Source organism: Ursus arctos, unplaced genomic scaffold, assembly GCF_023065955.2.
Source record: "Ursus arctos isolate Adak ecotype North America unplaced genomic scaffold, UrsArc2.0 scaffold_20, whole genome shotgun sequence".
Classification (NCBI taxonomy): domain Eukaryota; kingdom Metazoa; phylum Chordata; class Mammalia; order Carnivora; family Ursidae; genus Ursus; species Ursus arctos.
In genome coordinates this window covers 17782286-17854374 of record NW_026622875.1, presented here as the reverse complement: position 1 = coordinate 17854374, position 72089 = coordinate 17782286, and the positions used below count along the sequence as shown (strand labels likewise).

The 72089-nt window shown below is 36.1% G+C and overlaps 1 long non-coding RNA gene across 1 annotated transcript; it reads right to left on the bottom strand.

The window, feature by feature from the left end:
- Positions 1-13711: 13711 nt before the first annotated feature.
- LOC123000956 (uncharacterized) lies at positions 13712-55100 on the bottom strand. The gene is made up of 4 exons (XR_006409377.3): positions 54902-55100; positions 52370-52463; positions 47811-47857; positions 13712-13836 (listed from the first exon to the last, which is right to left on the bottom strand). It is a non-coding gene; the product is annotated as an uncharacterized LOC123000956 (long non-coding RNA).
- Between the last annotated feature and the right edge of the window lie 16989 nt (positions 55101-72089).

Here is a 72089-nt window from a genome sequence, read left to right as displayed (position 1 = left end):
AAAGCATTTTCTGTCCTAAAATGAAAAACGAAAAAGAAATTTTTGATCACTGTGAGCGACAGTTTGTCTTATTTTATCTGTAATAAAGCATTATGCAAGAAATCGTGTATTTTAGATTAGTCACTGAATAGTAAGTGAAGGTTGTATTTATAGCTGAAAATATACAACAGTAGACAAAAATTTCTGATTGAATAAATTTTGGGTTTGTTTTGATGAAGATCCAAACTACCTTTGACAAGGAAATACGGTAATTCAGTTTATCTCAGAATGTCAACGGTTAGAGTTGCCCTGTGATTCAGGGATTATCTTATCTTTTCCGTGACCTGAGAGGTGCTGGAAGTCAGAGCAAAAGCTAATTGTAAAATGTCACTTTCACTTGTTCTAGCCTCTCTGTGGTCAGAATCTTGCATCAGGAACCTGTTTGGCCAAGTAAGTCTGTTTCATGGCCCCCTAATTCAGTAAAATTAGTTTGGTACTTTGATTTACTTTTGTCCCTTCATATTTTTTTAGATGCAACATGAAGTTATGATTAATAGATCTTATTATATGTTGAACAAAACAGAGTGAGAAGGTATTAAAGTTAGAGAGTTAACTTCTGCTCTGGTACCTTCCTAAAGACTATGGTCATTTTTAATGTTCCATCTATAGTGCCAGAAATACTATCCCATTCTCTTCTACCAGGCATTGCCTGTGGTGTGTGTCTCTCTGAGAGCTCCTACGATCCTCAATGTTCCTCACCTGCCAGAAAGTAACGTTCTTTACCACTTCTCAGGACTGAAGTTCATAAATACTAGAGTAGTGATAGAGGAAATTTGTATAAAGGGACCCACAAAATAGAGGATGCCTCAGTGGCCTAGCCCAGGTCACATATCTAAACCTCAGTTCACACTTACGGGAACACCTGACTGTCTAGGAAACCTAACACACCAATCATAATCCTCCAATTCAGCTTTACCTAGCTCACCTTACCCTAGGAAATAGGACCTGCTAGTCTTACCGGAGATCCCCAACACCCTAGCCCATTATGCCCTGTCTCCAAGTTGCTGCTTCCAATCCTCTATAAAACTCACTCTCATCCAAAATCCCTCAGGAAGAGTGCTCCACCGCTTATGAGACACTGTCCTCCTCTAAACAAGTCATGGATTGTTTTCTCTTGAATAAAAGACATCAAACTCCTTACTAAATTGTATTACTTTTGTCATTTGGCAATAGGTATCAGACCAGTTGCCTGGAAGGACTTTGAGGCACTGTTTCCAAAAGCAAAAAACAGTCCTGTTTCTTATAATAGCCTTATTATACTTAATTTCATGATATATTTTTACACTTTTTCTTGTGGTAAAATATATATAACATGAAATTTGGTATGCTAACCATTTGTAAGTATACGATTCAGTGGCATTACTTATATTCACAATGTTGTAAAATCATCAACACTACCTATTTCCAAAACATTTTCATCATCCAAAACGAAAAGTATACCCACTAAGCAATAACTCCCCTTTCCACTTTCCCCTCAGCCCCCGGTAACTTCTGATCTACTTTCTGTGATGAGTTTATTTTTAAACGTGACATTTCTAGAACAGTCCTGGTTATAAATTTTGTTTTATCCAATTAAATTCTGATGGAAAAAAGAAGAGATTTTTCACTGAAGCCATTCAAATAACTACATTGCCATAAAAAAGTATTTTTATACTATTTCACCATTCACCTAATTAGTTTTGAAAATAAAGCTAATCAACATAAAATCACTAGTTTCAATTCACTAACCATTCTTAAGTTCTGATGATGACCATTAGATTATAAACTATATTAAAAATTTTTCATAGAATCTTTTTTTTCCAAATTCTGAGACATTGGTTGGGGCAAAACATCTTTCAAAATGACTTTTATCTCAATTTATATGGTGGCCCATTAAACGGAGGATTAGAAATAGGCCAAGGAGAAAGAAAATTATTTTATAATATGCCCATTAGAAAATATAACATTAACTATAATTAAATTTCCTTTATGTCAGTTATAGTCAATCCTACATAATTAATTCTTTACAGCCAGGACTTGGCTTAATAGTCTGCTTTCACTGAGTCATCCGTTTCCAGACTATCCTGGATATCCTAATGCAGCCCCCTGATAGAGTCTGACAAGTGTCTGTTCATGGTGGTGATACCAGCTGATACCTGGAAACCTGTACCTCGAGACTAGGAAAGTCGGTATCAATGAGTTATCAGAAGAGACCAGTCATCATGTCAAAATCTAAAGACAAAAATTATTGTAGTCTTGAAAACAACTATAACCAGACTGTCAATGTTTCAAAATAAAAATAGCTGAATGTCACACTAATTACAAGGAATGTGAGCTTTTTCAGAGAACTTCTGATTTTGACTTTAAAAATGTTTCATAAGCATGACAAGTCAGCACAAAAGCACATAAAGTTACCAGGTCTTCAAACAAAGATGTTCTCAAACATAACTAAGACCAGACTAAAATCATACCCGTGATCCCATTACAAAAAAGTTGAAGCAATCACTGGGGATTTCTCCAACTCCTATAAACATATAATAAACACACAGAGAATAAGAACAGTTCCGATTATCATCTGCTGGTGCAGCAAACTCACATAGTCCCTAAAATAATACGAATCCAGAAATGCACGAAGCAGAAATAAATCAGAAATAGACAGAGAGAGAGCAAAAGCTCTACTACCATACATTAAAAGTCACCTTAGAGACCAAATCAGAAGCCTGGGCAGATGACCATAAGGTGCATTTACTGAACAATTTATTTTGCTCAATTTCATTGGGTAAATCTTTATGAGTCAGACCCTTGAGAATGATAAAATAGACAACCAACCAAACAAACAAATAAATAAACAAGCAGGGAAACTCATAGAAAATTTAGGTCAATCAATGAGTGAAGATTTTCTTACTTGCAATAAATCATTATTCAAGTCAGATCAGCTTTCAGAACAAGTAGCTTCCTAGAATAAGGAGTGAAGCCCACATTTGTAGTTCAAATTCTTATATCCCACTTGACAGTTCTGATTGGCTAGCATTTGAGTCACTATCAACAAAAGCAGAAGTTATAGTCTATCACAAGAAAAAAAAATCATAGCATATTTCAGGATGGAGTTTTCAAATTCACTGATAGTAAAATCCAAATGAGTCAAAGAAAAGGAGAAATAAAGTAAATTTTAAAAAAAGAAAAATATATATACACATGTTATATATAACATGTAATGCATATACAATAAAATGTAAATGCACATACTCTGTGTATACGTATGGAGACTTTTTTTTTTACAATTCAGTAAAAATATAAAACAAAATCTGAGCTAAAAAATCTTAGATTAAGTTTACTGTGTAAAAACACAAATCTTTCTAGTTATTCTAGCATGAAAAAATATACTGAGTATGAGAAATTTATCCTGATTTTGGAGATAAGTACATGTTTTTCCACGGCTGTTTACAATACTTCCATTCAGTTGTCCCACAAAACAGCTCTGGCGCTAAATGGAACTTAATTCTAAAACCAAACTGAATTAATCTAGCTTCCTAATCACTACAGTAAAATTAATTTTAATGCTCACTTTTGCTTTAATAGTACATCTACTTCATTACTCACTTTCCTCTAAAAATGTAACATAAGACAAACACATTTCTAAATATGAATTTGCAAAGCACTGATTTTTAAAAATATTCCATTCTTCTAAGAACAGAAAACCTTATTAACACAGATTATCAAAACGACAGCAATCAAAACACAAAATACACAAGTTACAAATACACAAGTTTTCATTTAGAGGACATCTACTGAGTACCTGTTTTGTGCTGGCCATTATGCCAAACACCACTGATATGCAGCCATGAATCTATGATGTCCTTGAGCCGCTTCTTCACAGTGAGGAACACAAATACAGCCGAGAACAACCAAATTACACAGAAAGTGCCGTCATGAAGTATAAATAAAATGTTAGGCACGTTCAGAATGATGAACAACTAACTACCTCAACCTCATAACTTGGAGATAAATTTATAAGGTATTGAAGTGTAGGAAGAATATTGCCATTCAAGAACGGGGAAAGGCATTCCAAAGAGAATCTTGAAAAAAATGAAATGAGCTAAATATTTCCTCATTAAAAAATACTTCCAGTATATCCACTCTTGTCCACAACCACTGCCGCTGGCCTAATCTAGGTCACCATTCTCTTCACCAGGACTTCTGTGAGTCTCACTAACTCATCCTTATCATCCAGTCTTGCCTCCTTCATCCCCCTGCCCTGAATCCTCCATATAGCAGATATATTTACTATTTTGGATCTTGTCACTACTGATTAAAATTTGTCATTTTTCCATTGCATGAAAAGGAAATCCACACTTGCTTATCAGAGCCTAGATATTCTGCCCAGTTTCCCACTTCAAGCTCTACACCACCACTTAGCTGTGATATATTTATATATATATTATCTTTAAACTCTTTTCCCTAACCAACTTACTTGCTTGTGAAACCATATTTTTAGATGCCCACATACATTTCAGAACCAGAATCTATTCTGAATAATATTTTTGAAGTTGGTCAAATGTCTGGTACTTTCTTTTTTATCCTATTAAGAACATACAATTTCAGGGGGAAAAAAAGGTATGTGATTTATAACTATACGGAAATACCTATTTGTTTACTGATGTGCCTCTGAAAAACTGAAATAAATATTATTTCTTTACACTTGGAACCGTACTTGAATTTCAAAAGAAGTCCTGTACTCATGGACTAAATAATTCAGACAGACCTTTCCAGTGAGGATAACTAGAAACACAATTTAAAAAATTATAGACATATGCTTGTAGGAAATGAAGAGCTAACAAGGCCATGGAGAATTATTGAGCCAAGATTTGGGAGACAATGGAAATACAGAAATCTGAGTCAGGCATTTGAAACCACTTTCCTCTGAGATGTTAATTATTCCAGTAGCAATAGGGCAATGAGGTAGTAGGGAGGCTGAAAGTTTGAGCAGGAGACTCCCCATGTCTCCCTTTCCTTTCTGAAAATTCCAGGGGACAAGGGACACAAACATGAGTCCAAAGCAAGCAAGAGGTTTCTAAACTCTCATGCATGGGTTGGAGCTGAAAGGTTAAGTAATAGGTGTCTACCAGGTGCCTCACAGGGACTGCTTCCCAACTTTGAGTTATTCACTCATTAAAATTGGATTAAGGAGACCGCCCAGGGTTGTCCAAAAATTACTGATGGCAGGCCAAAGTAAATAAAAGAGAGGTCTGAAAAAGGATAACACCATTCTACATCTCAACTTATTTCTATAAATATTTTTTCAAATACACTGTCTGGCATCCAGTACAAAATAATCAGGCTTATGAAGAGACAAGATACTTTGAGAACCAGCAAAAGTAACAAAAATTAGAAACAGATCCATTTTCTGGAAATGGACCAATAGTACTAAAATACATTAGCCTTTGATAATAAAAGATAAATGTTGCAATTTCTAAGATAACAACTAAAGAAATAATAAAAGCATAAACAGTTGATCCTTGAACAACACGGGCTTGAATTGCATGGGTCTGCTTATATGTGGTTTTTTGTCAGTAAATACATTAGAAAATTTTTTGGACATTTGTGACTATTTGAAAAAATCTGCAGATGAACCACAGTCTAGAAATATAAAAAAAAGAAATAAAAAAAGTTAGGTATTATTGTGAGAATATAGTATATAATAAATACAACCTACAAAAAATATGGTGACTGTTTATGTCATTGGTGAGGCTTCTGGTCAACAATAGGCTACTAGTAGCTAAGTTTTGGGGGAGCCAAAGTTATAGGCAGATTTTTGACTGAACAGGGATTGTTCAATAATGTTATCATTCAGCCCCTGTGTTGTTCAAGAGTCAACTACAGAAATTCTGAAGTTTGTAAAGGCAAAAAATCAGAAAGGAAGACAAGAGGAAAGAAAACATCAAATAGAGCAGAAAACAAACAGTTGTATAATATATTGAAAATGAAATATATCTGAAACTACAATTAATGTTATAACCCATCTAAAAAAACAAAGCTTGGGGCGCCTGGGTGGCACAGCGGTTAGGCGTCTGTCTTCGGCTCAGGGCGTGATCCCGGCGTTACGGGATCGAGCCCCACATCAGGCTCCTCCGCTATGAGCCTGCTTCTTCCTCTCCCACTCCCCCTGCCTGTGTTCCCTCTCTCGCTGGCTGTCTCTATCTCTGTCGAATAAATAAATAAAAACTTTAAAAAAAATAAAATAAAAAAACAAAGCTTGTCAAAATAGATGTAAGAAGAGAGCACAGCATGCTGGACAAAAGTGAGAGGTAGACCAGAGGGCCAGGGTTAAAATGCTTGAGAAAATTACGTCCTATGTCTCCCTTTCCTTTCTGTAAAATAGCAAGTATCCTACATAGAATTCATGTCTCTAGGGACAGTCAGGCAGTGAGGTCATTTAGGTAAGGACCCTGATGTAGTTCCTGGCACACTGTAGTGCTTCGCCCTCCTTCTCCTGTAAAATAAACATATTAGATAAGGCCAAGTTTTCTTATAATCAGATTCACTTAGAGTGAAGTACATCTTTAATTTTAGAGTGACTTTACATTATTAGATCTACTTAGCTCTAAAGAGGAACAAAGCTATTATAATATATTAACTCGGTCACTGAAGTACATGATATGAAGCTTGATACATAATTATAGTAACTAAATATGTCCTAATACATCCCTTTAAATGTTTTATTGTTAGTGTTAGCTGAATGTGAGAAGTAAGTGTGATTTTGCGGTCTTTGTGGGTCAGATTTCATTATATAAACATCTTAATTTTAATCAGGCAGTTATTATGTTAAAATATTCCATTAACAGTGTTTTTTTTCCACACCTAACAATCCACAATCTTGAAAACTAATTTAAATAGATCTTTTTATAGCAAGTGTGTGAAAACTGTGTATATTCATTAAATTAAAGATCACTTTGTATGCCAGCACAACCAAATTGTATTTTGAAATGATGCAGGATAAACAACAGATGTGTCCAATATATATTTTTCTTCAGTTGCTAAGGCAACATTGTTCAGTCTTTAAAAGAGTGAGATGGTGCAGAAACAAGACCAGAAAATAATTCCTTTGGGTATTTGTTTCAATAAGAAGGTACCCTTCACAATGCCATTACAATGTAGCCAATATGGTTCTGACACATTCTAGTATTATATTATCTGTACTAGACTTTACAAGTTTTTATTTGGGGTTTTTTTTAAAGATTTTATTTATTTATTTGTCAGAGAAAGAGAAAGAGAGAGCACAAGCAGGGGGAGTGGCAGGCAGAGGGAGAAGCAGGCTCCCCGCTGAGCAAGGAGCCCAATGCGGGACTCGATCCCAGGACCCTGGGATCATAACCAGAGCCGAAGGCAGACGCTTAACTGACTGAGTCATCCAGGTGTCCCTAAGTTTTATTATTTGTCAATATAACAAGTTCTTCTGTCGGCACAATTTTGAAGAGCTCTCCATACATTTCCACCTCTAATTCATTGTTTATTGTTTAACTCCCCAAAGGAGATATGACAAGTGTTTCATCATTCCTCAAGATGATGGTGTAATTCTGATGGTGACCAAGATAAAATATTGAGAATTGAAGGCTAGATTTCCAAATATAAAGGAGAACTAATTTGGCAACAAGATGCCTATTACCTCATTCTTTTCTAATTCAGGAAATCCCTCTTCTTCTATCCATTCCCAATTACTGTCCACCCTTGTTAATATGTATTTATGCTCTTTCATTCACACAAGTTCAAGTAGTACTTTTTTCTTTTTTATAACTCCTCTTGGACCAAACAAGAGGAGCATCCCATCAGTAATATTTAAAATAACATGAAAATTACCACTTAGTCACTATTTCCATTTTTGTTGGTGGGATCATATGAGATAACAAGAAACATGGGACCTCCTCAGAGTAAAAAAGTTCAAGGAACCAGTGTGTAGCTCCAAGTTCTCGGACTAAAAATATCAGCACTACTTGAAGAGAATTTATGAGAAGAGAACCATCTCCTTTAAAAAAGCAGTTACAGAGCTAGGCAATGTCAATCAATAGAAAAGCAGAAAAATTAACTGTAATTCCAGAAAGAATGCTGTTGGCTAACATATTTGACCTCATTTCTTGAATGTTCTTTAGGTTATTTTAATATTTAATCAAGTACATGTTAGAACTATAATATGTAAAAGGGGTAAGAAGGAATTTTGAAATGGTGTGAGGAGTCAATGTGCTTATACATATGAAGCACACTTAAGGTTAAATGTCCCAGAACATGTTTTAGAAATTATTTTATCAAGGGGCACCTGGGTGGCTCAGTCAGTTAAGCATCTGCCTTTGACTCAGATCATAATCCTGGAGTACCGGAATCAAGTCCAGGGATCGAGCCCCGAGTCAGGCTCCCTGTTCAGCAGGGAGTCTGCTTCTCCCTCTGACCCTCCCCCATCTCATGTTCTTTTCACTCTCTTAAATACATAAATAAAATCTTTAAAAATTAATAAATAAAAAAATAAAAAATTATTTTATCAAAAAAGACAGCTTCTCATAAGAGGTGTTATTTTATGTGAGACTGTGTGATATTAATAGTTCTTTTCTGAGATACTTAAAACTAGAAATAAAACTGGAATGTTTTCTCAACCTGTACACATATTTAACTGTGTAAAGTCTACTTTGTAGATTTCATTATCAGACTAAATGATCTCCTTTGCTCTTGGTAAGTAAAAAATATAAGCTTTTAAAAATTCCCCTTTCTAAAATGTGCATAATTCTAACAATTTTAGAAGGTGAATATTATATTTCATCATTAAGACATTAAGAACGTTTCAATGTTGTGACTCAAGCATCACATCACCGTGAGAATTTGTAAACATATTTTCTTCATCACATATGTTTTAAATGTAGAGACTGAGAAATGAACAACATATTTTGAAGACTTCTTACTTAAAATGTCCAATAATGGGGAAAGAAAAATAATTTCTCTATTCACATTGATTTGAGTTTTACAGATGGTTTAATGTGAGATTAGAGGTGGGACTTTCACAATGGCATTTTCCCAAATATCTATGAACGTTTGAATGTTGTGACTCAAGCATCACATCACCGTGAAAATTTGTAAACATATTTTCTTCATCACATATGTTTTAAATGTAGAGACTGAGAAATGAACAACATATTTTGAAGACTTCTTACTTAAAATGTCCAATAATGGGGAAAGAAAAATAATTTCTCTATTCACATTGATTTGAGTTTTACAGATGGTTTAATGTGAGATTAGAGGTGGGACTTTCACAATGGCATTTTCCCAAATATCTATGATTTCTTCTAAATAAATTATTATTTAAATATTTAGAACAAAACAAGGCATCTGGGAATAATTAGAATAAAAAAATTCCAATAGAAAAATATTTGAAATTGATTAGAGACCCAGAAATACAAGAGGCCATTTCTTTGTAACAAATGAAAATAATCAGCAAAACTAGATAAGAGAAAACATAATGAAAGAAGCAGGATTTACATATGTATTTGGAAAATACTTAAACAAAAAATTGCAATTATTGATTCACTTGGAATAAAAAACTCTCAACCTCATCAATTTTGAAAAAAAAAAAAGTTCTCGAAACCATAAAGGAAATTTTATCCTTATTATTTTTGACCCATGTATTTAACCCTAAAGGCTTGCTGGAAATATTTTAAAGTAGGGGTGAGGGAAACAATTTGGGAGTTACTACACCCAATTAAATCCCATATTCCCACATATAAAGGAGGAAAATGTAAGGAAAAGGATCAAACGGAGGCAAGGGGGTAAAGGTGAATGGGATAAGAGAGAACATGGACTGGACGATAGAGCAACAAAGAATGTGATCGTGACTTTCTAGAATACAACCTGGCTCTAGTAACCCCTAGGTAATATAGATAAACCTTCAGCAAATTTGATTTTTTTTTAACGCAGAGGGCAAGGAGAGACCACAGAAAAAGGCAGACTGCTCCAGATCAGTTGGTGGCAGGTTTAATGAGCAAGGGAGCTTACTTACATCCATGGGTTGTCTTGGGTGGCTGTAATACAAGTAGATCTCCACGTCTTCCTTCCAGAATCTTTAAAGTTTATATAGAGGCCTTAACTGGGTTTGGTCATGTATACCTTCCAGATGGTCTCAACAACATATTGCTCTCTCTGGGCTAAGACCTTGAAAATGGCTCCCACTGTGGCAAGGGTGGACAGAACACACATTCCAAAGACAAGGAAGGGGTGAGAAGCCTCCAACTGCCTGAATACAGCTCACAAGCCAACTGTTAGTTACATCTTCTGGATGACCTCCTTCAACAACAGTTTAGGAACTATAGGGAGAACTATCTATATTCAAAGATTTTTTTTTCAAAAAATATATAATTACTATGCATAACTTTATATCAGTAAGTTTGAAATTATATCTAAAATCAAAATTTTCAGAAAAATAAAAATTTAGTCTCATGAAGAATAAGCAATCTACTCACAATGGAAAATAAAAGAGCACAGATAAACTGTCTCAAAACAATGCATGAAGATGCAAGTTATTACTGTCAAGTTCTATCAAATCTTGAGAAACAGATATATCCTATATTATGTAAACTGTTCCAGGCTAGAAAAGTATATTTGCTTTATGTTGAGTTCCAGAAGTGCTATTAAGACTCAAAGCTAACAAAAAGAGCTACCAACGACCTTCTATTCTAAATTCAGAAAACTTTAAGGAAGTGGTTATTTGTCACTATGACGTATGCCAATGCAATAAGACCAAAAACAAAAACCAAAAAACACATAGGCAGAAATAGTGGAAAGAAATAACCTTTTCCAATATGTTAACTCTATGTAACAAATCTAAGAAAATTGTATGTCAAACAAAAGAGAATTAATGTAATATTTCAATCAAGTAACTAACTTTGGAATAAATATAAAATTGGTGAGTTTCCTAAGCAGTAGGAATCAATCTGTAAATACATTACTAAAAAGGAATCCATTTAAAATAGCAACAAAATATATTTTAAAAAAACTTATAGCAATACATCTAAAAAGAAAGATTTAATAAGAATACAAAACCCAGAGGGTGTCTGGGTGTCTCAGTCACTTAAGCCTATGCCTTGGGCCCAGGGCATGCTCCCGGGGTCCCAGAATCAAGCCCCACATGGGGCTCCCTGATCAGTGAGGAATCTGCTTCTCCCTCTCTTTCTGCCCCTCCGCCCACTTGTGTGAGCGCTCACGTTCTCTCTCCCTCTCTCTCTCTCTCAAATAAATAAATAAATAAATAAATTTTAAAAAGAACATAAAACTTAAATGAAGGATATTAGAAAGGTACAAAATATATGGAGATATAGAATATGCTCTGGAAAAATATTCAGTATTTTAAAGGCATCAATTCTCCATCCAAACTCAATGAGAATCTGAACATGTTTTTAAACAAAACTTAGCAAATTAATTGCCAATTTTACTCCAAGAAAATCAAATACAAAAACCAAGCGAAAAGACTTTTGAAGAGAAAAAAAAAAAAGATTTGTTCTACTGAAATTTAAAACGGCCTATAAAATAATAACATTTTAAACATATTTTGGTTTTGGTAAATATCAGACAAATATATCAGTGGAATAGACAGAAATACACTTGTGTGTTTATCTGAAGTTAAGAGAGAATAAAAGTATTTCATGTCAGTAAGAAACGTAAACTGGCCAATCAACACATTTAATAACCTGGCTATTCATACGGGAAAAAATAAAATTAGATCATCTCACTATTCGCAAAAATAAACTCTCTATGGATTAAATTTCTAGAATTTGAAAAGAACTGTAGAAACATTAACTTAAAACATAGGTTAATTTGTTTACGTCCTTTATGTCAAGAAAGCCTTCAAAAAAAACATTAAATGCAAAGTCATGCAGAAAATTTTTAATCTAAATTAAGTTTTAGATTAGATTTAATCTAAATCTAACCTTAACTTAAATCTAAAATTTAAAAACCTGCATGACCAAAATCATCTTAAAGTTAAAAGATAAATGAAAAACAAGGGGAAAATATGTTAAACAGATAAAGAAAATATTTTCAGAGTACATAATCAATCAAAAGGACAAGCAGCAGATAGACACTCTATTGTGAGCAAATTCACAAAGAGAGAATATGAATCAGATCATAATGAGCTATTTTTGCCCACTGGATTGGCAAAAATGACAAAATTAGACTATATCAAATATTTCTGAGGATGTATGTAGTAAAAATAGTACACTAATATCCTGATGGTAGAAGTTTAATTAATACAGCCCTACTCTAGCCAACTCTGTGAATATCTAAAAGGTGTGGACCCAGTAATACAGCAGTTATCTATCCCAGGTAATTGTGTACATATTTGCAAATGGGAGCAAGTACGATAAAATAAAAAACAAAATAATCAAAATTTCTATCAGTAAGAATAGCTAAACAACCTACAGTATAGCCACATGTTGAAGTACAGCGCAACAGTAAAAAGTAATATGAAAATATACTGAGATATGGAACAATTCCCAAAGAAATTGTAGAAAGTTACAGAAAAACATATACAATATTAAGCAAATAGACACAAAACAGTTTTTTCTATATGCATTTATAGGTCTCTAAATTATACAAAAAAATAATACTGATAAGGGGGTTATCTTGATGGAAGAGACTGGGATTTTGAAGCACTTATGTAGTCTTTTGGTTTACTATCTTTAAATGGAAAAACAATATTCAATGAGTTATTTTTGTAGCTAAAAATAAATTTTAAAATCACTTTTTAAAAAGTCAGAAGCCAGTGGGAACAATACAAAATTAAATCCAGCAGTTATTTAATGAGTTTATAAATATGACAGAAATTATATCTCATTACTTAGAGAAAAATATCAATTCATTTTTATGTAGCCGTCCACACAATTCAAGTTAAATCAAGGCTATATTTTTATGCCTGGAGACTATTCATAAGTGTTTGAGGCTATTATTTATACCTCCACTTGGCATATACACAACACATCTGGGACTCATCTTTAATGCTATAGCTAGGCTTTTTGCAATTAAAGAGAGTTAATGAAAACAAAATCGAACTTAAATGACTCTTATCTTTACTCTGAAAGACCCAAGAGAAAAACATACAGTTAAAAATGTTACTCTTCGGGCTAATTGACTATCTTAATATTGTTCAACAGCCCAAGATACAGTTTGTCAACGACTTACAGCAAGAGATTTACTTGAAGGAACGTGATTTTATTAATAGAGGTTGTATTCCCTGAGGAAGCATAAAGGAGGGTGAAATAGGAACAGTGACAGCTTCACTTGAAGAAATCGTTTTTTTCAGTGAGAGAATTTCCCCCAGTCTTTGCCAAAGATCTCCGTGACAAATTCAATTCAAGCAGTATTTATTTAGTGCTTCTCTATCAAGATACACAAACAGAATTCTTAGAACCTAGAATTTATAATCTGGTTGGAAAGAGGAAGCCTACAAGTACAGACCAGCTAAGGAATATTCCAACATAATATATTCTTAAGTGTTAATCAATATGATGAAACATAATGTTGTAATAGATCCAGATTCGGATGGGTCATTGTCATCGTAAGATATTAATTCACTGAATAAATTGAAATGAGATTTAAATTCTCAAAGTCAAACCATCTATATAAATTTTTGTATCTCTATAGTATCCCTGCCAAGAGGACACCGATCTTGAACGGAATTTAATGTGTATCAGGGAACTTACAAACTGTTACAGGCCAGCTCAGAAGAGTTTCACCTAAGACAAAATCTGCTTCTCTATGGCTTTCGGTCATTATGTCCAAGGCTACGACGACCTGGAACAGACAGAAGAAAAAGTATATAATCTTGCTTTAATATGATAGTTTTCAAATGCTTGAACACTTTCTCACCCCTGGGGTCTTCTAATCTCCAGGTTAAATGTGTGCTCCATAATCTTCCTCATGTGATCTTGATTTGAATCCCCTCTTCATCCTAGACATTCTTCTCTGCTAGGGCTTTATTCTTTTTGTACCTGATCACGTTTGTTAGGACTCCCTTAGCTATAATCAGTAGAAACAAACCTGAGTTTTACAACCAAAAAGGTTGTAGGGGGGTAGTTAGAAGAATGCAAAGGAATCCATTTGACATCAAGGTGTAGAATTCATCTTATGCATGCAAGACTAGGTGGAAAGACCAGAAAACCATCATGAATCAAGGCTCTCCTGCTTCTTTAGCACTGTATATCAACTATGTCTTCTTCCTTGTTCTTCTTTTCTCTTTATTTACTAATATGTTCTGCTGCCCAACTTTAATGTTGGACTAAAGATTCTTACAGTTTAGATATTACAATTCCAGCTCCATAGGACTTTTATATGTAGTCCTTCCCTGAAAAGGATTCAGACATGGCCTAGTTTGGATGTGAAGGGCAACCTCTTGGCCAGCTAACCTGCTCTGGCCCTGAGGGATGGGGTTGTGTTGCTTACATGACTGCTGGAGGTGTAACCTGGGACTGTGGTACAGATAACAGGAACAAATTGGCCTGATGGCTTGAAATGTGGAACTCAGAGGTAAAATATAAAACTCCAAGTCTGATCTAGGCAACATCACAGTAGCATGACATGACATCAGAGATGAAATGACTGGATTTCATTTTACAAATTAGGAAACTGAGATATAGAGAAACTGAATGTCTTAAACTTGTGTAGTTTATTTTGTGACTAAATAATGATGGCAACACATTTCCTCTGAATCCCTCTATATTCCCCTGAAGGGTCTTCATGAAGAGTCTTCTCTAACAAAATACTTCTGCCACCAAAATCTGAGAAAAGAATGACCATTAGACCTAATGTAAAGGAAGGCCAGAGAAAATACCATGAAAACTACTTTATGGTGAAATATTACTACTAAGACTATTTGCATACAAAATGTCAGACACATGAAAACTTGCCTAACATAAACATAGAACCAATTCTAAATTATGTTAATATTTTCAATCAGATCATTCTCTCTTCTCTGCTATAGGCATCGTAAATGAATAACTTAAGTAGAAACATCCAATTAATTTTCAAAAGATAAAGGTTAAAGTGGTCTTAACTAGTTATTATCTATGCCACTTTGGGAATTTGATTTTTAGTTTCTTCTTGCATTGTTTATGTTTTCTTTTTGCTGCTCGGGCATTTGGGGTCTTGGTCCTGGAGGGACTGCCCCTCCCAGAGCTTAGTTAATTCTCAGAGATAGCAAAGTACTGCCCAGTGAATAGGTCTTTAACATAAAAATCAGTCAATGCAGAGCCCACCTCCTTGACCATCTCCTTTATCACATTCTTCCACACCACGCCAGTATTCCCCCTGCCTAATCACCCCAGGGCTAGGTACTAGGTAACTAGGGACCACCCCCAGAGTCCCCACTGAAATTATGCAAAGTATCCAATCCTAAACTTGTTCAGCATACCAATCCTGCCTCAGCCATTCCTTCCTGCAAAACTCCAATAAAGGTTCGGGCCATTCTCTCCTACTCCCTCTTTCTCCTGACCATTCCTGGTCCTTCCCTATGTGAACCTGTGCAGCATGGCATTCCTTCTGTCTCTATGGATCTATAAGCATAAACTTCTTCCTCTATGAGAATCATTTTCATGTCTGCTGTTGTGCCATACCTGATTGGAATAAATCCCAGGTACATTTTAGAAAACTTAACCTTAAAGATTTGAAATGAAAAACCGGTAAAACTAAAGTACTCAATAATGATGGACATTGGTCTGAAAAATATATTTTCCTGGCTTACAATTGAAAAACTCTCAAACAAATTTAAAATACACATATCCGTTCAGTTTTTTAGGACCTCTAGAAAAGAAATTGCACCAACACCTTTCAGTATGTTTGAAGTCTATTGACTTCTCTCTCTCAGTGTGCTTTTATAGTTAACCTAAATCCCTCAATCTTCTACTTAAGTTCTGTGTGATCAGTTTAATTGTCTCCTTCATGGCCAGAAGGAGGTTTTTTTTCACTGTGAGGTCTCTGATGGTAAGAAAAAAAAGAGAGAGAGAGAGAGAGAGAGAACCAGTTCTTCCCCTCTCCCCATTTCTTTTGCTCTCCTGAGGAGCTAGTTTGAGGCTTGTGTTTTAGAGAGACTAAATTCCTATACATTGATAAAACAATCCAGCTACCCTTTCAAACAAATCATCTGAGAGACTGTCATTGTAATCACAGAATGGTCAGCATGACCAGTGTATGCCATTCCATCTGGAAACCATGACAGGGAACAGCTGTTCTGTGTTCCTACGACCCAAACACATCAGAGTCATGTCAAAAGGATTCTCACTCATGTCTTTACTTATAATAAAGCTACAACACAATTCAAATCGAAGATGAAGAGAAAGAAAAACTTACACAGATTAGGACAGATTTTTCTGCCCTAGCAAAATAATATTTGAGCTATAAGATGTGCTTTGAGTACCCATTTGATATGTAGTATTCCACTTGCACATTTTGAGAATTTTTTTATATTCATTTTAAATAATTAAAGGGAACATTTAAAGTTACTTTTAGTTATTTTTTTAATTAAAATGTTATTTAGATAAATTTAGGAAATACTATAGTAATTTTTCTAAGCTGAAGTCTTCCTGAGAATGCATGTAAAATTACTTTCGTAATTCTAAAACCAAGCCATGGGCCCCAACCTCACAGAGAATCCAAACCAGTAAGCAATACGGTAAGGGATGTGCAGCCTGCTCTAACAGCACACAGTAGGGTCACTTAACCCAGTGGGGGGCGGGGGGCGGGATGGAGAGGAAGGCAAGGAAGATTACTACGAAATGACATTGAAGCTGAGGTCTGAAGGCTAAATAGCTATTGGTATGAGGATTAGAAAGTAGAGAATATAGAATTATAAGGCATGGGGAAAGGCCCAGAAGCAAGAGGGAATGTATGGTAGATAACTGTATTTAATCCCAATTTTTCAAGCTTCTCAGTAACATACCCTTTGATGGTGCCCTTCCATACTGAGCCTGAACTGGACATGTGACTTGCTTTGGCCAGTGGGATACCAACAAACTCGATGAAAGCAAACAATCAAGTGTGCATTTTTGCTTCCTCTTTTGAATCCCTGTGATCACCGGGCTATCCTGATGGAGGATGAAACATGTGGAGAAAGTCAAAGACATCCTAAATGAGCCAACAGAGTGGAAACTGCTAGACTTGTCAGTGAATTCCAACTAAAACCAGAACTACTCAGCCCAGTCAGTACTGACAATCATCACTGCCCAACTGCCTGGATGGCAGAACTAATATGGGAGAACTAATAAATGGATGTTTTCTTAAACCACTAAGTTTTAGGTAGTTTGTTATACAAATTATTAAGGCAAAAAAATTAAGGCAATAGGTAAATGATAGAAAAGACGACACAAACTGACAGGCAAAAAATGTATATATATAAAAGCATATCATTATTTCAATGGCTTTTATTAAATTTCTGCAGAGGCTGAATCTTCTTTCAAATGTTAATTCCAATTATGACACCTCTTTTGTGATGTTTTCTTGTGTCCTTTTATTTTGCTTCTGTTTTATTTGTTTAAATGTATTTGCCCTTCCCCCATTTATTTAAACTTAAGTAGTTCTCTTGAAAATCTTGCTAAAGTGGACTGAGTATATTTAGCTACTACCTTGGCTCCACACTCTAGAGCCATCTTCCTCTGGCTTTTCTTCCATGTATGCAACCTTTGGGGGCAACATTTTATAGCTTAGTACTTTCCCTTCTCCCTCAAGTTTGTTTCTCTTCTACTACCTTGATTTTATCTTTAAGAAATCTACCCCTTCCAGTAAGGAACACACTCCCTGCCTACTGCCTTGGCTCCACACAGCCCATTTGGCCAAGCTACCTTTCACACTCTCCACTCACGCTGCGAGGGGCCATCACCTGCCAGGTGCGGAGCCCGGGCAATATAACCCCAGGGACTCTGTATACATTAAGGTATTGATTTTTATTTTTGCAAATATTTTCCTCAATCATTTTTAATAATATCTTAATTTGGTTTGTACTTACATTGTTGGGGGAAAAATCATATTTTAATCAGTTTCCTCTGAGTTTTTATTTCAAGTTTTGAAGCTTAGAAGGCCCTCTATTAATAGATAGTACTATTCACTATCCACAGAAAAGTAAATTCTTTTTTTTTTAATTTAATTTTATTTATTTGATAGAGAGAGACAGCCAGTGAGAGAGGGAACACAAGCAGGGGGAGTGGGAGAGGAAGAAGCAGGCTCCCAGCAGAAGAGCCTGATGTGGGGCTCAATCCCAGGATCCCGGGATCACGCCCTGAGCTGAAGGCAGCCGCTTAACGACTGAGCCACCCAGGCGCCCCTGGAAAAGTAAATTCTTAATTTTAAAATAACTTTTGGCCCAGTAATACTGTTGCTAGTAATTTGGTGATTGTATGCATTGGCTAAAGTAATCTGGAAACAATCTAAATGTTCATTTTTAAATCAGTACTTAAATAGATTATGTTGTATGTAATATAAGTACCATTATTTACTGTTATGGAAATATCACTATCATATCAGAAGTACAGACAACTTACGAACTATGATTACATGCACGTAAAAATTACAAATTAGATATAACCATTATTTATGTAATGTATAATTACATTTTATACATATGCTGTTACATGCATATTTTTTTTGAGGACTTCAGAAAAAAGAATAGTAGCAACAGTTAGTTACCTTTGGAGAAAGAAACTTGTAAGGGATAAAAATGGGAAAGGGAGGGTCACTTTTATCATTTTATACTTTCTTGCGAAGACTGAATTACTTGCTAAATACTTGTGAAATTTTATTTTTGTATTAGATTTTTAGAAGTCTTTCTATTATGCAAATATTTTATATTCACTTTTTTTCCACGTTATTTATATAGCTTGACTTCTTTTTTCAGTCTAAAATCTTATATTCACATTTACCAAGTAGAAAACAAACAAAAAAAAATTTCTTCAGGAAAGAATATCAAAACACTGTCAGGGGCACAGAGCTCCGTCTACAATATATTTAAGAATGACTTCCCAAAAAATAACAAAGAGGCAAATGAGGGAATAGTCAGAAAAGTAAATGGAGGGAGGTACAGGATTCTGGGAAGGTAACAGAATAGGAAGCACCAGGAATTTGTCTCCCCACTAGTCAACAATTGCACTAGCAAAATCTGTCTGATGTAACTATTTTGGAAATCTGGAGTTTATTGAAAGCTAGCAACTTCCAGGGAAAGACCTGGACAGTAAATTTTAGTGAGTTTTAGTCAATTTAATCTCAGCACAGAAGCAGCTTCCCAGCCCGTTTTTCTCCAGCCCTGTGGTAGACAGCCACACAGTTATTTCTGGAATAGCTTGCACATAACTTGAGGGAGCCAAGGTGGACAAAAAGCACCCAGGCCTCCAAATATCAGGGATGTGGTCCCTGACTGATGGTCCTGATGACAAAGGTACAAAAAGATGGGCAGCCATTATTGCACACACACGCTTCACCTTCCACTTGAAGTGACTTCTGGAAATTTAAAGAGCTGACATCCTTTTTCCTCACTTTGTTTTTCTTTTTTCCCTTTTAAAAATGGGACATTAAAAACTAAGACCTTCAAGAGCAACTGCAAATATGGAGAAAATTAGAAAGTGATTGTGCATGCCCAGGGAAAGGCTCAGGCTCAGAAAAGACTTGAGAAACCTTTAGTTTATGCCTCAGCTGACCCTTGGCACAGAGGCAACCTATATATTTACAAAAATAATATCCCAAAATCTGATCATCAGAAAAATGAAAATCAAAACCACGATGAGTTATCACTTCACACCAGTCAAACCAGCTAATATCAAAAAGACAAGAAATAACAAGTATTGACGAGGATGTGGAGAAGAGAACACCCATGCACTGTTAGTGGGAATGTAAATTAGTGCAAACACTGTTGAAAAGAGTATGGAGTTCCTCAAAAAATAAGAACAAAAATACCATATGATCCAGTGATTCCACTACTGGATATTTACCCAAAGAAAATAAACACACTAAATTGAAAAGATATATGCACCCCCATGTTTATTGCAGCATTATTTACATAACTGAAGATATGGAAGCAACCCAAGTTTCCTTTGATACATAAATGGATAAAGAAAATATGTCATATGTATATATACAATAGAATATTATTCAGCCATAAGAAAGAATGAGATCTTGCCATTGCTCACCCACAGTATGGGTGGACTTAGAGGATATTATGCTAAGTTAAATAAGTCAGACAGTGAAAGACAAATACCATATGATTCCACTTATATGTAAAATCTTTAAAAAATAATGAACAAAAAAGTAGATTCTTAAATATAGAGAACTGGTGGTTGCTAGAGGTGAGGTGGGTAGAGGAATGGACAAAATAAATAAAGGGGATTAAGGGATACAAACTTCCAGTTATACCGAGATGAAATACAGAGATGAAAAATACACCATAGGGAATATAGACAGTAATACGGTAATGATGTATGGTAACTACACTTACTGTGTTGAGCACTGAGTAATGTATAGGATTATTGAATCAAGACGTTATACACCTGAAACTAATATATGTTAATTATACGTCAATTAGAAAGAAAGAAAGAAAGAAAGAAAGAAAGAAAGAAAGAAAGAAAGAAAGAAAGAAAGAAAAAGAGAGAGATAAAGAGAGGGAGGGAGGGAAGGAAGGAAGGAAGAAAAAAGGGAGAGATAAAGAAATCCCCAAGGACCAGAAGCAAAAACTGTTAAAAAACAAACAAAACAAAACAAAAACCTTGGGCAGGGGGAAAATCTGATTGTGAGAACGACCACATTATTAGATTCAAATGTCTGGTTTTCAACAAAAAATCACAAGGCATGCAAAGAAATAGGAAAGGATGGTGCTTTCAGAGGAAAATCAATCAATCGATCAATAAAAACTTCCTGAAAAAGACCTGATGGCAGATCTACTAAAGACTTTTTTAAAAGCTATCTTAGAGTTGCTCAAAGAACTAAAGGAAGATGTGAAGAAAGGAAAAAAAAAAAAAAAAAAAAAAACCTCATGTGGGGAAAAAACCCAGGAAATCAATAAAGAGAATAGAAAATTTTAAAAAGAAACCAAAACTAATTCTAGAGCTGAAAAGTACATTAACTGAAATGAAAAATTCACAAGAGGGATGCAGAGGCAGGTTGAACAAGCAGAAGGAAGACTCAGTACACTTTAAGACAGGACAATGGAAATTTAGTAAGTCAGACGAATAGAAAGAAAAAAGCTTAAAGACCAACACATGTATTGTGGGAATCCTGGATGAAGGAAAGAGAGAGAGAGCAAGCAAGAACAAGAGCAAGAGTGAGAGTGAGAGCAAGTGAAGGAGGGGGATGAGAAAATATTTGAAAAATAATGGCTGAAACTTTCCAAATTTGATGAAAGGCATAAATATAAACATCTAAAAAGACCAAGCAGTTCCAAGTGAGATGAACTCAGAGACTCACCACAAGATAGATTTAATCAATCTTTCAAAAACAAAGAGAATCTTGAAGCAGGGAGAGAAGCAACTTATCATATACAAGGAATACAATAGGATCCTCAGAAACTTTGGAGACTAATAGACATGAACCAAATGTGTTCAAAGGACTAAAAGAAAGCCTCTCAACCAAAAATCCTATATCTGGCAAAACTGTCCTTCCTAAGTGTGAGAGAAATTATCAGATAAACAAAATCTGAGGGATTTATTACCACTGGCCTTCCCTGTAAGTAATTCCCAAGGGAGTCCTGCAGGTTGAAATGAAAGGACACTAGACAGTAACTTGAAGCTATATGAAGAAATAAAGATCTTAAGAAAAGTAAATTCATGGGCAATTATAAAAGCTAGTATTATCGTAACAGCAATTCATAACTGTATTTTTTATTGCTACATAAGATACAATGCACTGAAAAGAATTAATAGTATATGTTTTGGGGCATACTATATATAAAGATGCAATTTTGTGACATCAACAACAGAAAGGCATGGGGACAAAGCTGTAAGGGAGCATAATTTTCGTATGTTTTTGAATTTAAATTATAAATTCAAATTAGAGAGTTATAACTTTAGATTGTTAAATCTAATCCCCATGGTAGTCACAAAGAAAATATCTATAGGATATACACAAAAGGAAAGAAGAAAGGAATTTAAATATTTCACTCAAATAAATTAAACACAAAGCAGGACAGTAATGCAGACAATAAGAGACAAAAAAGCTACAAGGCATATATAAAATAAAGAGCAAAATGACAGAAGTCCCTGCTTATCAGTAATTACTTTAAATGTAAATGAATTATACTATTCAATGAAAACATGAAGATTGGCAGAATGGATAAGAAGAATGATCCAAATATATGCTACCTATAAGGGACTCACTTTAGGTGCAAACAGATTGAAAGTGAAAAGATAAAAATAGATATTTCAGGCAAATAGTAAAAGAAAGCAGGGGTGCTATACTAATATTAGAAAAAATATTCTTTAAATAAAAAATATTATGAGACAAAGGACATTGTATCTTAATAAAAGATGCAATACAGAAAAAATACAATTATAAACATTTATATACCTAATAACAGACCATCAAAATATATGAAGCAAAAATTGACAGACTGGAGGGAAAATAGACAATTCTACAATAATAGCTGGAAACTCCAAATTTGCCACTCTCAATAACAGACAGAACAATGAAAATGAAGATAAGTAAGGAAATAAAGGACTTAAACAACACAATAAACCAACTATATCTAACAAATATACAAAGAACATTCTACCCAATAACATCATATACATATTTTTTAAACAGTTCATTTATTTGAGAAAGAGAATGAGAGAGAGCATGAGGGGGGGGAGGGTCAGAGGGAGAAGGAGACTGCCCCCTGAGCGGGGAGCCCGACGCGGGACTCGATCCTGGGACTCCAGGACCATGACCTGAGCCAAAGGCAGCTGCCCAACCAACCGAGCCACCCAGGAGCCCCATACACATTCTTCTTAAATGCACATGGGAGACATTTTGCAGGATAAACCATATGTTAGCCGACAAATTAAGTCCTCAATATATTTTAAAAGATAGCTATCATACAAAGTATCTTCTCTGACCCACAATTAGATCAAGTTAGGAAAACCAGAAAATTCACAAATTTGTGGAAATTAAATAACACACTCAAACAACCAGTGGATCAAAGAAGAAATCACAAAGGAAATTAGAACATACCAACAAATGACAACAAAAACACAACTTATGGAATTCAGCAAAAGCAGTGCTAAGGAGGAAATTTATAGTTTTTTATTTATTGCTTATGTTAAAAAATAAGAAAGATCTCACATCAACAACCTAACTTCACAATTTAAGGAATTAGAAAAAGAAGAACAAACTAAACCCAAAGCTATCAGAAGGAAGGAAATAATAAAGATTAGAGCAAGAATAAATGAAATACAAAATAGAAAAATAACAGAGAAAGTCAGTAAAACCAAGAGTTGTCTTTTGAAAAGATCAACAAAATAGACAAAACTTTAGCTAGGTCAACTAAGAAAAAACAAAGACGATTCAAATAACTAAAACAGAAATGAAAGTGGGGACATCACTATTGACTCTACAGAAATGAAAATAATTATAACATAGGACGATGAACAATAGTATGTCAACAGTTTGGATAACCTAGATGAAACAGACAAATTCTGAGAAACACAAAACTAACAAGATTAAAACATGGAGAAGTGGGAAATCTGAATAGACAAATGAGTAAAATACTTAGGAATTAACCAACGAGATAAAAATTTTACAAAATGAGAACAATAAAATATTGTTGAAAGAAATTAACAAAGACATAACTAAATGGAAACACATCCCATGTCCACGGATTAGAAGAGGTAATATTGTTAAGATTCAGTACTACACAAAGTGATGTACAGATTCAACGCAATCTCTATCAAAACCCCAATGACAATTTTTATAGAAATAGAAATCCAAAATTCATGTGGAATATCAAGAAACCCTGAAGAGCCCAATCTTACAATGTAATAATATCCCAGAGGACTCACACTTCCTATTTCAAAGCAACAGTAAACGTTACTTACTACAAAGCTACTGTAATCAAAACTGTATAGTACTGAGATAAAACCAGACATATAGACAAATGAAACAGAAAAGAGGTACAAAAAAAAAAACCTTTCACATATATGGTCAAGTGATTTTTAACAAGGGTGTCAAGACCATTCAATGGGGGAAAGGGTAGTCTTTTCAACACATGATGGTAGGAAAACTGGATATCCATATGCAAAAGAATGAACGTGAACACTTACCGAACACTATATACAAAAATCCTCAAAATGTATCAAAGACCTAAATGTAAGACCCAAAACCCTAAAATTTTCAAAAGAAAATATAGTACAAAAAACTTATGACATTGGATTTGGCAACAATTTTTTGGATATGGCACCAATGACAAAAGAAATAACAAAAAATAGAAATAATAAAAGAAAAAATAGACAAATCAGATTTCATGAAAAGTTTATTTTATTTCATTTTATTTTAGATTTCATTTATTTATTTGAGAGAGGGAGTATGAGCAAAGGGAGAGGCAGAGGGAGGGCAAGAAGCAGACTCCCCGCTGAGCAGGGAGCCCAACGTGGGGCTCCATTCCAGGATCCTCGGATCATTACCTGAGCTGAAGGCAGGCACTTAACCAACTGAGCCACCCAAGAGCCCCGGATTTCATGAAAATTTTAAAACTCTGTGCATCAAAAGGCACTACCAACACAGTAAAAAGGCAATCCATAGAATGGGATAAAATACTTGCAAATCATGTATCTGATAAGAAATTAATATCCAGAATATAGGGAATTCCTGAAATCCAAAAGAAAAACCCGATTCAAGAATGAGCAAAAACCTTGAATAGACATTCTCCAAAGCAGATATACAAACGACCAATAAGTACATGAAAAGATGCTCGTCATTAATCATAAGGGAAATGCACATCAAAAGTACAATGAGACACCATCTCACACCCCTGAGGATAGCTACCATCAAAAAATCAGAAACTAAGTACTTACGAAGATGTAGAGTAATTGGATCTCTTATGCTCTGTTGATGGGAATCTAAAATGGGAATCTAAAATGATGGGAATCAAAATCATTTGATTCAGCTGAGTGGAAAACAATAGGGCAATTCCTCAAAAACTTAAGAATAAAATTTCCATGTGATCTTGCAATTCCACTTCTGGGTATATACCCAAAAAAACTGAAAGCTGCGTCTCAGAGATATTTATACATGCATGTTCATAGCACCATTATTCATCATAACTAAAATGTGGAAGCAACCAGATATCCATCGACAGCTGAATAAACAAAATGTGTATATACATATAATAGAATATTGTTCAGACTTAAAAAGGAAGGACATTCTGACCTATGCTACAACATGGATGAACCTTCGGGGCATTACACTAGGTGAAACAAATCAGTGACAAAAAGACAAATACTATGTGATTCTGCTTATATGAGGTAATGAAAGCAGTTAAAATCTTAGAGACAGGAAGTAGAATGGTGGTGGTCAGGGGCTGAGAGGAATAGTGAATGGGGAGTAATTGTTTAACGGATATAGATTTTTTAACGGATATAGATTTTTCAGTTTTACAAGATGTAAAAGTTCTGCAGATGGGTGGTAGTTATGGTTGTATAACATTATGAATGCACTTAATACCACAGAACTGTACACTTAAAAATGGTTAAGATGGTAAATCTTATATTTTGTGTACTTTACTCTAATTTTTAAAAACCAAAAAAAATTACAAAATCAAATTTTGATAAGGTTTAGTTTATGTGAGTATGTGTATTTGACAAAACTCAGCAATTGTACACCTAAGATTTGTGTATCATTGTTACATTGTTACACAAATTTTACCTTAGAAGAAGAAACTACAGCGAAGACTGAACTTTAATTAATAATACTCATGCTGAATTATTCAGAGAGAGGCATTCTAACATCTGCAATTACTGTGAAATGAATTTAAGAAGTAAGGTGGATGGATGAATGGAGAGTGGGATGCTTTCATGCACAGATACGTGAGAAAGCAAGTGCACTATATAGTACACAATGTCAATAGTAAAATCTAGGCTTTGGGGGTATGGGTGTTTACAGAAAATTCTTTCAACTTTGTTGTATGTTTAGAATTTTTATTAAAAATTTAGGGGAAAAGGAATTTAAAAGAACAAATGTAGGCATTCAAACATATTAGCAATTTGGGGCCATTTAGTTTAAGAGTAAATAGCCCTTCACACTTTAATAGTTCCTGAAGCTGTGTTTATAAGAAAGTATATTCATCAATTTCATAACCATGAGCCATTTTATAATGATGTGTGTAAGTGCTCTCTATTTAAGAAGTCATGAAAGAGTACCATATATTTCAGGAATACTGTTATCCATAATAAAAATTAAAGTGTTGGTCCTCTAAATAGAAAGCTTATTAAGAAAATTCAATTTTGGTGAAAGTTTCTTCCCTGTGATGCTGATTAAATTAAGTGTATTTCTAAATAAGAAATCTTCTGTGCATTACTCAAACCATACCCATAGAAAGCTTAGTTGATTTCCATGCTTTTCAGAACCTCCGTTTCCTTAATTCATTTACATTTCTAATAAATTCAAGTCAACTTGTTTGTTTCTATCTTTTGCAAGGGTGCAAAAAATTTTAATGTAATCTATTTCTTTTTATTTTTTGAGAGAGAGAGTGAGTATGGGGGGGAGGGGTGAGAGGGATAGAGAGAACCTTAACCAGGCTCCACACCTAGCATGGAGCCCCATGTGGGGCTGGACCTCACATCCCTGAGATCATGATCTGAGCCAAAACCAAGAGTCAAATTCTGAACTGACTGAGCCATCCAGGTGCCCTAATGTAATCTATTTCAATATCATCAGGAATTACTTCAAGTTTAGATTAAGTCTGTTATGAAAAATAAGTACTCTGTGTCTAATTTGGTATCTTCAGAAATAAGGACAGTCTTAAAAGTAGTATCTCAGTGTATCTAATGAATTCTAATAGCGGAGCTAACGAAAATCTAACGTGTTAAGCTGGTTCTCTTATTTGCTGGCCTTTTTAAAATTAAATGCATGTTTGTATGTGAGTCTGCTCTGTGTAGACAGCTGCATGTGTTCTTTTTAACCTTGTGAGAAAAGAGCAGTGGAAGATAGGCGAAAGCAACTGGGAAATAAGATAGAATTAATAAATGTGGGTAGAGGTGATGTTCATTTCACAGACCAAATAGTGTGTTTACAGATAAAATGCTTTCAGGTAGGTGATTTGTAAAACTAAAGATTATCCTACTTTCATTTCTCAGTGCTCTGTAGTAAAATACCCTACTAAAAATGCCTGCAGCACATTTTAAATGCAATTTTCCTTTCCATTAGAAACAAAAGCACATGCATGACTTTTCATTTACTTGAATTTCTTCACATGATGTAAAAACTAGTAGCCCTATTGCTTATTAGCTGTGTGAGCTTTAGCAAGTCATTTAAATCATCCAGGACTCAGTTTGCTCATTTGTAAAATAAAGACAATCAGATAATTACTGAGATATTAATGGGAAAATGTACATACAAATGCTTGCAAGCTTCTGAATATACAAATGTGAATTCATGTTACTATCACTGGCTTTTCACACAGCGAAAGGGTGTATTCCTGACTGACTTATAAAAAAGAATCAATCCATATGTAAACACAGGTACTCACACATCTAAGCCAAGGACTGCAAAAAAGAAATAAGTGCACTATAAAACAAAGCTCCTGATATCAAGTACTTTGTATTCGACCACCTCTGTAAGAAGGTACCAAAGTCAAACGCCTTTGGATCCAGAAAGAGAGAATAATGGTATAAATGCCCAGATGTATAATGATGGTGTATGGATAAAGTTTAGGGAAAGTGAGGAGAGGGTGTATTCCTTTTAAAGATGTTCAAATTCAATTTTAAATTGGTTGTGCTGGCAAACTCACAGTTCTGGCTCTGTCAGAGTGTAGCTCACATACAGTTAAAAACATAAAATGAAAACATATGAAATGATTAGAAAACAATGAAAGGCCCAATTCAGTAGGTGAATAAAATTCAAGACCCAAGAATAAGCTGGAACATTCAGTAGTCAGATGGCAGAGAGGACTAGCCAGTTACCCTGAAGACTGAATAATCTCCAGATGGATGGGAGGAAGATGGATGGGAGGAAGAGGGAGCAACTTCTGAGAACTCATGCACAGAGCCTGGAATGAATGATTTCTCCTTAAGAGCCATTGTTGTATATAAGGCTGAAAGACTATTGAGAATAAGCAAGAGATAAAGTTGAAAGACAGAACACAAATGTAAAAAAAGATTGAAAGGCAACACCAACTGTATGTGATCGGGTATAGAGTGCCACTGCATATCTGGGGAAAGAGATACGCAGATGCATTTTTCTTGCTAAAACCTTTCAGTAAGAAAACTGTTAAAATAAAAATGCAAATGATTAAGAAGTACTGAAGGCTGAAAACCAAAAAGGGGACAAATATTTCAACATGGGACTTTATTTCGAATGAGTAACTTACGAGTAATTGATTAATCAATTTTCTGATTTTGATTAATTATGAAAGGTGTGGAAATGACTAAATCAGGGTGGGGGGTTAACTGTCTACCACACCCTTTGGGTTTACCCCGGTCTATCATGACCTGCACCTTTTCATCTTTGAGCTATTGAGCTATTTTACAACTCTGTAAATTGTAGAAAACTGATTGTAATGTAAATACTTCTTGTTCATAGAAATGCAAATGAATTTTAACTAGAGCGGAACTGATTCCCCTTAGAAGAAGTCACTTTTACACCTATTAAAAAAAAATAATTTCAGCATTCTTCACTGCCTAAATAGATGCATGTGCTCTCTGCATTCTCCTTTGAATCAGTTTTTAATACTTTACTAGTTCCCTCATGTATTAGTTTCCTAGGGAAGCCACAACAAAGTACCAGAAGCTTGGTGGCTTAAAATTTATCTTCTCACATTTTTTGGAGCCTGGAAGTTTGCAATCAAGTTGTCAGCAGGGAGGCACCTGGGCGGCTCAGTCAGTTAAGCATCTGACTCTTGATATCTGCTCAGGTCATGATCTCAGGGTTGTGAGATCTAGTTTGTTTAAATCATAATTTTGCTTTTTTTCTTTTTAAAGCTATATTTCTACAAGATAAACGTTTTATAAAAGAAACATACCCCCATTCCCATTATATGTTTTCAACAGCTAAAATTCAAACTGTGGGCCTCCTGAAGACAGGCCCACTGTCGTTCATTATTCTATCCCCCCACGTATAATATTTGGTACATCAGTATGCCCCTGATAAAGGTTTGCTGGATTTAAATAAAAATATGGGTATTTTAGGTCATATCTATGTGTTTACTTTGTGAACTTACTATGAAGAGTCCACTAACCATTTTCCTTTCTTTGTAACAACAATGTAAGCAGGCTGGATTGGTCAGGCCCTAAGGAGGTTACCGAAGGGCTCCAGCTGTGAAGTGACAGGGCCTGGATCTAATCAGAAAGGAGGAAAAAGAGAAAAGCTGAGTAAAATGTCGCAGAAAAAAATTCCAGAATTTGGTGATAAACACTAGAAAATGTGAAGAAAGAATCTACCATGACACCAAAGTCTAGGAAAATTATATCACTTTAATGTTCTGGGAGGTTAACCTTCAATAATGAAGGAAGTCAGCATTTTGAGGGAGACTAATAAAAGAACCCAACACTCTAAATCTAGAGGCTCTTAGAATCCAGCTGCTTCATTTCACAGCAGTTAACTGATTTTCAGAGAAGTTAGGTAGCCAGATTATACAATCCAGGTAGTGAGAGGATAAAGCACCTGGATTCTCTGTCCAGTGGTCTTCTTCCCAAACCAGGCTTTCTCCCCAGGAACCTATCTTTGAGTTTTGTGCTATTAAGGTACTTCCTTCACATCAACCTCTCCCAACTATCCCAAGTAATAAAAAGGACAGGAGAAGCAATCATTCCATACCCACACTGTCACGCTATGTTACGAACATGTTTCTTACTAGAATAACTATATTAGTGGAGGAATCCTTCACTGCCCTTCTGCGTTAGGTAAGCATGATTTCACCCATCAACTCTCTGCTGGCCTGGATCAGTAGAAAGAGCTGTGTGATTCTTTAACATCTGAAACCACAGTGGTCAACGTCTCCCTCTTTCTCTTTTCAGATCCATTCTCTACCTCTGTCTTACTGTGTGCCCCAATCGGTAGACCCTTAGAGAATGTATTACCCAATTTTTTGGTTTCTGGTTTCCAGTGGGTTTGGTTAAAGGCATGGCAAGAGATCAAAGATTAGGAGGAGAAAGGGGGTACTGGGGTAATTTTTTCCTTTCTCTGTAACCACATGCCTACCCCCTTCCCCACCCCACACCTCCCCACACACACACATGCCAGGTCCATGTTTTGTGGCACAGCCTGCATCCCTTCTTGACTATGGCCCCTAAGAGTTGGCACTTTATCCACTGCTTTCATTATTAGGCTTTAGTACATTACTCCCTAGGGGGTAGTAACAGCTTCCCATTGTTGATTATCTTGGGCTCCAGCTTCCTTGTACCTGCCCACACCTCTGTAATCAGTCCTTTCAGTAAAGTCTGCAGCTGAACCCTGTGAATGGAACTGTTTCATGCAGACACACTGACTGGGGCAGTCACCATTCAATAAAATTCAACATTAGTCAGCGCTGAATTTAAATATAACTTAAAGACACATGCACATAATGATAAGCCGCTTAAAACTAGCTATTTGTGGAACAAAAGGTTAAAAGGCTAAGTCAATGTTTTCTGACATTTAATCACAAAATCCCGAGGCTTCCTTCTTATTCCATTTATATATATTCCTTCAGTTCACCACATTCTTTTTGCTTTCTAAAATCTTCTTTCATCTTTTCTATGACAACCTGATGAATCATACATGTCATTATTATAGAGAACCTCTGTAATAGGAGGTCTAAGAATAGCATATGTAGTAACATAGAATTATACAATACCCTGCCTCTTTCAGGACCATGCAATCACATACACCAGTTCATGTAAGTGGTCAGAGGACCACACAGACTTCCATTCCCAAGGAGTAACTTTTTAGCAAACTGCCTACATATCTATAATATGTATCTCTGGAACTAGTATTACGTAAAAGCATCTATAAAATATTTAGACATGGAAAATCATTTTTCACAGCCACACCCTCTGATATATGAGCCAGCTGAGTCTCTGGTCAGTTAAATAGAAAAGCAACAGACTTACTTCTATTACGTTCATTTCCTTCTTTTTCTTCTTTTTTTTTAATGGAACAATATTTGTTTCTCAGAATCTAGTGTGGATTTAATGCTAAAGTAAAAAAATATACATACCCCCACGGGGATTTTAACAAGAAGAAATCATTTAAATAACAAAGAATCTAAAAACATTTTTGTTCAGAGTTTTTCCACCCCACTTTGTAACTTCTCAAGGGTAGAAGATACTATCTTCCAACTGGAAAGAAATGAATTCTCACCGCGACTCTCTCCTTAACTGTAACAATGTATAAAAAACTACTTTTCTGGGCTAGTATTTTCTCTGAGACTGTTCATTAGAAATTCATCAAGATTCCTTTCAGGGTTTGGATTCTAAATTATGCCTAAAAATTGACATTTTTCTCTTTACCGTCCCAGGAGAAGAGCCTAAGGGTTTCTTATTTTCACAGGAGGGAACTGCCTGGGGACAAAGCAGGGAGGGGTTGACTGACGGGAATGCTGTTTTAAATCCTTAGTGTGACTAATAACTAGGCTCCCTCTCTCAGTAGTAACACCCTTCATTCAAATAGTTGTGGGTGGCCACATGCCACAGAAGGCATGATGAAAGACCTTGCAGCATCTGTAACTTCAGGTCTTCATTGTGAAGACCTTCCTCAGACTAGCTCTGTTCCCTCTGTCTTTTTATAATGATGAGGTAAGTCTCTCTGCCTGTTAATGCAACACTGAGAAAATGCCCACAGATGTCCTCAGACGGTACCTGGATCTCCTTGTAATCTCCAAGGGGTTTATGTCCATCTTTGACCTCATAAAATATATAATAACTTCACCATCCTCTACACTTTAGTCCCTTCAACATCTGGTAAATTGTCTCGTAAAACAGCCACTTTTGTTGAGTTTCCAGCCATCCCTTTGACTAACTTAGTCATCAGTGAGCATTCTTTTTTATAGTGCTTCTAGCTGTTTCCCCCCTTAACTGCCATCAGTCCTTGGTATTTGCCCTTCAGTCTTGCAGAAACAGTTCTTGCTATCCAGGAAATCTAGTTTCACCTTGTCGTGCCTGCTAACGTAGGAAACCAGGGATGGCTAGTTCTGTGAGAGGAAAAGGGAATGGCACACAACCCTATCTCCACTGGAATCCTTGTAAGCTGAACAGTTACCATGACTTTTCCTGAGGGCATTCTACCTCACTAGGTTCTCCAAATCAGACATACGCCCGAAAAACAATAGGAGTAAAGAAGAATCTGGTGAATCTTCACAGCGCGGATCATAGAAAACAGCAGGAATTTTAACATTAAGTTTTGGTCACCTACCACAGGTTGGCTATAGACCTTGGCAATTGGTTCATAAAGATCTTTTTCCTGTCCTCCTTCCTCCCTCCCCCCACCCAATTTCGCTCCTCTCCCTTCTTAATTCTTCCTCCTCTTCTTCCCCCTTCTGCCAACTGAGTTCCTTTCCCAAACCTTTCCCTAGGGAAATTTCCTTTGGCTTGCCTTCTCTTTTGTCTTACAAATTTAAGCTCCCCAAGCTTTCTTGGATGCTAATGAGGTTCACAGGAAAGAGAGAGACACTCCTATTAACATCTAACCACTACCTTGGGTGAAAGGATCTCTTTCTTTCAACAGGAACGAGTAGTGAGGGATCCAATAGGATGCCTTGTCATTCTCAAATCACACACCCTCTAACAAACAGGTGGTGAGGTTTTCACCCTCTAACAACCACAAGGAGATACGTGATCCTGACACAGTATGCTTCCTTTATTACTACTCTCTTACCACACACACAAGCATGGTGGAGACCAGTGTTCCAGATTTTTCGAAAACAAACATAAGGCCTGTTAAAAGAATAAAGCATTTCCTTGATGATAATGGAATTTTCATTAAATTCACAAAAACATAATTATTTATAACCCAGAAGGATGAATTATTTAAAATTCTATGAAACCTCATAGCGAGCCATTCACCTTATGAAGACGAGTTGTAAGAAGAAAAAAGAAGACCCTGTCTTATTCATCGAGAAACAAAATCCTCTGGGGGAAACAGGATATGGAAGATCAAAGTTACATGTAAAAGTGACTTTTAGGATCACTAAAGTAAAATATAAAAGGTGTTTTACACATCGGAAATTACTAATAATGAACCATTAAAATTCATTTCTATCCTACTCATTTACTATCCTTTTGTTCACTAGATCATAGCCTTAGATTTTCTCTCACCAAAACTTTCATCCAGATTTTTTATTTTTTTTTGTCTTCGTTGCAGAAAATATATATGCTTAGAATTGTTTTCATTTTCCAGGATCTGAGATTCTACCCAAATGTTAATGGCTGTTTGATACATGGTTTAGTGCTATTAATATCCTCTGTAGTCTCTCCACAGTCCTGAAAATGAGTAATTTGTTGGAGAGGGGAAAATGGGGGTATCTTTATGTAATATACTCAGTTATGCTAAAAGCTATTTTTCAACAGCTCTCCCCAACATTTGGGGCTACAGAATCTCAGCTCAACTGAGGATGACTTTAGACCAAAGGGTTTGTTTATAGTCTGTTTTTCCACAGAACCACCTAAATTCAATTTCTAAAAATCTCAGGGTGCAGATCTAACACTCTGGTTGACCTTTATAGCTTCCAGACTTAATTCCAAGATCCTCTATTCTTAAACTCTGTTCTCTGTTTTATTCCCTATTTCTATTTCCAGTTTTTCTCTTTTTCTAATTGTTCCCCAACAGAAATGAGTCATGATTTGGTAGAATCAAAATGCTCTCAGCCATGGAAAAGTAAACAGAAGGAAATCCTGAAATAAATGTTTCTGCTGAGTGGAGTTACATAACTGCCACTCCAGTCTCTGTGCAGTGACAAGGGGTAAGGATTGTACAAAAGGTTGAGAAAGGAGCTTTAACATTAGTTTTCATAAAGGGGCCCAGGGAAGAGAAAACGGATGGAAAGAAATTGATATTATTATAGGGCATCTGCTCTCTGCCCAGTCACTTGGTCAAGTTTTAAGCCCTTTATGAAAAATGGCATAGGGCTAGGAAAGAGGTTGCTATTTCTAAGAGACACTGAGTAGAAATATTGCTGTTTCTGGACTGAGGTGAAATGAGGCAATGCAGAATTGGAAAGACTGTGGTTCCTCCTCTTCTGCACAGAACTCAACACATCTCCAGCCCTACAAGGAGGGACAGCTTTGGACACACAGCCCTGGACAGTATCCTCAGTGAGCACATTGATGTTATTATAATATTCTCAGTAGGCACTTTGCCACCAACCATATTGGTACTACACTTCTAGAAGCTTCACAAAGAAGTCAGATAGGAAAGAAAGGAGTTGATGGATGCCATTGGGTACTGCAGAAGACAGGTGAATTCCCATAAGGGCACCCCTGTGATCCCGCAGAAATACCAGAGGGAGCTATGTGAAATTTCTGCATATGCAATTGGTAAGACTAGTCACTCGAGCTCTTAAGATGAATGAGATTTCCTTTTTGTCCATAAATAGTTTAGGATTGGTGATATTTGGGTAATAATTACCTACCAACAAAGACAGTTCCAAGTTGAGGAGGAGTTACTTTATTTAGGATGTTTCTATGTGAGCATTAGTTGGAGCCTTTAAAAACTTCTCATAAATGTATTCATCGCTAGCTCCAATTTAAGTAGTTTACTGCAAAAAAATTTAGAAAAATTCAGGATTTTAGCTTTTAAAAAAGGCAATCAGAAAAAAAAATGTCAGATTTTGAGTAGCCACTGGAAAGGCTGGGAAGTAAAGCTAGAGTTTTACTAGAGAGACAATTATCTAATTGGAAAAACCTGCCCAAGGGAAATGACTTTCAGAAGGAAAGTGGAGCTCCGAAAGAACTCTGTTATAGCAGAGGAGCACTACTTCAGACCGCCTATTTCAAAAACTAAAAAGAAAACTTTCCTGATGGATAACTTCATGATCAGGGACCTCCTTGCAAGGCATCTCTCAACAGAGTTAAAGAAAGAAATAATGAACCTAATATTATCTTTTGACATTGATTAAATGCTAGAAAAAAATAAAAGGAATTTGTTTCACGCTGTGAGAGCATTACTGTGTTTGCACACCTTTGCTGTTGGTAATAGGGTATAAAGTTAAAGAGCCCATTTTCTGGAACCAGACTCCTTACATTTAAATTTTATCTCCATTAGTTTCCAATTGGATGTTCTTGGTTTCTTTAGCTGTAAATTAGAAATAGTAAGAGCATCAACCTTGCAAGTTTGTTATGATGTTTAAGTTAACTAATACATATAGAATGCATGGAATATGGCCATATATAACTAAATCTATTTCTTTAAAGAACTTAACAATTATGAGTTTTTAAATTAAGGATATATACATTAGACTTTAAAAAATGGTTCCTCTATAGCCAGACCTAAAGCATCATCTTTATTGTAGTCTTTTCATATTAATTAATAAAAAAGGACATATGCCCACTTTAATCAGACTTAACTCCAAAACAACGAAAAAGTGGGACATTCTTAAATATATCTGGCCCAATGAAGAAGGTTAATAGCCAAAGATATTTGCAGTAACTCATAAGCATGTATTCTTGAGTGATATGTCCTTAAGCACTTGCCCATCTGCCATTACTTGGGAACAGTAGCTTATGGCAATCAAAAACCTGAAACTTTCACATGGTCATGGTTATGAACCAGGAAATGGGGAATTAAGCAGAATCAAAAAAGCAGATGTTGACTCTGAGTCAAGAGTCAGTATAAGACCTCACAAAACGACAGAATGACTCATGGTTCAACGCCACTTAGAACAATGTCCAATGTGACTAACATGTTACCAAATTAAATGCCTTCTCCAGGACAGTCAAAAAGATGGCCTTGGATTTTCTGATGCACATTTCAATAAGCAAGATTGAGATAAGGCAGAGAGAGATCCCGGAAGACTGGGACATTGGGGGTTATGAATATTCTCGGCAGGGACGGGGGAGATTGGAAAATAATTCTTTAAAGCTGCCTTCTTTACATTTACATGTCTTCTGACTTTCTACTGTGCCCTGGAATATAAGATGGTGCTAAGCAAATGAGGATGAACTTCTGCTCTAAAAAAGCTATATGGTTTGCTAATGATTAATAGATTGATGGATAGATAATAGGTTATATAGATATGACATATATCATTTAATATTCATAGAGATTATCAATTAAAGCATTAAACTCCGTAAAGAACAGCTCTGCCTTACTAATTTTCCACGTCATTGTCTCATAACTTAGGGAAAAATCTCATCTACGATCTGCCTTCAGTCTTTACTGGTGATCACGATATGCTGAGCACTATGCATACTTGGCAGTATGCACTGCCAAGAGATTTGTGTGCATTCTACAAATTCAAAGTTAAGTGCTATTATCATCCCCATTGTATAGGTGGGAAGACTGAATCTCAGAAAGGAAAAGTGAATCTCCCCAAATCACACAATTCTCACGTGTGAATTTATGATTTCAAAATCAGGTCACCCTGATTCCATCCTGAGTGCTTTGGCTTTACCAAGAAGCCACCCTCAAGTCAAGCCTTGAATTTTCGCAGTGGATGCCACCTGGGCAGCATTCAGAAATCCTGGTGCCCAGGCTGCACCTGGCACCAATTCAGTAAGAATATCTGGGGTGGAACCCAGGCATCTGTTAAGTTTTTAAAGTTCCCCCAGATGAGTCCAATGTACAGCCAAGGTTGAGAACAACACTCATGTATTCACTCATCACTTAAACACTCATCACTTAAAATTTCATAGCTTTGAATATTTTCTTTACATAAATTTTCTTTACATAAAAGCCTCTCATTTTCATAAATGAAAAAATATTTTCCTGGAAAATTTATGTCCAATTTATGTCTAACTATTCTCAAGACTCCGGAATGCTCCTAGAGAGACCTAATCCAAATGCTTATTTCCTACTGTCATTTTTTTCTTGGTTCATTACTTTTTATCTTATGGATCAGAGTATTTCAATATTTAGTAAATTTACGATTAGCAATAGCATGATGGTTAAGGGTTGAGAATTTGGAGCTGGCGTGTTTAGGTTTGGATCTTAGCTCTATCACTGACCTGGTGGCTCTTTGTGCCTCAGTTTTATCATGTATAAAATGGGACTGGTAATAACAGCTGACTTACAGACCTGTGTAAGAATTACGTTGCATTGAAAGAAGTCCCAGAATAATGCCTGTCACGCAGTAAAAAACTTAATATATTTTAGTTATTATCCTGATTATTTTGTGCATAACAAGAGAATGTGCTTTCCTTTGTCATGTGCATACTCATGTGATGAGGATCTAATCGTTTCTCATGTTCACCAACTCTCCCCAAATCTAAAAAGTCATTTTTTTCTCATCAGAACTAGGCACATAAGGATCCTCTCTGCAGTGCTGTTAAACTGACTGCAAGATACAACTTGGCCACTGAACCAAATACTTGTATTGATTCTTCCGATTTGCGGCTGTTACTGTGTACCTATTTTGTTGTCTTAGAGTCTCACTCAAGCAATGCTGCTCCACTCCCAAGTAGACACTGTCTTAATTAAGACAAGCTCTAGGTCTGGTGTAGCCCACGGAGCTTGAGTCTATTTTAACCTGTGTCATTTTATCACTGCCTCCCACCGGATCAGAATTAAGGGGGCACTTTGCAGTGGATACAGTGGTGAGGTTTCAGGCCTTCAACACTATACACGCAACAGAACGTTGACTCTCAACTGACACAGTAACATTGGTATCATAACCTTACAAGGTTTCTCAATTTAGTGATGAACACTGTTACATATATTTTGCAACTCTCCTTTTTTATTCTGCTTTTCTTTTCCCTATAGATCTCAGCCTACAGGCTATAGATTTTTTTTTTAAGTGAATGACAAACTATTTTCTATACATCTTTTCTTATCCCTATACTGCAGTATATTTTGTTCAAGCCATTTATTTTCTTCCTTTCTCTATTTCTGTCAACATGTGCTATTCCATTTTACCTCTGAGAGGTACATCTTTTAAAGATGGCTAAGAAAATTTTAAAAGAGAATGCGAATTGATTCTCACACAAACGATTCGTTAGCTTTATTTTGAAATTTGAGAACCATAATCAAAATTCACACAGAGAAAAAGATGGGGATATTCACAGAGGGCCCAGTCAAGTTCTAAAGGCTTGATCAGAAGTGAACAGATGAACCGGGAAAGTCCAGAGTCTACACCAAAACAAACAAATAGACCATGGAGCATAATATCAATAGAGGCCATGAAATAGCCAAATATGCTACATTCTCTGAAAGTTCAGATGCATATAGTAGCTGAGGGATATTTGATACCACAGCCTCTGTCCAGAAGGCTAAAGCCAAGACCAAGGTGGCCTGCTCAGAGCTCTGGCAGAAGCCTGTCAGTCTGGGCTCAGCCAGGAGTTTACCAAAGCAAGATGAGAAAAAATTTCCCTATTACTAAGAAATCAATCACTTGGCATTGGAGATATTTGTCATACATCATAAAAACCGTACCAAGGAGTACACTGTGCACATTTGGAAAAACACATCAAGCATGAAATGGCGCCTGGTGCATTAACATGTGCTGGTAACCTTAAACACTTCGCATAATTTCCCAAATTGTCTACATCATACACAGTGAGTAGCTTGACTTGCTCACATATTTAGACAAGAAACTATCATTCCAGACATATATGCTATGATAATGTCATCTCCATTGGTATATGTGCAGTGGCGGTCCTTGCAATTTTATACTTTAGTGCCCATTCTTTGAAAATACATTTATATGCTATTATAAGAGAAAAGACTTAAAATCTTATTATTCTAGTACTTACGGTCAAAATTCCTAATGAAATATATATCAGATATTGACCACATTATACTAAATCATAGTCTTTCTACAGTTTGTACTAGTTATAATAGGACCCAACACTTTTACGTTTCAAAACAAGGGTGGATATAATGGAGTTTTTATACCAGGATGGAGCTGAGCTATTACTACTAAGCTTATTATTCTACAGTGCAAGAAACTTGGGCCCATGTCAGAGCTGGAAGAAAATCTCTCTAACAGTGTTCTTCAAACACTTTGAATGGTGCGACCTGTTTAAAGGAAACACGCAGAACCTCAGTGTCTTCAATTCTAAATGAATAGTATCAAATCACTTTCCCTCAGAGAACTGCTGTGAGGTTAAATAATATGACATAAGGAGAGATCAAATAAAATAAATGGAGATTTATAATAATAACATTATTATTGCTGGCTCTAGTACTAAAATAGCTATCTGATATTTCCATAATTTTTTTTCTCCAGCTTCGTTAAATATTTAAAGCCATAATTATCTTAAATATTATAACCACTATAATATTTTATGAAACTGCTTTTTATGAAAAGTTTGCATACTTTATAGATGTCAATTTGCCAGCCACGTTTTTGCAGGTGTGCTCAGAAATCAGATCCAGACATATGCTTTTCAGTCCTTTAGCCTTCAGCATAAACTACAATCGCTAACAATTTCCTACTAAGAGAACATGGTTTCCATCTAGAAACTTGATCTCAACTAGGACCTCATAACCCTCCAAGGTCTCTGAGGGTATTAGCATACCCACCTTGCTGAGGAAGGGACTTGATGACAAAGAGTGGGGACTAGTACCAAATCTCTCAAGTTTCTAATTCAGCTGCTTTCAATGGCTTCTCAGGACCTCTCAGATCTGCTCCTTCTTTTTCCTTTAGTTTTTACATTTGTAATTACATTATTTAAAGTTATCAATTAATTCAGCCAAAATTCTTCCTTCATTGCCGCATAAGTGGATAAGGAGTCTTAAATTATTAACAGAGGCTAATAAAACAATGTCAAATTTTGTCGGTGGTTTAAAATATTGAGAAATGTCTCTCCAGAGATGCCTGATTCATATTTTCTTACTTCTTGGAACTGTGTTTCTCTCTGTGTGCCAAGAGCCAACCAGAACTGAGAAATGGTGAATGCTGCCACTAGCTTTTTACCCAGCTGTGTAAGCAGCATGATACAAGTTCTTTTCTGTGTCACTGGCTTTACCTTATGCAAATCCCAGTTTCTGTCCTCAGTGTCCTCCCATGGATACTTTAGGGAGAATTCACTCAAAACAATGCTAAAGACGCTCCAAATCCAACGTGTTACCTGAATTCTCCTTGAAAATCATACTGGATAAATTTGAAAACTTGTCAGACAAAAATGTTTTCTCTTATAAAATTCACTGATTAGTCAAACTTTAGGGGAGACAAAAAGCTGGCAGAGACTGCAGACTTTCATTAATTGACTTTAATGTTATTTATTCATTCATTCATTTATTCATTCATTCAATATGGACAGCAGCTGTAACAAAATGATTCGATTTTCACTTCTCATTCCACGGCACTTTATTATTATTGGTCTGTGCATAGCTATCTGTTCACGTTTCCTCATTTTCCCTTCATCCTCCATCCCCAAATATTATTCCTCTTCCCTCACAGGCACTCACAGTGACATACTTACTATAGGTCCCTCTAAGCTATCTTCTGTAAATTCATTTACCTGTATATATGCCTGTAATACTTAAAATTTATAGTTTATAATATACACAAAATGTTCTTTTTTTTTCAACGTAATATTTGGAGCTCTATTTATATTATAATATGCAGAGCTATATCATGCCTTCTGACCACTGAACAGTATTACAAAGATTTTGTGGTCATTCACATTTTATCACCTACTATTCTGATGCACTTCATGATTTAGAGACAATGAAGCTGTGACTACAACACAACAGGTATACTGAATACACCTGTCCTCTGAGTGGGGATTGGGAATTGGGCAGCGGTTGATGAAAGCTACAGCAGAGAAACTATTCTTCTTAACTGGAGAAAGAGGAAGGTAAGTGTCACACTCATCAGGGCTACACTGGCTGACATGGAGACAGAGGACAAAAACTTTTCCCCAGATTAACTACTACAGTTAATCCACTGCTCTGTAATTTGTGTGAGCCCGCCTGGCCTTGCCCGTTAAGCCCATCCTATTTAGTTAGGCCGAGAAGATAGCATTTAAGCTTCTTCTTCAACCATCTTCATTTTCCTTTTCCCAATCTGTTCGGAATCCATGCCCCATATTTCTTACCTTGTCTTCTACCTACAACTTCATGCATGCACTTTAAATCCCACACCTGATAAAGCTCTGACGGGGCTCACATAATTCCCCTTTACTTAGGATTTGCATTCACCCCTCAGACCACTGCATTAGGCTGCTCCAGGAAACATCAGATGTCTCAAATTCAAACTTCAAGGCCATCACAAGTAATCAATATTTCAACAGAGTTTGCTTTATTAAAAGGAATAGAAAAATACGGATCAAATAAACAAAACTGATAGTAATTAGCTGTCACGTTTTAGGAGATATGAATGGTGAGATGCCATTCCTGTAGCAGAGAAAATCAATGGGTAGTACATTACCTTCCAAATACCTGATTAGCCTACCCTAATTGGACTATCACAAATCCACGAGAGATTTATTACAGTACCCTATATTTCATCTTTACTGTCCACATTAGACAATTTGATTAATTGGCCTATATTTTCAGTCACCCTTAAAATTTTTCTAAAAATGGACTCATTTCATTGTGGTATTTCACCAAGGATTTCTCTTCCCTGGGTTTTTTCAGTGATGAGGTTCTACCTGAAAATTGATATAGGATGAACTAATACAAAGAACGCTACGTAAAAAGAAATTCTGTTAGTTTTAAGTGAGTTGGGGATGCAGCACTTCTCTGATGTGATCTACAGGAAACATTCGAGTTACTGTCACATATGCAGACCCTGTTTTGAATACGAAGAGTACAGTTATAGTTTAGTACAACATGATCAGATTTTCAACTCTTTGTTTCTATTCACTTTTCCTAGAAATTTCAAACCAGATTATAAGATGTATAGACTATGATTATAATGCAGTTTTTATTATCAGATAGATGCTATGCAATTTATTAGTCATTAAATATCAAATCACAATTACTGCAATAAGACAATTAAGCGAAAAGACACATACATGTTTTAAAGCACACACATGCAATATGCAGAAGAAAAGAAGAGAATAAAGAAAATATGAAATCAAAAGAGGAATCAGGAAAAATCTATAAGTGGCTGGTGCATGAACTAAAATGTCAATTGTTTAGCAACAGATGCAAATAAAATAAAAATTTAGATCACATGATAGTCTTATTCTCTTGAGGTTTTTTTTCTATTCATTTTAAGTAAAGATTAAGAAACTAAGTCTGAGCCTTCACTATTTCTCCATCTGCTTCAGTCTGTGCTCCTTCTGCCTAGTATTTATCTTTCACCATCCCCTGTGATTATAAACCAGGGAAGTTCCTCATTCCTTAGAGGATGAGGCTAATCTTTACCAAACTTGTTTAAACCGGGACACACACTTGCCTGTTTGGCTCCCTCACTCTCCATCATGTGCCCCACTCTACAAATACACAGATTATTTGGATTCTGTAAGTAAGCCATACAACCTTTTTTTTTTTCTCTGAAGTTTTACTCACCTTATTACCTTTATCTAAAATATTCTTTCCCCATCCTCTGCCCCACAAAATCTTGCCCATCAAAGGTTACTCCAAATGCTACCTCCTCTGTATGACATTCTTAGAAACTTCCCCACTTCCCCCTTCTCCTGACAGAATCAGTCACCTTCCCCTTGCCCGTACTTGGTAGGAGATAGGCAGTTAAGTAGTGACACCATGGTAAGAATTAGAGTCAGTAGCCATATGGTCCCTTGTAGCCATAGTCTACTCTCTTTCCACAGCAAAAGACTATATAATAAATACTGAACTTTGAGTGTCTGTGCTGAAAGAAAAGACTGTGACAATCTTTTATCTTTAGTCCTAATAAGAAACAGGATACAAGTTTCCAAGTGGAGAAATTATGTGCCTTATCAAATTGTTGAGAAAATCTATTCATCACTTTTACCACCAAAGAAACACAAAATATCTCGGGACTACAGCTAACTGCAACAATTTTTAAATACCCCTGAATTTTGCTCAAAATGTTAACCATGGGGCAATGAAGATCCAGGCAGTTCATATTTCAAAAATGTCCTAACTCTCTATATGGGAGATTTTATTTTGAGAACTCTAAATACTCTACAACCTTTTATCACAACTCATGTGCCAAGATCCATGTCAGCTTATAAACAGATTAGCAAATTCAGTTTTGTTTAGATTTACTTCCTCGAGAACATTAGACACCTGGGTTGGACAACCAGCCTATAGTTACAGCAAATATACAAAATCCATACTGAAAAAGCCTGAAATACTTCTTAATGCCATAATTCCCCTATACCTCTGTGAGAACTGGTAACAGAGAGTGTTATCTCCCTTAAAAATGGGGGGACTTCCTTAATACCCTAAGGAGGGCATGTGTGGTGATGAGAACTGGGTATTATATACAACTAATGAATCGGTGAACATATCAAAAACTAATGATGTACTATATGTTTCCTTTGAACATAATAAAAAACAAAACAACAACAACAAAAAAACCCGAGGGGACCTCAAGTGCAATAGTGGGTGAGCCAGCTGGGGCCTGGGAAGTAGCATTCCAGGGAGAGTTCTGTTTACATAGATGCTGTCTTAATCTTCCTCCTTCTCTACCTAGTTCTCTCTTCCTCCTCCTTCTTCTAAATAACCATATTCTTTTTATCACTCTTGCTAAAAGATTTCAACATAGCAACTCATCTGGGGACAGTTGAATGCTGGCTATTACCGTGCTTTCCAAAAACTTCAACGTTCTATCAGTGTGTGTGTGTGTGTGTGTGTGTATACACATTACATTATATAAAATTCCTTTGATATCTGGGAAATTGTAGCTATTAGAAAAAAGAAAGTTACCAGGACAATGGCAGCTCTTAGCATCAAATATCAAGGGACTACAGGGACATCGATCCTCTCAAAGGAACCATAAAAATGTTAAGAGCTAGGTTTTAACAAAGAGTTTGGAGAGAAATTGGTGCACTTTGCTTTCCTTTGCATGATAGGTATCCTAGGAGAGGGCAGAGATATGATCTGAATGAAGATATCTATACTTAAAAATCCCAGGGCCAGAGTAAACTTAACAGGACATGAATATCCCTAGGTCCTAACCCAGATCCACACACCGTAACAGTAACATTACCCAAATATGACAGCATTAGCTACTACTGCTTAACAAAGCACATGTTTGTCCACTTGAAACAACCACCATCTATTTGGCCACAATTCCCTAGTTCAGCAATTTAGGTCGAGCTAGGCTGGGCAATTCTTCTTAGCTTGGCTGGGCTCCCTCTCTCATGCATCAGCTATCATCCAGAGGTATGGCTTTGATATCATCTAGGCTCTTCCACATGTCTTTGCCCTCTGCTGGGAAAACTGACTGGCATTACTCGGATTGAGGCAGTCTCTCATCCACAGCAGGCTTGCCTGCTCCTGTCCATAGGGCACAGGTGGGGTCCCAGGGACTAAGTGGAATCACATAAGACTTCTTCAGGCTTAGTCTCAGACTGGCACACATTTCTACTGAAGCCATACTGCTTGAATATAAGCCATACTGCTACCCAAATTCAAGAGGAAGGGAAACAGAATCCATTTCTAGCTAAGAGATGCTGCAAAATCATATTGCAAAGGGCCATTAACTCAGAAAGGAGGGAAGGATTGTTATAATGTACCACTGTGTGGCAGAGATGTATTGTGTCTTATTCCTAGGGAATCGCTGATTTCATCTCTGTATGATATAGCCTATACACACACACACACACACACACACACACACACACATACATACTTGTGATTGCCCATCCTTAATGAGCTAATGCCTATGTGAAAGCATCACTGTGCCACACATCTGTGGAATGCTGTGAACTCTATCATCAGCTACGAGCTTCTGTTGACATAAAAGTTTTAAGAAAAGAAAATTCCACTTGTTACTCTCTGCTTGCTTGATCCTACGCATCAGTGGCCCAAGAATTTATATAGATGTTTACTGGGTTTTCAAACACAAATTCTTGAACTCAGATCCTGATGCAGACTCAGTAGTTTCAGAAAAGAGATGGCCTATGATGCTGTATATGCTGACCTGCTAGAAGCCTAAGTAGAGATATTAATCAGCATCATGCACACTTCAGAAAACAATCAGTGGCCACACACATTTACTTTCTTATCAGACTCCAGCAGTGATATCATTAAGATTCCCAGAATGTTGAGACAGAAGTACGCCACATGATATGGAACAGGCCATATACAAAAACACTTGGGACACAGTAGGCTCCCATAGGGTTGCGTGGCACTGGGGATCCATTCAAGAGTGTAATAATTAATGTTACAGAGAGGGCTTCTTAAGGATACTGATGTTCAAATGAGAAAACTGACCCAAATATAGGCAAACCACCAGTTTGGGAAACAATGAGATTAAAAATAGGATTATCTGTCGTGCAAAGCATGACCAGAGATATGAGGAAGATTCTTAAGCCCAATTCCTACAACATATGTGGGACTGTCAAGTTCTGTAGGTCCTCATTACTGAATATAAAGTCATTGTTGAGCTACATGGGGAATGACTGTAAATTGGCCAAGAACAAATGAAAACACAGGCCACCTTTCTGAGGTAAGGAACAGAGATTCTATTATAAAATGGTTATCCTCCATTTTCTTAGTGGATTTTACCTCAAGGTACTTTAAAATATACTGATGTCTATGTCCCACCCCTAGAGATTCTAACTTAATCTGAAGTGAGACATAGACATGCAGATTTTAAAAACTGCTTATATTATTTTAATATGGGTTGATTCCTCACTTGAATAGGGAAGAGGAGTTACAGAAATTGGAAGCTGTAAAGGGAGTAACTTCCTTGGTACAAATATTTCAGAGACACTTGATTCAAGTTGTAAACCATCAGTCATCCAGGGAGAAACAGACTATAAAAGGTCTGACACTACTTACTGGCTTGCAAACCTGTCAAAATTGACTATTTCCTGAAAGCGTTATTCATACTTGTAGAAAAGATGCCCTATTGGGGCTGTGCTCTCTTGTCTGTCATAAAGCAGACACGGGGGGGGGGGGGAAGCCTTAAGATTTCAGGCTTATATTGTTGCAAATAATTTTATCATATAAAAATATTGGGGTAGGATTGTTGTAAAGGATGGAATATTTAATACTTAGACTATAATTCAAGAGTGCTTTATTTGTGGGTTTTAATTTATACCCAGAAATTTAATAAAGAGAAGGGTTTCATATTGATTTTTATGTTGCTGGCATTGTATTTGTCGTATTTATGTCATCACGGGTCAATGACACAGTCTCTAGAAAGCTATTTTGGAGTGTATAGCTAAGCATAATTTAATGTGAAAAGTAGAATAGGGATAGGATTTGGGGCTCAGATTCTACGTGGCAATGGGTTAAAAGGACACAGCAATGGGGATACAGGAGGACACAGATCTTACTACATTTCCACTGTGATCCCTAAGAGGAAATTTTTACCAACAATTCCACATTCTGGGGAGAAGTGTCTATATTTATCTTTATCCTATAACTCACCCTTCCCCAAGAGAGTGAGTAATGATGGTTCCTGCTACCAATGAATTCGCAGAAATAATGTCAGTAACACTCAGCTTTTCTCTTGCTTATGGCCTTCTGGGCCCAAGTGCAGTTGAACTTGTTCTCACAGTCCCCAGAGACTGGGCAGACAAAATGCACGTCTGCCAGTAGGCCCACCTAGGTCTCAACCCCATGTCGCCTTCTGTGTCTGACACCCCATAAAGAACTGGGTCAGCCCCACTCTATAGTCTTGTTGTCTTAAAAGAGAGTCTCAGGTCACCCACCACACTCTACAATCCAACTTTACCAGCAATAAAGGTGATGCAATAATTTGCCTCATTTCACTCTTTGGGTCAATTTTTTTATTTGTCACTATCAAGAAAGAAAAATGAGAAAGTGAATAGTCCATATATGACCCCCAAAACATTGCTAAAAGTAATTAAACTAGTAAACAATATGATTCCAATGTACTCATCACTAAAATATCTTCAATTGCCAATATCACTAAGATTTGCTTTGAAAGATCCATATGCATATATGTGTATGTGTGTGTGCATGTGTATGCATGCACGTGTGTGTGTGTGTGTGTGTGTGTGTGTATAGGGAGGGAGAGAGAAAGAGAGAAAGGGAAGGAGGGAGGGCAGGCGGGCACTCTCAAAGCAGGTCACAAATATATATAAGTATATATGTATATATATGCATATAATATACACACATAGATACATATATAATATACGCACATATATGTTTATAATAAATATAAATGTGCATGTATATGTGTGTATGTATATTAAGCCAGCTTATCAATTAAGCTTAATTATTTAAATACAAGATTCTTTAATTTGATAATATAAGATTCTTTACTTTGAAAATATTTTTTTCATAAACCCTAGGAATCCCTAGTGAATTTATAACATTTTTCAAGAACATAAGAATTTTAGTGAAAAAAGCAAAGGGAAAACAAACAAATAAACAAAAAAACTCCATAATTTACTCACCATAAAATCTGAAGTATATCACTTGAAATCTGTTTCCTTTGCCTAATCTGTAAAAAGAAATAATATTAACAGATGCCCTTCCAAAAACAATTATTTCAAGGCTTAAATAAATTGAAAAGAATTAAATCCTTATGTGAAATTCAAAAGACCATGCAATTGTTATTGTATTTACTTTCATTAAAAATAAATAAGGGCTTAGAATAAAAACCAGACTCTTCTTCCCAGCTGTTCATGATTTTATCAACCATTGAGAAATTAGAAGGCAATTTAATAAACTTATCTAGAAAATTACATGCTATTAACAAAAGTTATATTCTCATCAAAGTTGTAGTAACATCTGCAAACATTTTTAACCCATTCCTGATAAATTACCTAGTAACGTGTTCACATTAGCACATGGAGGCACTGTGGAGTTGACCAGGTCAGAACAGAAGCCTTAGAACTGGAGAACTTGGGCTCAACTCCCTTATTAGTTCTGCGGCTTGATTGATCTCCTTAACCCTCTGAGACTCAGTTTTACTCATCTATAAAATAATGTCTACCTCATAGGGTTGTTTGAAGGATTAAATTTGATAAGCATATATTAACAATTTAATGCAGTACCTGGCACATACTACTAAGCTCTTATTAATAAAGAAGTATTTGTTTTTTATTAAACACGCTTAAAATGCTAATGTCTTTATAATTTTGCTGCAGTCTTTCTCGAATATTTCTGCCAAATCTCAGCTCAACTCATAATCAGGCAATATAAAATATATAATAGCTCAGAAAATATGACTGAAATGTAAAAAGAAATAAAAAACAATTCAACTAACCAAATATTATCTTGCTTTTTACATCACCAAGTGGCATAACTGAGATTTTGCACTAAATTGTCTTGTTTAAACTTACATGACGAAATTGAATAGCTCTATTGGCAGCCTGTAGGCAAATCCTTAGATACAGCTGTGAATGGCCAAATCACAAGTCTATATATCAGTCCACTTGTGTCTTTATTTTAATCACATATAACAGATTTATGATCCCTTTGATGCTAAATAAGAATTTCTGAAAGTCCAAGGAGAAGATCCAAGCATCTGTCTTCTCTAAAAGTAATCACATTAGCACACTGATGAATAGTAAAGGACTTCTGCCAACTTGAAAGTACTATACGGCAAAGACAGACAGACAGACCCTATCAAGCCCCAAAGAATATAGTTTTATTACAATTTATTATGAATATACCTAATTCAAAGTGCAGATTTTCCCAACACAACTTCATCCAACAAGATAATGTATATTTGTTACAACCGACCCAAGATCTACAACACTATTTCACAGTTTCCAAATTTATTCCTAGAAAGCTAGAACTAGACTTCACAGGTATTTCATCACCATTTGCAAGTTTCAAAGCTTGGAAATATGAAATAGCAGATGAGTTTATTGACCTCATACCTTAAAAACTCGTATTTAGTGATAAATGACTATCGTGTAGGCACACTTGAAATCCACTATGCCTTTGGACTGAACTCACATAATCTTACTGAAGTTAAAAAACAGGGCAAAATAACAAAATTTTGAAAACCTCGCTGGGTGTGGAGCCTGCTTAAGATTGTCTATCCTTCTCCCTCTGCCCCTCACGCTCTTCTCGCTCTCTCTCTCTCAAAAAATAAAAAATAAATAAAATAAATAAAATAAAATAAAATAAAATAAAATAAAATAAAATAAAATAAAATGGTTATAAACTCAGGATGTGCAAAGAATAGCAAAAGACAGGAATAAAGATACCAAACAAGAAAAGGAAATTTCTAATTAATCAATATTTTTATCTGGTTATACAAAAGAGCCACAGAGTTAAAAAATAAAAACAAAACAAAAAAACACATATTAATGCAAGTTTCAGAATATCAACAGAAATGTGTAATTAGTATTATGGGAGTAAATATATCACAGGAGGTGGAAAACTGGCATAGACAAATAGCACCCACCTTTAATCTAGTGAAACACTAAGTCTGGGGCACTATGGATAAAAATGCTTTAATCCATATGCACAACCCTCCAAAAACGAAAGTTTTGCATATGTATGTACAAAATGCTTTTTAAGCATATACTTAGATCCTCTTAAAGTTAACAATATGCAATCTCATTTGAATCCATTACTGAATGCATAGCAGCTTTTTACCTTTGTGATTTTCAAAGAAGTGATACTCAAAATACAACTAACAAGAAGTGGTAGTTTGTGAGCCTTATTTATATGCACGCGCGCACACACACGCACACACACGTGAAAAATAAAAAGATTTGATAACATTGTTAACAATAACACCATTTGGAGTTCAAAGGCAAGAATAAATATTATGGACTAGGATGACCAATGAAAATGTTTTGGAAATGGAAGAACTTAAAGAGATTATTCAGGGATGGACTGAGAATTGATTACAATTTTATAAAAGAGAGGAATGTATTAGATATGAGGGCAATGGCATAATGAAAACATTTAACTAATTTATAAGGGAGCTATTTATAAGACTAGAATACTGTAATTGGACCAAAGTTTCAGGAAGTTAAAACAATTGGTTATAAAAGTAAAATTTTATCCTGAAAAATGAGTACACTGAGAATTTTAGTAAGAAAATGCCCATAATGAACATTTTCTTAAGGATCATATAACCATCGCCTCTTGTTTTGAAGATCAATAGCTGAATTTTCCTTCGAAAACAACCCCTCCTGGACTCTTAGTCCACAGATCCATGGTAAATGTGGAGGTCATCTCATTCTCCAGGTTCCAGGTATGGGCATTGGCCCCAGGTCTGGCCAATTAATATATTACTACTCCTTGGCCAGGGATGAATTCTTAAGACTTGCAAGGCCAGTATGACAGGATGGGGACGTTTGTTGGAACAGCTGAAAAAAGAAAGTCTTATTCTGCTGGGTTTTCTAGACTATGAGGATGTAACCCAAGCGATGCTTGGAGTCACCAATAGAACCTTCTTGAGAATGAGAACCACACAGAGAAGAACTGAGAGATGGGGAGAAATAGCTTTCAGGTAACAGACTTCTTTGGGACACCTTGATACATCTGTGCCTGAATGTAGTTTGATGCTGAGATGATCAATTACATCAGTGAATAAATTCCCTTTTTGGTGTAAGCTAGTTTTCAGAATGGTCCCTAATTCTTGCAACCAAAAGAGGTCTTATTCACTAATAGAATGAACATGTTGAACTGTGTCAAAAAACAAGGTCTGTAACTATGGAAAGGGAACACCCCAAGTTACAGAGTCAGCATTGCTCCAATGATTTACCACTGAGAAAGAAAAATGCTTGCCCAGTATCCTACTTCCCTTAGAGAGAAAGATGGGTGGAGTAGGAAAACCATGGAACAGGGAATTAGTTTAACAGACAGCACTGGAAAGCAAAACAGCTGACCTCATAAAACTAAGGCTAAAGATGGGTCCTGAGCTACCATCCAGGGAAAGTGGTGAGCCATAAATTTATGGTGAAAACACAGTTTACAGTTAAGAACATAGTTTTTGAATGTAACAAATATCATCAGAATCTAAAAGGGAGGGACGTCTGAGTGGCTCAGTTGTTAAGCGTCTGCCTTCGGCCCAGGGTGTGATCCCAGGGTCCTGGGATCGAGCCCCACATCAGGCTCCCTACTCTGCTGGGAGCCTGCTTCTTCCTCTCCCACTCCCCCTGCTTGTGTTCTCTCTCTTGATGGCTGTCTCTCTCTCTGTCAAATAAATAAATAAAATCTTAAAAAAAAAAAAAAGAATATAAAAGGGACTAAAGAAACATCTTGAAAAAAATCTAAGTGTTTGGGAGGCAATGTAGTTTTTTGTATACAGAAAAGAAGCATGAAATGTGTGGTTCAGAGCATGGAAGTAGATGAAATGGCTTCTGAGGAACTGATTAAATCTGTAAAACTAGTTTTTTAAATCAAATATTTCTGCCATCCTTTCCATAAACCAAGCACATAAGATTCATTGTAACCCAGCCTTTAAAAGAAAACTTCAATAAATTAAAATTGTGATATTATCTCCAAGAGAACTTTGGGGGGAAAAAAAACTGCTACTATCCACCTGAACATGTTTCATGTAAGAATTTGATAGATAATAGTTTAACAAAGTACCTTCCAATAGGGAGATGCCAGTGTTTTAAAAGTTGACAAAGCTGTGTCCATTTGGGATTTCATGAGACAGACTGAGGAGCAAGTGGAGCTACTGTGGACCAAGTCAACTGCAGATTAAGTAGAGTGTTTTTTCCAGTTTTTGCAAAGTACATAACTTGGCTTCAATGTAATGATGATATAAAATAATGTACTTCTATATGTGACCTCAAAGTTTTTGTGCTACAGAATTTTCAAAAACAACAACAACAACAAAAACCCAGAAACCTACATAGAGAAGGAACATTTTTAGAGGGGAAAGAAGCTCCAGTGGCAGGGATGGGACACACCTTCCACCCAAAATAATTTCTAGACCTCAGAAAAGGAGGCCTCAGTGGAAGCATGAAGAGGACTCGATCCGATCACCACATCCAGGCACAGTGGTCCCCAGAAATAACTGGCCAGGCCTTACCTGAGGAACCTACAGGGATGCAGATGGGGACAGTGTAACAGCAAAATGTGGATATTAGTAGGATTCTTCAAAGCCAGTGAGTCCCAGGGAAATTCTAAAAAAAAAAAAAAAAAAAATATTAGCCTTTAGTTAACTAATCACAATCAAATGTGTAGACACAGTTTTCATAGGCAGAAAAAATCAGTAATGGAATCAGACATTACACACAAAAATTTGAACAGCTGATAACTAGAATATACTGGGGAAAAAGGCCCCTATTTTGGTAATAAGTTATATATTAATAGGACTAAACATGCTATTTATCAACCGTTCAAATTTAGTCTTGGATACGTAGAAATTTTACTTTCTTCACAATATTGCATTTAGAAAAATTTTCATTTGATTCAAAAATGCTGACACTCTCTCAACCATCAGACAATATATCTTCTGCAGATACTTATATCACAGACATAAACATAAATGTGGGCAAAAATAAAATGCCAACTCAGACATGCCTTGAATTTTTTAGTATCTTTCTTGTGTCTTTCAATATATTCATCTTCAAAGTCTATCTTTTCCATGTTTCATGGTTAAAGTCAAGCTTCCAAAAATACTGGGCTTGTGAAATAATTGACACTAAATATGAATCATTTCTTGAGAAACTTGGATTAAAACAGGAAATAAAGCTGTAAGATTAAAATGGAAACCTAAGCCCACATATTGACTCTCTCCTTCTCCCAAAGGCAAAGATCCAAGACTATTGTGTTATCAAGTCCGTCCAGAAGTACAGACAAAGACAAGAGTAAGTAGTCAGGAGCCCTTTGAGCTTCAAAACTGTGTTGCATGTACTATGAGACAGAATGATGCAACAAACTAAACTGGGTCACTGGGGAAAAGGACAAGGGATATCCTTACACCACTTAACTATTGGACCACTAGCCTCTAATTTCCCTGTCCTAATTTTAGTCCAGATGTCAGCTATACAGGATACCTAATCTTTAATAAAGACAAGGCAACCAGCAATCATTTAAGAAACGAGAAATAAGTTATAGAAGAAGAGCAAAGATATGCCTTGGAACCCAGGCCAGAGTAAGAGAAGAAGCTGTAGTTTTTAATTAGAGACTCTTTATGTGCCAGAAACTTATAAAGTACCCATATATTCCTCTAAGAATTATTTTGGAGAATTTGTTAACAACGAAATCAAAAAATACTCAGAAATGGTTCTGTTTAAAAAAAAAATGGCCTAGGCATTTTGGATAACAGAAAAGATGAAAAGAAATATGCTTGAGAGTAGCAAAGTGTTAACAAGAGAAAGAATTATAGAATTAAGACCAAGAGAAAAGGGTAAGCTAAAACAATGACCCAGATTTGGGGCCAGTTCTCCTACAATGGCAGTTGGCAGTTCTAATAAAGATGGCTGAGAAACTGAGCAGGACTTTCAACAGGTCACCAGCCTGGGAAAATGAGAACTGGATTTGATGGCAGGTTCGAGTGGGAGAAAGTCAGGTAAGATTCAGATTCTGGGTTGAGGTATTAAAGATCTACCCTGAGAAATAAGCAATAAAAGAAACTTATTCTGGGAAGGACTGAAGATCACTCTTTAAATTAAATCACTGTGTGACTTCATTAATGACATCTGGGAAGCCCTGGCTGCCTTTGGGAGGACAAAATCAATTAAGCGAGCTTTGTCACAATTTCTGGGAGTTTGATTATATATGTATGTTAGCCCTGTTCACTTCATTCCTTGTTTCTTTCATTTTTTTTTTCAGTACTTGCTAGTTTCTGCTCTCTCAGTATTTCATCTTATATATGTTTCTGATCTGCTATTAGTCCATTCTTAATTGCAGTTATTGTGTTTTCAGGGTCTTGAAATTCCAATATTTTAAAATAAGTTTCAATCCCCTCTCAAGCTCCCAATCTTGTCATATATTTTTAGACACATATTATATTAAAATCTTTGTCTGATAACTTCATTATCTGGATATCCTGTTCGTTTGTTTCTATTTGTATAGTTTTTCTTGATTTTCAAATATTATAAACAAAAGTTGTAGAGAGAATTTAAGGTATGGGATGGACAAAACCATTATCAAGCCAAATATTTAATAAATACTATAAGCTACAAAATTACAGATGCACTGTAGGCACATTTTGTAGAACAGGACTAAAAAAATGACAAAGAAAACTTTAGAGTCAGACAAAAAAGAACAAAACATACAAGATTGTTAACTTTGTATGAACACAATAATATAATCCCTTATGAAGCAGGAATTTACAGAGTTAAAAGAGCACTAGATTTTAACATACCTCTTTCATTTTGCTCATAAAGTCAGCAGACTTAAAAGTCAGTAAAGATATAGAAGATTTGAATAACATGATGAGACAGTTTGATCTAATGATCATTGCTCTTCACCATAATCTGCCAAAGGAGGTTCTATTATTTACATCCCTCTTAATTAGATGGGGGAAAAGTGTGGTTCATAGAGGTTACTGCACTAGACAGCTCAGCTAATGAGTGCCAGAATTGGAATACAGACCCTGAACCCATGCTCTTACCTGCTACAAGTTCCTGCAACCCACAGAGTCACATGCAAACAATGTAGGGAACATGGTTTTGCTTCATAGCAATTGGGCATAAAGATATCAGCTTGGATTTTTTTTCTAAGTTAAACTATGGATGACTTTGAGCTTCTTCACATCATGAAAGCAAAGGGCCAGCTTTGTCCACCCCACCGACTCTTCCTTGGGATATCCATATACGAGACACTCTATGGAACAGAAGAACAGATTTTAGTTGAGAAGGTGGAAAAATATCTCAGTTAAGTGAGGCGGACTGAACATCTACAAAAGAGGGGAAGGTTTATAGGAAAATGGAATTAGTAAGCATAAATCAAGACAGCAGCAATAACCAGCAGTGTGGCTAGATCATAAGACCACTAGGGGGTGAGAAGAAAGAGAAGGAAGGAAAAAATAGAAGAGTGAAAACATTAATCAGGGTCATATTGCTACCATATTAAGAAGTTTGAACTTTTTCCTACAAAACACTGGTTCCCAAATTTTTCCCAATTTAAGAATCCTTTTTCATATCAGAAATCACTGGCAGCTCAGCATGCATGTATTATTTGCACAGCCATCCCCTCCCTTAGGAAACTCATCTCCTGCTTTCCATTGGAAAAATGAGACTGACTTATTCTTCCTCGCCACATATCCCAACCCCAACTATCTCAACAATTATTCCATGAGTAAGCAGGGAAACCAATCAGAGGCCTCTCCGAGTCTTTTTTTTTTTCCTTTCCCTTTTTTGTGGAACGGTTGGGAGAGGTGCACTCTTCCTTTGGAATTAGAAGCTGTAAGGACAATGTGAGCTGGAACCCCTTATAGCCACCTTCACAGCCATACAAAGAAAGTCTTCAGCACTAGGAAAGAATGAGGCCAATGAAGAAAGAGAAGCAGAGCTCAAAGAAGACAAGAGAGGGGCCTAAAGCTAAGGTTAGCCTCCAAATTCAGCCATTATGTCATCTACCTTGCCTATATTTGTGATACAATCTTACAAATATGTATTAGACATATTATTTCTTTAGTATACAATGCCTGATGTGCTTGCAGATTTGTGGCTTCCTCATAATAAAACCATTACTCTTCCTGACATCAGGATTCCATGGGTTGGAAATCAAGCTACAGGCAACAAAAAGAATGTGAAGCTAACAAAATTACAGGACAAAGATAAATAAAATGGCTAACTGTATTTTGAGGCCAATACACATTTCAGTAAAGTAATTATGGTCTTTTTATGTAAATTTAGTATTACTTGACTTCACCCCTTTTCTCTCAATTTTACCTAGTTATGTATATATTTAATACATCTGTTGGCATAGATTTACAATAGATATTCAGCATTGTTTGCGATTATGCTGAAAAAGGACTGAATTAGTTGAACTACACAGACATATTAATATAAGTGTGTTCAAAATGGAGAAGCAACTTTGATTCAAAAAAAAAAAAAAAAAAAAAAAAAAACCAAAGCAGAAATCTATAGGAATGTGGTTAAAATTCACCAGGCCCTTGCAAAATCATTTGCTTGGTGTCATTGTTTCTTCTCACTGCTATTCTAAGTAAATGTAAATTTACTTTACAGTTTTTTTAATTCAAAACCGACATTCAGTGAAATTACTCATTTTGAGAATCAAAAGTCAGCCTTTGTCAGATGCATGGTTTCTCCGGAAATGAGATGAGTTTTTTGATGTTGCCATCTTTAATTTTCTAAAATGGAACAGATGTTGCCTGGATATAATAGGTATGTGTCTACATGAATCCTTTATTTCTGAAAACAAACTTCCAGAAGTACTTGTCTTCATGTGAAAAACAAAAACAAAACAAACCACCATTGTTCCTCACCAGCACTATGATGAAACTTTCTCAACAAAAGTTGTTTTAAAAAAAGATTTGAAGTGGTCGTTACTATTGGTGCTATTTTGTGATGGTTATTTTCAGTTCATGTCTCTAAATTATCATTATATCAAAGAGATGATGTTCTTTGATATATGTAAGGTGGCAAAACATACAAGAGCTGAGGGACCTGCTTCTTCAGAGATCTCTATTTTGTCACCAAGTCCTGTCAATTCTTTTAACACCGTTCAAAATACTCCCCCTTTTTTGCCCCCTAATTTAACTGCCACCACAGGGACTGTCAGATCTTTTCCATCTCACTGTCATCACTGCCACCACATCCTCCTTGTTCTTCCTGCATCCCTTTTCAACTTGGCCCAATCTACCCTGAAAATTGCAGTGGGATTTATCTTCCCAAAATACTGTTTTGAGTAAACCTGTGCCACTACATGCTGTATTTCTAAAACTACAATGTATAACTAATTTACAAAGCCCAGCACAATGTTTTCAAAATTCTCCCCTAGCTCCTTATTTGAAGACTCCCACTAAAACATGTCCATTTGTCATTTCTAAAAGATACTCGTCCTTCTCCAGTGTTTTCTCCTTATTTTCTTTCTGTCACTCAACTGCTATCCACATATAACACATCTATCTGCCCTTCAGAGTTTATAAAAAGTACTAATCTTCTGCAAGACATTTAATCTCACTTTCCAGCTCTTATTGGACATTGCTTTCTCATTACATTTTTATATTTTATAAATATTTGTGCAAATATAACATATTTATATCATACATATTATAAAACATAGTGTATATGTATGTTGTATTGTATGGTAAGATTTTGAATAATTAATTACATTCCCATGATGCCATCACTAGGTTTTTTTTAATAAATATATTTAATTATTGAAAAGACAGAAAGTACATAGGTTCTTTTAATTTATGTATTAAGGTAGTGGGGAGAGGAATATAAAGTTTCTAAGATAAATGTCACAATTTTTTTAAATTTATTTATTTGACAGAGACAGCCAGCAAGAGAGGGAACACAGCAGGGGGAGTGGGAGAGGAAGAAGCAGGCTCCTAGCGGAGGAGCCTGATGTGGGGCTCGATCCCAGAACGCTGGGATCTCGCCCTGAACCGAAGGCAGACGCTTAACGACTGCGATACCCAGGCGCCCCAAATGTCACAATTTGAATACCAGTTTGAAAATTTTTATTTTCAATAATTCCCAGAGTGCATATGTATAATTTGCCTTTTTAACCAAGACAAATATCAGGTGTTTGCTTCATCATCATCATTAACCTATTGCACATATTCCATGTGTAATTTCTTTAATTGTGTACAGAAGAAAGAAAATCAGAATGAATAGGTTTTGGCATATATGCCAAACAAAATACTTTCTACGGTCATAGACACATGTAATGCCTTTGAATATTTCATTCCATTTATATGTTCCTATTTCAACTCTATGACTCAGAGACTTTGTTTAATCTATTTGGTACTTCTTTCACTTCTTATAATTCAGATATAAATTACCAGATACATTACAAGGGCCTAAGTAGTACTAACCAAATAATGGGAAATGGAAAATGTGAGTTTCATATTCAAAGCACTACTGTTTAGATCTCAACTCAATTTTGTCTCCTCTCACCTCAGTAACTTGGAATTTCAGGTTTCCATTCTTAGAAGGTCCTTTAATTAACTCATCACTGCAGACCTGTCATCTGGCTAAAATGAAGTAACATTGGTAATAGTGACAAAAATGTCTTCCAACAGCTAATACTACAGGCATGATAGAAAGATCCTTTTATAGTCATTATAATGCTGTCCTCATCCTTTCTGGAACAAGGTGTGATATAAATGAAATCATCTTATTTCTTTCCTTAGGGAAGGAGTATATGCAGATCATTTTCTCATAATTTGGAAAGGAAATTTCTTCATTAGTTTTTCATGAAGGGCCTTGTTTTTCTTTGCTTACAAAAGCAGTTGGTGATACAAATTTTACTTTAACATCCAAATTTTAAAATCCTTTCTCCTTCCTACAGATAGTATAATATGCCTTGGTATTACCACAGCACAAAGATAAAAATACAAGCACTGAGATCTCACAAAGAATGTGAGATTCCCATAGAAACACTAACAACCTCTATGAGGTTCAAACTCAATTGACCAAATCCTCTTTTCAACCCTTCACCAACTTTTCCTTCTGCGAATTGATTATAATAGCTCTGTGCAGCTATAGCCCCCAGAGTATTCACTCCTAACAAAATCGATTGTTAGAATGTGAAAATTATCTCCTCTTTCCTCAGTCCTATGTAGAGAAAGTCTGTCATCCTAATTATTTTCTCGAACCAGAAGAGGTGGGGAAAGACATGTGCCTTTAGCTGAAGAAAGATTTCTTCTAAAGTACCTGGAGAGTAGTATGTGTGAAATGAACACACACACATACACACGCACACAATACTGAGGAATCTTAATAGGAAACTTGGCTGATATTTGAAAGTCATCACCATCATTTAACCTTAGTTAAATCACTTAATACTTCATGATCAAATAGCCAACAGAAACGTATAACCATTTACTCTTTCAATAAATATTTATTGAATACCTAAAACATTTCTGGCAATATTCTTTGAACAAAGCAGAAAATGGTTCCTGCTGACACAGAGCTCAGTACTTAGCAGGAAAGGTACATTTCCCATATTAATACATCATCCCCTCCATTTTCTGGGCCTCCTCCCCATATCTCAGATATTGACCTTTCTCCTGCCAAACTCCTGGGACCCATTACATACTCTCCCTTTTCTCTCACTCCAACATTCTTAGTAATCAACTTTTGCTGATCCTAACTCCTAAAGCTGCTGTCTGTGCAAACAAATGACAAATGGGAAGCTCCACCTTCCCAGGTGAGATTGGTGCTGCCTGGAATTGAATTTAAAGACTGAATATGTAGTAGTCTGTTTTCTAACTACATGGTCACATCTTTACTTGTGTTCTTGTCAAGGCAGGGCAACTTACGATGAGTGTATTTTAACTTTCAGTATACCTCACACCAATAGTTTTGCATTTTTCCTATTTCCTCCTTTTCAATTTTGACTAAGGCCTCATTTATTTTCTATGAATGCCTCAGCATTCTTTCCATTTCCCTTTGACTATAGGAGTCTTCATTTCTCTCTTAGCAGCCAAACCAGGTAAGATAAAGAGGAGTGATTTCCAGAAGGAAAATGTGATAGGTTGTGTTTGATGCTTGTTGCCCAATCACACTGCTTTGTTAAGTAAATATATCCAATGCCTCTTTCAGTTTTCCTGAAAATTTAAAGCTAAAGAAAAAGACCGAATCTAAAGTGAGACTGGACTTAAAAGCCTGCACTTTGCCAATTATTACTCCTGTATTTCAGGAAGAATTCCACAGAAATAATGCTTGTAACTTTTCACAGGATATGTGAAATAAAGGGGTGGGGAAAAAAGTATGTAACAATGGATTGGAAAGAAACGTTCTACTCTCAGCCCAAGAACTGACAAAAAATATGGGAATGGAGGGAGACAGGACTAAAGATGAAAACCTAAAAGTTGTATAACCATATACAGCGAGACAGGCACTCTTTTTCAAATCACAAATGCACTACTAATTTGGGGTGGCTAGACATTCTACGGACTGTTCTAAGTATTGGCAATACAGAAGTAAAAATTCTTGGGGTCCCTGGATGGCTCAGTCCGTGGAGCGGCCGGCTCTTGATTTTGGCCCAGGTCATGATCTCAGGATTCTGGGATTTTTCCCCACATAAGATTCTGCCCTCAACACGGAGTCTGCTTAAGGATTTTCTCTACTCCTCTCCTGCTGCCCCTTCCCCTCTTGTGCTCTCTCTCTCTCAAATAAATATTTTAAAAAAAGAAGTAAAAATTCTTACGCTTTCATATTCTATTCTAGGAAACAACTGCTAAACAAGTAACCATACCAGGATGTTTATATTATTTGTCTTACACCATTTTAAAATGCTTTCAATTTTTAATTTCTAAATATGCTACAAGATGTGATTTCCAGATAAGAAAACAAAGAAAAATTTATCATGCATAGCAAAAAAAAAATCAACAAAATGAAAAGGCAACATATGAAATGAGAGAAAAAATCTGCAAATCATATATCTGATAAGGGGTTCATACCCAAAATATATAAAGAATTCAGGGGCGCCTGGGTGGCTCAGTCGTTAACCATCTGCCTTCGGCTCAGGGAATGATCCCGGGGTCCTGGGATCAAGCCCCACATCAGGCTCCTCTGCTGGGAGCCTGCTTCTTCCTCTCCCCCTCCCCCTGCTTGTGTTCCCTGTCTCACTGGCTGTCTCTCTATCAAATAAATAAATAAAATCTTAAAAAAAAAACAAAAAAAAAGAATTCAGACAACTCAATAGAAAAAAAAAAAAAAACAGGTCCAATTTAAAAATCGGCAAAAGGCCTAAATAGATATTTTCCCAAAAAAGACATATAAATGACCAACAGGTACATGAAAAAAGATGCTTGACATTACTAATCATCAGGGAAATGCAAATCAAGACCACAATGAGATATCACTTCACACCTGTTAAAATGGCTATCATCAAAAAGACAAAAAGATAACAAGTGGTGAAAATGTGGAGAAAAGGGAAACCTTGTGCACTGCTGGTGGGAATATAGACTGAAACAGTCACCAGTGAAGTCTCCTCAAAAAATTAAAAACAGAATTACTATATGATCCAGCAGTTGTACTTCTGAGTATTATCCAAAGGAAACAAAATCACTGTCTCATAAAGGTATCTGTATTCCTATGCTTACTACAGCATTATTCACAATAGTTAAGATACAGAAGCAACTCAAGTGTCCATCAACAGATGAATGGATTGAAAAATGTGATCTTTAGGTATAGATATATAATGGAATATAATTCAGTCCTGAGAAACAAAGGAATTCAGCCATTGCAACAACATGAATGCACCTGGAAAATATTATGCTAAGTGAAATAAGTCAGACAGAGAAAGATAAAAACTGTATGATATCCCATATATGGGGGATCTAAAAAAGCAGAACTCATAAAAACAAAGAGTAGAATGACGGTTACCAGGAGTTGGGGAGTAGTCAAAGATGGGGGTGTTGGGGAGATGTTGGTTAAAGGGGTACAAACTTCCAGTTATAAGATGAGTAAGTTCTGGGGATCTAATGTGCAGCATAGTGATTATAGTTAATAATACTGTATTACAGACTTGAAAGTTGCTAAGAGAAAAGATTTTAAATGTTCTCACCACAAAAGAGAAATGGTAATTATGTGATGTGATAGAGGTGTTCGTTTTTGCTATGGAGGGAATTATATTGCAATATGTAAGTGAATTAAATCAACATGTTGTACACTTTAAACTTACATAATGTTGTATGTTGATTATATCTCAATAAGACTGGAGAGAAAAGAATTTATCAAAATATAGCTTAAATATTTCTAATGCAGAAACAGAAATGGATGGACACAAAATTAACATCATATATCTACCTTGCAACTGCATTTGGCATTTAATTTTCTCATCAATCCTTTGAATAATAATCTCTACAGATAAACTATATACCTGTTCTTTGAACTTTATTGAGACTTGTGCTAAAACCCACAATGTGATACCAGTTTTTGTAAATGCTTTATAAATATTTGTTCTATATATTGACACTAGGTTAAGCTTAATATTCTTGTTCAATGATTTGTATTATTGGTAATGTAACTCATATCCTTATTAAAATATAGTATATAGAATATACTTCAACAAGTTTTAATCTATTGATATATTAATTTGAACAATACATAAAAGTTGTCAAACATGAAGGTGAATTAATAATTTTTTAGTTTTGTCAATTTTTGCTTTATATATTTTGAGACTACTTATCAGGTTCAGACAAGTTTAGAATTTTAATGTGTGATCTTGGTTAAGTAAATTGATCCCATGTGCCTTGGTTTCCTCCACTGTAAACAGAAGCATTCGTTTCCCCCAGGTGTCAGGGCCACAAACACTCTAGATTAACCTTACATCTTACATCACGATCCTCTAGATCATAATCTTCCAGGTTCCTATTATGTAAGAGAAATCAGACAACCAAGTTTATCTGATGAATAAGAGTAAATAAGGTATTTAGTGAGAAAAAAGTGAGTTCTCTTTGGAGTCTAGTACCTGAGGTTTTTTTTGCATGATGTATATGTAAGCATCTCTTTGGTAACACAGAACCCTCTATTACTAAAATTTAGTTACTGGAAAAAAAATTATTTTGGAGAAAAATTATATTTGCACCAAAGTTTCTTAAATTCAATAGTTGTTTTTAAATGGCTATGCTTCCTCAAGTAGCAAATGGCACACAAGAAAAGCAACAGAGCAAGAAAATACATCTGGAACTTTCAATCAACAAACTTTTCTATGTTTACTTATAATTTATGCCAGAAATAAAACTCTCCCTCAAAGATTAAGAGAATAATTTTATATCGATAGAAGTCAGGAGATGATGAATTGTGTATTCTCATACCACTGCTTAGCCAAAAGTCAACCAAATGGCCTTGTTGTCATTTATTAAATCAAAATGAACAAAAAAGCTGTGGAAGTTGTGTAAGACATGCTTTTGGAATGGGGATATTTCCCATTTTCCACTCAAAGATATCAGAGGAACGATCATTAATTTCCCCAATTGAGACATGTTTTAATGCATTGAAGTTTTTTCTATAGCAACAACTGACAGCAGACTACTGAGAATATAGCCAGAAATATAATTAGTTAAGGCAAAAAAAAAAAAGCCTGAAAATATTTGGAGATGTTAGAGATACAACTTTTATAAATTTAGAAGAAGAGTGCAATTCTGGAGAGTAGAATGTTTGCTCATGAATTCCAAGCTTTAACTTCTTACATGTTTATATTCAAGAAAACGTCAAGAAGAGAAAGCCCAAGATTTATGTACATTTCATTTTAGATATCACAAATTTTATCCATTTTTATGAGGTATGCTTCATAAAGTTTATCTTTTCATAACACTTAAGCCTCTCAATATAACTTTCCCTTGACTCATACAGAGACAATAAAATTATACTTAAAAATATCTCCTCCTCACCTCACTCCAAAAAACCATAGCGGTAAAAGAGAAGGATCTTACAAGTTTCCCAGGGATTGTGTTTAAAGCTAAAATTGATGGGAAACAAATCTATTTGCCAGTAAACATTCTTCCAAGACATCCTAATCATTACAGTCTCTTATGCCTGGTCATTGATCAATGTGACTACCCAAATGAATGATTTGTAGATTTTCTGTCATATTCAGATGTAAGGCAAGGAATTATACATGTTACTTATGCCATGTTTAAATGGTAATAATTACAAATAGTTCAAAACTGTGAGAACTGTTAAAAAATTTTTATAAAAACCGTTAGATATATTTGATTATTCTCTACCTTGTCCTACCAGCCCTCCTGCGATGCTAGAAATTCAGAGTCTAGTTCTGACACATTTGGCTGACATTATTAAGGCGAACCCAAAACATGCCATGTTTTGATGTAGAAGTATGCATTAATTTAATTCAGCAGGCATTTATAGAGCATTTCCTAAGGGTGAGCCAGTGGAAAATCTTTTGTACGTTTAGACCTCTGTGAAGTCATCTTTTCTCATTTTCCTAAATTCCAATTATCCTTCAAGCTCCTGTTTGGGTCCCACATACTTGAAGTATGTCATAGCACAATAAAGAATGCAGATTCTGAGATTAGAAAAGCCTGAGTATGAATTCTACTACTACTTACTAACTTACTAACTGAATCACCTTTCAAACTCATTTCGACATGCAGGGGCTCAAAGTCCTCACCTATGAAATGAGCACAACTGTATCTACCTCAGGACTGTTCTCAGGACTTAACAATATAAAACAGAACTTCAGAGATCATATTTATTCATTGTGTGCTTTCAGCTATTATATGAGAACAATACTATAAAGTATTAATGCCTAATTATCATTTGCTATGTTCAATAAGATCATTTATTATTATTTCCACTTTCTCAGCAGGCCCACTGCTATTGGCTATGAAACACAACTGTTTCCTTCTCCACTGTCAGCACAGCATAGACCTGAAATCTGACAAAAACAACCTCAAGAGATTCTATTCCCACAAAGTTTTCATTCATAAGTGAAAATATGGTTTCAAGCTTAAAGTGAAGGTTATAGGGGCTCCTTGGTGGCTAAGTTGTTTAAGTATCTGACTCTTGGTTTTGGCTCAGGTCATAATCTCAGGGTCATGATATGGAGCCTTGCATCGCATCAGGCTCTGAGCTCAGCAGGGGCGTCTGCCTAAAGACTCTCTCCCCTCCCTCAACTTGCACGCAACTCTCTCAGATAAATAATCTTTAAAATGAAGTTTATAAAGCTTTTGTGACACATCCAAAGTTAACCAGGCCATTGGTGTTTGTATATAAATACACATCCACTGTGTAACAGTATGATATTCCTTTAGACATTTATTTATAAACTATCTTGGTTTTTTCCAAATTTTCTCATTTTTTAACATCATGTTTAAAATTCAGATATAGTTACTAAAAAATGAGATGATGTTTTATTACATTTCTTTCAGCACCATATAATAGATACACAAATATTTGACTAAAGATTTAGTCCATGTTCAAGTCCAGGCAGATTTTTCAAGAATACTTTCTCAGTATGATCTACTTACAGGGAAACTTTGCTAGTTCTGTAGAGCTATACGCAATCTTTAAAATCCGTTTTTGGTGAAGTCTAATAAAATAATTCGTAGAGATAAGAAAATTCCCCACAGTATGTTCCTGGCTACTTCTAGATGATGCCAGGGCTCAAGAGATGACGCTCTAAGGGAGAACAGAGTTCTGTGCCCCCCAAAATGGGAAGAATGGATATTGTCTCCACCCTCCCAAGTCCAAGGAGGTGCCTGAATTAAATGAAAACTGAAAAAGTTTACAATATTAAAAATATTTTACTCCAGGAGCACCTGGGTGGCTTGGTCAGTTGAGCATCGATTCTTGATTTCAGGTCAGGTTATGATCTCAAGGTCGAGACTGAGCCCTGCATCAGGGTTCCTGCTGAGCGTGGAGTCCACTTGGGATTCTCTCTCTCCCTCTCCTCCTCCTCACCCCACTTTTGTGCGCGCACGCGCTCTCTCTCTCTCTCTCTCTCTCTATATATATATATATATTATTCCATTTAGTGGAAGATAATAACTTCTAGGTGATTAAATAGAAATCACAATTTTTCATTGTTAAGATTTACCAGGAAGTGATTAATTTGATTCAGGAAACCAAAACAACTATAGTATTTATATATTGGTTACTTGAAGTAGAAGGAACATGTATCTTAATCACAATCAAAATAGTCTATCAGTTAAGGATCATTGGACACAAGCAACAGGAAACAACTAGTTCAATTTTGCAAAGAGAAATTTATGGATGTTTACTGAGTTTCCAGATAATCAATGATAATCTGAAAAACAAAGTTTGAAGGACAAGGTGGTTTGAGGGACTAGAAAACAGGAAGCATCTTGTATAAAAACAGTAAATCAGATCTTTTAAACAAAACGGACCTCCAACTACTTCGGCCACTTTGTTTCTTGTATCTTGATTCAAATCTTACAGACAAAGCAGAAGAATGACCTAACCAATATACCTGCACAGACAGTGGCAAGGGAAAGGGGAGCTCTAGGTTTGTCCTAATAAACAGTGATAACACAGAGGTCAACTCTCAAGGGGAAATTGAGGGTGCTGTTATAAAGACCAAATGAATGCCAAGGCAGCTGAAAACCAGGCAGTGTTTACTTTTTTTTTTTTTTTCTCATTTCTTCTTGTGTGGCTATCAAAACAAAAGCATGAAGAATTACCATTCTTACACAGCTGTTAGTGCTACTTTTCAAATCATTTTTCTATTTCTGCCTTGAACTCCCTAGAGCTGCCATTATGGGTAAAATAATTACACTTATTTTAATGTCTCTAGCCCACCTGTGCGAAGTCTGTAAACCAGGCTGTTTCCTAATGATATTGTTCAGACACTAAATGCACAGTGAATTATAATCCTATGCTATTTACCTGGATTTGAAAAAACCCAATACCTTTTCGGTCAACCTTCTCCTAAGAGTCGGCCTAACTTCCTAACTCCAGGAGGATTTAAACATTACACCAAGGAGGATAAGAATTTAAGAATGTGAAGGAGGATGTGCAGGTTCATTCAAATAGATAAGAAATATTTTCAAGCATGTTTTAAACTTAATATATATCCTACCCAAACTCAATAAAAACCATTTATGACTTTTGTGCTGAACTCTAACAGTATCATTGTTTCCATAAACAAATCCAATCCAATTTAGTAAGGAAAAAAAAAAAAAAAACGGAGGGAGGGGAGGACTTACCAGGAAAACCAAGTCAGCTTTACTGTAGTGACTAGAAAAATACTGAATGGAATAATCTGCGTTTCTCATTGAACACTAGAGTTTAGACATAACCAAAATGGCTTTATGAAGGAATAACGTTTGTCCTTACACTTGCCCAAGAAGCTGGCAAATCTTCAGTATAAACAGAAACAGCAGAAAACACCCAATAGATACATTACGATTTTAACTGTCTCCACAAAACCACAGATATTTAGCTACTCGCAACTGAAACAGAGCAACGAAAGGTATTATTCTGTATTTGCTTTATACCAAAGATGAACTATTTTAGTGTGTCTGTTCATAAACACTGCTCTTGTTAAAAACACACATGCACACTTACTATTTACCCAAAGCAGTAGGTTACATATTTACCTATCTTCACAATAAAAATATATAAAATATTGTTTCATATTTCCTTGAAGATCTAGATTTTGGATTACGAATAATTGTTACATTAGACTGTTACCCCCAAATCATATGGTGTAATTTAGTGCATCACTTATAACTTTTAATTCATTTCTCACCTAATATCTGTGTAGAATTTATCTAGCTACCTAACAATCCATATAAATCCCATTCTAACCTTCATATAAAATTAATTACTGAATCAGTGGATATGTTTCAACTTTTCTCCTCTGTCACTTGAGATTATTGCTCCTTTCTTTCACCTTTTTTCCCCCCAATGGTCTGTTATTTACTGGGACCCTCTTTGTTCCATCCTTTTTCTCATCTCACTCTATGCAGATTTTATGACAATTCTCATATTCTCCTATAGAATGACAGCTTTTAATCAATCATTCTGATCTTCACAGCTCAACAGCCAACTAACTAGCAGACGTTTCCATTTAGGAGTCCCCCAGACACCTCTGGTCTCAACCCCTCCACATTGGACACTTGTCTGTTTCCCACCTTCCTCACATCTGCCAACAGCATAACCATCCAATCAGGATCTCAGTTCATCTTTTACACCATCCCTTATTTTATCCCACATCAAACAGACCATGAAGTCCACCCAGCTCTATCTTCTTTATATCTTGTGATCCCTTCTCTTCCCATCTGCTCCCTCAAGAGAGGAAGCATCATCCCTGTTGATCTTGAATATTGCCTTTCCCTGATTAAGAGCCTTCAACAGTTCCTCAGAGCTTTTAGAAATCACGGTTGGCTCACAACCTGTCAGCTGGAGCCTACTAGTGTCTCTAGCTTTAACTCCATGCAGCCTACTACGCCTAACTCGTCACACTCGCTGATCCCCTAAAAGGTAAGTTCGGTCTTGCCTCTGTTCCTCTGCTCATGCTGTCATCTCTTTATCTGGCTCGTCCATCAAAAAAAAAATCACATTTTATTAGGTGCCCTCCAATCACACATTGGCCTGTCTTTTCTGTCTAGCATTCTATGTCTTCCCTTTCATTTCTACATCCACAGCACCTACTGCAGCAACCCATATGTGGTAAATAGATATCTTTTCTTCAAGTCTAAAAATGTCTACTTAAATGGTCTGCTTTTGGCAAATTTTTTATCTCTTTACATCACTTTCCCCACTGGACATAAGGCAGTATCTGCCTTACAGTGTGTTTGAGAGGAATAGGTGAGTCTTCTATATGGAAAGCATTTATAACCATGCTTAATACATAGTAAGCTCAAAATAGACACATTATTCTCACATTAACAGTATTTGTTATCATTCCTCTGCTAGTCCTTTTCAGCCACCTTTCATGGAGTTCTTTATTGAACATTTCAAGCCTTGTTTTCCTGCAGCATCCCCAACAACACGGGCCTGTGTAGCTTTCCTCCTTATAGCAATATTAAGCACCCTTAGCTTTCAGCATATTCAGAACACCTCCTTTTTCAGAACTGGTAACCATTTTCAACTTCCTTTCACTGTCAACACAGCACTTGTTTGAATGAACACTCTGGCACGATGCACAGATATTAGGGAAGCAGCTTCTACAGCCAGACAGCTTGGGTTTGAATCCTGACTCCTCCATTTATAACTGGCTCCTGCAGCGAAAGTGGTTTCTCTAACGAGTCAGTTTCCTTATCTACCAAATAAGGCTCAGAATAGATCTCATAAGATCATTATTAGCTAAGATGAAATGAATTAGTAGTTTAAGCATACTTAGAATATTACAGGGGAACAGCGCACTCTTAATAAATATCATCCATTCAAGTGGCACAGCCCAGTCTGTGAGAAAGATCAGTGCCTTAAGTACTTTTAGAATATTGCCATTTATGCCACAACCACAAGCATAAATAGAATATATATATATATATATATATTTTTTTTATCTGAACATAAGGCCTGGAAAGACCTTAAAAATAGTCCTTCCAAAGCACTGATTGACTAATTGGGAAATAAAGGCCAATGTATGTTAGAGGGTTTGTCTTTTTCTACCAAGCTAGTTCATAGCTTCCGCACCAACCCCTAGATCTGATATTTGGCTAGTCCTGGAATAGAACATTATTGCACACAGAAAGCAGCAGCCTTCTGGTGTACACCAGACCATCATTATACACTGGAAAATGGCCAGACTATCAGCACACAGGTAAATGCTGCCCTTCCACCGCACCAAACTGACATAGCTCACAGTTGGAAAGGCAGAACAGAGAGCAGTAATTAAAAGCACAGAGCCTGAAACCCACTACTTGAGTTCAAATCCACATTCTGCTACTTAGTAACCATCCAGCCATGGGCAACTTATTAAGTTCTTTGTGCCAATATATTTTCATCTATAAAACAGGAGGTATTAAAAGGGCTGAACCAATAGTTTGAGATTGAAAATGAATATATACATGCAAAGAACTTAGAGCAGCATTTTGCATGTAGTAGCACTGTTTAAGTCTATTTATTATTGCAAACACACACAGCTACAAGAACATTGTTAAAAATTGTTTGTTATTAGTTCAAAGTCTGTGTATCTTGAACTAAAATTCAATATACTTCTCATTTCCCCCCAAGTACTATAGCCTACTGGGCACTAATGACTTTTACTTTAATTTTTAAATAAATTCATGCCTTATTAAAATGAAGGTAGTTTACTTGGCTTAAGATTCTGTAAGGTGGTGAGTTATCTTCCAAGGTGGTAGTAGCAGCAGAAGTAGAATCCCCTGAAGCCAATGAAACTTGAATTTCAGAGTCCCTCAGTTTTATATGCTCCTCCAAGGCTTGGGAGGATCTAAAAATGTGTTCAATAAGTAAATATTTTTAATTTTTAAAAGTCATATGTATCTATGTGCTTTTTAAAAAAGAAGACACCTGGGGAGCCTGGTGGGCTCAGTCAGTTAAGCATCCAACTCTTGGTTTTGGCTTAGGTCTCCATCTCATGGGTCATGAGATCAAACCCCATGTCAGACTCCATGCTCAGCAGGGAGTCTGCTCGAAGATTCTCTCCCTTTGCCCCTCTCCTCACTCACACACATGCACGCACACTCTCTCCCCTCCATCAAATAAATAAACGAATCTTAAAAAAAAGTGAAGACACCCAGGCAAAGACATGGACAGACTTAGATGGTATTATGCTAGGTGAAATAAGTCAGACAGAGAAAGACAAATACCTTATGGTTTCACTTATATGTGGAATATAAAAAAACCCAAGCAAATGAACAAACAAAAAGGGCAGAAACAGGGGCGCCTGGGTGGCTCAGTCATTAAGCGTCTGCCTTCAGCTCAGGGCGTGATCCCGGCGTTCTGGGATCGAGCCCCACATCAGGCTCCTCCGCTGGAAGCCTGCTTCTTCCTCTCCCACTCCCTCTGCCTGTGTTCCCTCTCTCGCTGGCTGTCCCTCTCTCAAATAAATAAATAAAATTAAAAAAAAAAAAGGGCAGAAACAGACCCATAAATACAGAGAACTCATGGATGCCAGAGGGGGTGAGGGGATGACCAAAATGGGTGAAGGGGAGTGGCCGATACAGGCAGCCAGTTATGGAATGAATAAGTCACAGGGATAAAAGATACAGCAGAGGGAATACAGTTGATAGTATCGTACTAGCATTGTTTGGTGATAGATGGTAACTGCAGTTGTGGTGAGCACAGTATAACTTGCAGCGTTGTCAAATCACTATGTTGTACGCTTGAAATCAATGTAATATTGTGTGTCAACTACTTCAATAAAAAGCAGACACCCTAAATCATATAACCTTCCCTTGGCACAAAATCTGGATTTGCCCTTGGATAATATTAACATCACTGACATAACTGTATGGAAGTGGGACAGAAAAACTCTCATGTGACAGTGGTCCCACCTGTACTGGGTACCTGGGAAGATGTCTTTGATTTGAAACTACAGCTATTATTTGCAGGAAATTCTTGTCTCAAGGCCTCAGACAGGCTCCTATTATCCCTGACACAGTCACTACCTAAGTAAGCTCTGTGTAGTGCCTTCCTGTAGCCTACAGAGTTGGGGTACCATCTGAAGAGTGCTTTAGATCCACTGCATCGCAATTCTTTCATCTACCCTGCCACCAAAGCCCACAACAGCTGCTGTCTGAGTACCTTGTTTTCATGGGGATTTGGGAGTCCTCAGATACATCCCTGTGTCTGCTGGGGTTTTACAAAACAGTACTGACCCTGAGACCAAGAATTATATTATACAAGCATGTGCAGGTATGCACATACACACACTAAGAATTCACTGCATCTTCCATGACCTTCCTTTGAATTCCTCATACTCTGTAAAGAAAAATTCATCTACCCAAGTATTTTCTATTACTGCTTCTGCCACTGACACCAGTCTTTGAGCTGTAAAATTAAAGACACCCGCCACAAAACATTCTATGTATTTGCAATGGAAAATAAGAGAATTCTTAGTCCACAAGCTGTTATGTATTAAATTGGAGCTACACCTGTTTTTCTCTTGCTTATACCAGGCTTTGGGGAACTCAGAACCAGATGGAAGTTGCCATTGCCTTGTGAAGTATTATTCTCTTCTGGTTATTATAACTCAGA